The 72,089-nt window shown below is 33.5% G+C and overlaps 1 protein-coding gene and 3 long non-coding RNA genes across 4 annotated transcripts; 2 read left to right on the forward strand and 2 right to left on the reverse strand.

Annotated features, from left to right (window-relative positions):
• The first annotated feature begins 28,848 nt into the window (after positions 1–28,848).
• On the forward strand, positions 28,849–43,419 carry LOC143058139 (uncharacterized). Its single transcript, XM_076231601.1, has 7 exons — positions 28,849–29,001; positions 33,226–33,427; positions 34,820–34,874; positions 38,326–38,550; positions 39,051–39,166; positions 41,880–41,999; positions 43,396–43,419. Exons 1-7 carry the CDS (start codon positions 28,886–28,888, stop codon positions 43,417–43,419), a joined length of 858 nt encoding a protein of 285 aa, XP_076087716.1. The 5' UTR covers positions 28,849–28,885.
• A 5,680-nt stretch (positions 43,420–49,099) lies between these two features.
• LOC143058022 (uncharacterized) lies at positions 49,100–58,696 on the forward strand. Its single transcript, XR_012972920.1, has 4 exons — positions 49,100–49,223; positions 55,485–55,745; positions 57,102–57,201; positions 58,422–58,696. It is a non-coding gene; the product is annotated as an uncharacterized LOC143058022 (long non-coding RNA).
• LOC143058843 (uncharacterized) lies at positions 50,565–53,687 on the reverse strand. The gene is made up of 3 exons (XR_012973253.1): positions 53,581–53,687; positions 52,117–52,232; positions 50,565–51,110 (listed from the first exon to the last, which is right to left on the reverse strand). It is a non-coding gene; the product is annotated as an uncharacterized LOC143058843 (long non-coding RNA).
• Positions 58,697–64,243: 5,547 nt separating the features above from the next.
• On the reverse strand, positions 64,244–70,012 carry LOC143058303 (uncharacterized). The gene is made up of 4 exons (XR_012972993.1): positions 69,742–70,012; positions 66,842–66,924; positions 65,384–65,477; positions 64,244–64,551 (listed from the first exon to the last, which is right to left on the reverse strand). It is a non-coding gene; the product is annotated as an uncharacterized LOC143058303 (long non-coding RNA).
• Positions 70,013–72,089: the final 2,077 nt, after the last annotated feature.

A 72,089-nucleotide genomic window follows, 5' to 3' on the forward strand; every position in this document is an offset into this window, starting at 1 on the left:
TGTCTCTGGTGGATGCCTTGATTGAATCGTTGATTTCCCTGGTCATCCGCTTCAGATCCATCTTCAATTGGTTGCATTCTGATTGTAGGGCTTCGAGGTTTTTCAAGATTCCTTTCAGTTGATCGTCCACCCATTCCTTCGTCACGGCATCCGCGTCGTCTTTCGGCTCTCCCAACCCGGTGATGCGATAGTCCTTCATATCGAGATCTTGGAGCATGGAGCGAGCTGGGGCTCGTCTACTTGATCCAAATTTGTCCATTTATTTACAGTGAGAATACTACGTCGTCGAAGGCCCAGCCGTCCGCCAGCAGCTTCAGCACGTGCAAGCAGAAATGCCCGCAGACCACGTCCCCACGTCGCTGCAGCTCATCGGTATTATATCGAATCTCCGGCCGTAGATAATCGACCATCTCATCGGGCGGAGGTAGGCCGTAAGAGTCGAAGTAGACTTTGAGCCCTTGGCGCTTATGCCAGCAAGTCCAGTGCGTGCCGGGGCCATCGCGATCGTCGTGATTGAGGATGCCGCATTCGTTGGGATTGGGGTCGAACGGTAACGCATTTCGCATGAATACGCCCCTGAAGTGTGGGATTTCTAGGGTGGAGGCAGCTTCCTCGAGTTCTACGTTCGAAAGGGGTTTGTGGGGGAGGAGGAGGTCGTGCACGCGTATTCCGCTCATTTATCTAGATGAGGATCTCAGTCGCGAGTGATCCGATAGTGGCCGTGAGCGAGGGTGCTGATACCGTCGGGGAGGATATGACGCTTATCGTCTTTGGCGGAGAGAGCGATCTTATTGACCTGCTCCGTATAGATTTGATGGAGATGACTCCGGATGATATTCATCGGTCGGTGGATCTCTTGCTGGGTGGTGAGGCATCGCTCGTAATCTTCGAATCCGATGCTGCGCTTGATGACGTTCTTCGTGACTCCCTTTGCCTTCTTCGTGGCCTTACCGTCGTCCATCTTGAACGCGTATAGTTTTGCCCGGAGTCCCACGAAATCGGTCATGATCTTACCGCCGCATTCGTCCTTGAATACCCCGAGGACTTTCTTATTGATGCCGGTGGGGATGCTGGAGGGGTGCTCGGCTGGATAGTTGGACGTATCGAATTTTTCCTGCACGTGTGGCGTAATATCCTTGTAAAAGTCGTCGGTCTGGATCTCGTAGGCCAAGCTATCGGTATCTGTGAAAAGCAGTCGGGCGCGATCGCCATACGTCTTCCTCACGAATCTGTAGTGAAAGTCGTACATCAGAAGCTTCGAAATATCCAAGATGCAGGCCCCCAGATAGATGGGTTTATCGAACTTGAGCTTGGTCTTCTTCATATGCACGGCTACGAGATTCTCGGTGAAGACCACCCTACGATCAAAGTTGGGTTTGGCCACGAGCTTCAGCGCCTGCTTCTCGGTGGTGACTAGCCTGACGTCGACGCGTTTCCTGATATTCTCCATCGTCTTGCCAAAGACCGAATTATTCATGAGTTTGAAAAATTCCCTTTCGGAGTCGGTCTTGGCTGCAGCTCGAAGTCTGGTATTTAGGTCGATATACGTCTTCAACCATGGCGATTGCTTGAATCCAATGATGCGATGGACTTTGGTGAGCTTCATCCCCATATCCAGATACATCTTTAGATTTCGGTAGTGGAGCGTATATTTTTCACGCTTGCCAAGATGAGGTACGAGCTTACGCACCTTGTTGATCTCAACGTTCTCGGGCGCGAGTGGATAGTCGTTATGATCGTCGTGAAGATCCTGAGGATACTCGAGATCGCATTCTACTATGGCTCCATATTCGTTATCGTCGGAATAGCTGAGAATCCCATCGATCTCCTCCGGTTCCACCCACTCAAAATCTCCGGTTGGAAGAGGCTGCGACATTGCCCATCCGTAAAGATTATTCGCATCGAGGTAGGTGAGATACTTCGTCTGCTGGGTGCTATCGTAGTTAGCCATATATGGATTATTGGCTTTGCTGTGGCGGTGGGAGATCATGGCTACCCCTCCCCTGGTTCCCCTCTCGAGCATTAGGAGCATATCTGGATCGGAAAGAAGTTCCAATCTAACCCCGGTGGTTTTGAGGGCGGCATCGTAGGCCAATCCTGGAGATGTGAAGTAGTGAGCGGGATCGAGCCCATAGTGCTTCAAGCAGATATTCCTGAAATCTTCGAAGATATCCTCCAGTATGGCTACGTCAGATTCCAGGTAGAGATTATGGTAGTCCCGCATGGTTTTGCATTCGAAGGCCTTCCAGACTCTCTGAGCGTGCGCATAGTCCTCGTCGCTGATATGATCGCCGGTGAGTGTGCTGAAGAAGTCTTCCTTGGATGGAAGTTGGGTCTCCTCCAGTTTGGCAGGTCCGTCAGTGTAGTCGTATGGGTAGACTCCCTTCCTGATCATCATCTCATACCTATCGCCGAAGCATTTCTGAACCGCCTTGAATTTATCGGGGGTGAGATTCTTCGCCAGATTTTCCAGAGAGCTGAGCATGAATTTGCATGAATCGATGAATCTCATTTCCAAACCGCCATCTAACTGCTTTGAAAAGCTAATATATTTTTCGTCCGTATTAGGGATGCAGTTAATCTTCCCTCCCTTGAATTCTTTGACGAAGAGATGGGCGTCGTACCCACTCAGATTATGCAAGATGATGGGCACGTGCTTAGGAAGCTGAAAATCTAGGTTGCATTGGTTGTGTGCAGCACCTCGATACTTTCCAGTGAGATGGTCGTGATCCCGAACCTTATCTCCTTCCAATTCACCCCCGCAGATGTGGCAGTTCTTGCTCGCTTCGAAGCTCTCCTTATCCTCATCGTTCATTACCATTGGCTTCTTCTCCTTGCATATCTTGCTAATCGCCTGCACTTCTTCTTCGATGCACTGTACGAATTTCCCAGCCGCATCCTCTCCGCAGTAGATGGTCGATTCTTTGTAGTCGCCGTGGGCATACTTTACGCGATAGCAAAAACCTGATGGTCGATGCTGCTGATACTGCTTCGTGTAGGATTTGGTTGGGTTGGGTTGGCAGGTGTTGATCTTCTCAGTGAAGCATTCGAAGTCTGCATAGATTGCGAATGGGACTCTCATCTGCTTCGTCTGATTGTGGAAAGCTATGGTAGTCCCTTCTTCCGGCATCTCGATCCTCACCGCATCCTTCTGACTGCAATATTCCGTATGCTCGTCCAGGATATCCTGTCTGGAGAAGTGGGAGAGGCACCTACGGCAAAAGAAGAGCTCATGACCGTGCTCTGAGATTTGGGAACTCAGGAGTCGAGAAAGGTTCTTAATCCAGCAGTAATGCTGCTTACTCTCACCCGTCAGAAAGAGTAGATCTGCGTGAATGGAACCCGTATTTTTCGATATTCTGAGGGGATATACCTGGAGATCCTCTTCCTCATCCTCACCCCTCTTTACCCCATCAAACCCGAAGACGTTGACGTTGATGATGGGATTCTGCCTCTCAAATTTGTCAATCGCTCCGAGGGAGACCGGGAAGTCGATGCCTTCGAATTTTAACTCATCTTCCCATTTCTTGTACTGAGTTACGCGGTTGGGGTTTTTCTGGTCGACTTCCTCGTGGTGAAGAGCTGAGAGAATCGCCCACTGAAAGCATCGATCATCTTCATTTTTAATATTGACGATCGCCTTCTTTTTCGCGAGTGCTGATGGGGTGGGTATGTAGGAGCTACCCTTGAGCGGGCTGAATTGGTTCATATGGATTTTTAACCTATCGACGCTTCCGAAAGTCCATCCGCTCCCTTCGCGCATATATTTAGTCATATTTTCCTTGACCTTCTCCATCATGAAGGAGATTTCCAATTTGAGGTCTGATGATAGGGTGAGGGTGGTAGCTCCTGATCGAAAGTAGGGAGTGACGTAAGTATTTTCTCCGGTTGCTGGGTCGATCTTCACCAGTTCCACTTGAAGTATTAGCTCCACCTTCAATCCCCTCTTTTTGGTGAGTGCGTCAGAGAGAGTGGTGGTGACGGTTTTTCGGCTTACCTTCAGAAAAGTGGCCACGTCATGTGGCTTCGCAGGTTCGATAATGACCGTGCCAAATACGCCATTCAACGCTTTACGCACGTCGATGATCTTGATCTCATCCTCAATTGGGGTGTTTTCGATATCCTCTTCGATCAAATTGGCCAAATCGTCTCTCTTGAGTTGAGAGTAATTGGTGAGACCGCGATTCTTTGCCATTGCTTTGAGCTGCTTCCTGTTGAAGACTTCCTCACGGGTAAACTTACGGTCGGTTTTCTCCTCGATGAGTTTCACCAAGGCCTCCTTGTTCTTCCTGCTGACCCCCCTCACACCCTCATCCTTAGCTATTTGACGGAGGGTCTTCATGGTCTCTTTGACCACTATCTTACCCTCGACTGGAATGATCTCTTCCTCCTCCAGCTGGCGTGGTTGCTTGCTATGCCTCCAGCAGCAACCACCATTCCCGGGCTTGCTCTTGCAGAACTGCCCCTTCTTCCTCTTGAGTGGGGCGTCGCAGGTGGTCTTTTGCTCCCCATCTGGTTGATGCTTAAATCGCGGCTTCATTTTTTGCGCACCGCAATTTTGACACATCTGGGTATGCTCATCCGCCTGCGTCATGTTGGGGTTATCGCAGCACTGCTGCTGCCTTTGGGGAATTGGGGTTGGAGTGGTATCCTCCAAATCTTCTTGATTCTCTAGAAAGAAATCCTGATAGCGATTCATATTATCACTATTGGATGCCATCCCTTTATTCATTTCAATCTGTGACACACCTCTCTTTAAGGTGTCTTTATTCACATCCCCACTATCCTCTGGGACGACTTGACTTATGCTCTGTGCGAAAGACATAATTCTTGTATTTACCCTATACTCAATAGGAATGCCGTCTGTTTGCATTTGGCCGTCGGGATTGGGGGTCCTATGCAGGATTTCTGCTTGAAAATGGTAGGTGTGGTAGAATCGGCCTTTTGACACTACTATTAATGAGTCTGTTTAATAAATGTTGTTTGTTTTACGCCCTGTGGCAAATATTACATGTATGTTCATAACGAGAACACAATAGGTAGGCTTTTCATAGCAAATATAAAAGGTCGACTGAGAGAATGGACATGGAACTTGGAATGGTAATGCAAAATGAGGATATATTGAATAAAAAACAGAGCTGCCTCAATTAATTGTGCAAGAGTACCAAATGTGCAGAAGTCTTCCGTGCATGAAATCTATGCTTAAATCGACCATCGTTTTTCAAGTACAGTTTTTAATAATATCAACTGGTTAAATGCATTTTGATGGCTGAAATAAAATGGAGAGTTCTTTTAGATTGGATTATTTATAGCACTTTAGTTTTTTTGGTATGATACTATATTTCAGATTTCTCTTGGTTATGTTTTTGCACTTAGTGCGGGAAATCGTGGGTTCAAATCCCGGTCTGGTCAATCCAAATACGTCAACATTTAAAATTGCTGTTCCTCCGCTAAGCAAGTGGAATAAATAATTTAATTACACCTCTCCTCCATTACATGATATATCTGTAAAAAAAGACTGGTATGCTCGAGTGGCTAAATGATGTCCAAATGCGGAGTGTTACCTTGTGAACTAGCACGTTAAAAATCTTTCTCGACACTATCAGTCTAGAACAGGGTTCATATTCAGTATAACATTTGGAACTTGAATTTGTCTCTGGACAGGTCTGGATATAAGGCATATTCAACGTTCATTATATATCTACTAAATCGTTAATAAATAGAGAAGTATTTTCCTTGTACTGATTTTTATTTCATGTACTTGGTTTGATTTCCACGAATTGATATTATAAAAATGGTATGGTTAAACTTTTCACAAAATATGTATGTGCCTTTTGTGATATTTTTAATGGCAGGTAATATGAAATTAGCTCCTTACTTTATTTATACATGGAACGTTTTTGTTTGGCTTGATAAGGTGTATAGGGATCTCTCTATAATAAAAAAAAAAACCCAAAAGACTGTAAAAAAAACTTTCAATATCTTGATTGTCTGTGTTGTTGGGTTGTTGTCTCATCAATATTTACTCTTAATCCCTTTTTTCGAACCCAAAGGGTAGACTTGAGCACAGAAATATTGTCCACTCTTGACTTCATCAGCTCGACTTTCGACTTAACCTTGCTGAAAAAGTAAAGCCCCCCCTATTCCTACCAACGTGAAAATTAGTTAACAGACTAAGATGGCCACTACGATGCTTTATGCTGTTGTTTTTTTAATCGCTGCCTATTGCAGCTATCATTCCCGGTTTTGGACAGAATAAAAAGTAGATGTGGTTCGATTGTGAATGAGACAACTTCAAACTATTGCTTTCCACCAAGGTCCACATGAAGCTGATGAACGCAAATTTATATAAAAAAAGAAGATGTGGTATGATTGCCAAAGAGACGAATGACATAGAAATTAACAACTATACATGTAGTTCACCTTACGGCTTCCCACAATGAGCAAAGCTTTTGTATCTAATTTTATTTTATATGAGTAATGTATTGCCTTGTGTCGTTTCTTTTGTTTACTAGTATATTGAATGTCTCTGGTGGTATGAATCTTACTTCATGAAATCTAAAATTATACCCTTTTTCAATAATAGGCTACCGCAATAAAGATATAAGCTTAATAAAATAATTATTTCAGATTTTCACTCGTTCAGGAAATGTCATACGGGACAAGAATGAGATTTAATGGCGAAAAATATTTTTTTAAACAAATGTGCATGTGTAAGCTATTTTGTGATGTTCTATTCTATCAGGAGTTTCATAAAAGGGGGAATAAAAACAATTATGCCAAAAAACTGTTTAACTTGCGAAGCTTTCTTTGGTATTCAATGTTACAAAAATAGTTATTCTTTTGTAGATTTAGAACTTTGAACACAATTAAAAAAATGTCTATTGAAATTGGTAGATGGCAAAATAGTTAAAGAGAACATTTTATTTATTATATATACTTTATGTAAAATTAGGTGAAATTGAGGACGAGTTTCATTATAAAGTTGAAACAAAACGAAAAGTGTATTTAACGTTTTTTTGTAAATAGCTTCTCAAATATTGAATTGATTTTATCAAAACAAAAAGTATAAGATCAAAAATTAAATTTTCTATCAAGATTCTTTATTTCTTATAAAACCAAGTTTAATGGTACAAGTAACGATATTTTTACATATAATAACATACAGATTTTGCGCATGCCAAGTTTGCACAAAACGAGCAACAAGAATGAGAGATTGGGGATCAACCTGGAGAACATACGTCTATATTGATATTTCTAATTAATTTACACAAATTTTTCAATACACGAATATTTTTTGAAATAAATAAAGTGCCGAATGCATATCTATACCACATCTTCCTATATCTCACACTCACACCACATCTTCCTATATCTATAACTTGCCTTGGGTATACTTTTTATGTCCCTATTCGTACAGGAAGTCCTGTGTTGTTATTTAGACGTACCGGTCCACAATATCTGACACACATTTGCAAAACAGGTCATTTGTAATATAAGCTGGAAAAATTTCATAATTTTAGAATAAAGCGGAGCATCGCAATTGCGTTAAAAATTAATATTTAATTTCCTACCAAAAGATATTGGTTTTTGTTTTCAATTCTTTCTCAAATTTAGATATAGAGTTGACACTGCAATGTTTTGTATCAGGTTTATTCCACTCAGGAACTATAGAAGGAATAAACGATTCAGGGAAAGCCTGCAAAATGGAACCACAATTCAAAATTTTGGTGTTTACTTTGCCTTTGTTTTATTTTGTTTCTAAGGAAATTGCTATGTAAGCTTCTTTGTTTATTTAAAGAAGCCAATTTTGAGATACAAAGTGAGAAACAAAGCTTTTGCGATTTCATTTCCTTATTTACAACACTGGAGTTTACAGACTAGCATTATACCTTGAGAGACATATGAGAGTATGTGGCGTCCGTGGGGTTCTTCAAATTCGATTACAGAAGTAATATAGAAAAACTCCAAGGGGTAAATACTATATTGCGTTTTTAAAAGAGAATATAAATCATAACTGTCTTCTATGAACGATAACTTTAAAACTGATGTCAATGCTTTTTTTTTTAACAATTCATCTTTATTCAACAATTGAAGATGAATACCATTTTATTGTATAATGTAATAAGCAGTGATGTAAGAAATATAATTCACAATGTGCATGGGAGAACTAAATAATTTAGTTAACTTAATCATATGACTCTAAAGCCCGTTCTGTCATTATTAAGAGACGCTAAAGAACTGGACAACTGTGGAAATATAAGATTTTAAGATTTGGAAATATTGTATTTGATTTTTTTTTATAAATATATATGATGCTCTTATACACAATTATTAATGGTTGTTTTACTTCGCTTAGTTATAGCATTTAACAAATAACTCTTCGTATTCTTATTTTCGGCATCAAATAAAATTTATAATGGAATATTTTTTAAAAGACAAGGAAAATGAAAAAAAATATATACAACAAAAATAAGCAAAAGGAGATGTGGTATGGCTGTCAACAGTCAATGAAACACCTATCCACAAACGTTGAAATTGAAGTAGCTGTAAGAAATAAATAAGTCATATTTACAGTCTAAAAATGTGTTTAGCCGGGGCCTGAACATCAAATTACACATATCTATACTTGTAATGCATTTGTAAACAAGTTCGTACCCTAAATATGTTCCTCTCCTAAACATGTCGAGGAAAGTGTTTAACCCTATATGTATTTAACCTGATCACATGTTAAAGATAAACATGTTTGGTACTGCCTCTTATAAATAAGTGAAACATTCTCAGTAAATCACATCAGAACTTAGATCAGACTAAAACCTCACTTAAACTGAATATATTTGTTTTTGTAGAACAGGAGTTTAGTATCCCATAAAACATAAATCATTATATAGAGACCTAGGCAGCAAAGATAGTCATTAGAATCTTTTTGCATTTGCCTGTGTTCTATCCTTTTAAAAACCTTGCGGTGAGGCATGGTTTCTGACATCAGAAAAAAAGTGAAGTATAGGCCACTGGACGTTAAGCAACCAAGTATTAAACCTCACCTTTCCGTGAAGTGTTTACAATTATTTGTATTTATAAAAAAAAAAAAAAAGGATAAACATTTCCCAAAACTGAAAATATTTGAGAAGACGCTATTACCTTAGAAGTAAAAAATTTACCAGACAGAATAGACACGGCAGAAACAAACAAACGAACAAAAACCAAGAGAACAATTTGAAATACCATATACATGTTAAAATCGGTATATACAAGCGGATTATAAACGGGACAGGGTTGAGCGAACATGAATTTCTACTGATTACACTAAAGGTGGCAATCAACCGATTGAAGCACGTGTCGAGAAAATATTAGATAACTTTCTAATTAAAAATGACATAATTATAAAATTTGATTTTATGATTTTTTACAAAGTCTTTTTCTAGATGCCATATCCGTTGTGATAGTATCTTTCCATCAGGTCATTAGTGTACAATTTTGTTCTTAGTGCACTAAGGAGGTCCTTTGTAGTATTTCTACGAATCCCATGATTTACATGTATGCTGAGGGAAAAGTCGCACATGTTTTTATAAGTAGGACGAAAGTCACAAAAATGTAATCAAAGTGTACACGTTGGGAAAAAGTCTGTGAGAAAGGTTTAAATAATTTTATTTAACATCTTCATATTTTTTTCTGCGAAATCATAACTTTGCTAGCCGTTAAGACGGAACGATATTCCACACCGCAGATACCATTTAATGATAGACTTTGTAAATTTTGTAGTTCAAACTGTGTGGAAAACGAAATACATGTTTTAATGGTCTGTCTTTTATATACAGACTTCCGATATGAACTTTTTAAAACATCACGTGAACATATTAACTTTGACAGAATGAACACAGAGAAAAGATGTATTGCTCATATGAACTGTAAATACAAACAAAAGTTTTTAGCTCGCACAATAAATAGTTTTTTTATTAGAAGAAAAAAGTTTTTATGAAATTATGATTTACAAACAATATATCTTCAGTATTATTTTTGTCTTTCTTTGTGCATATTTGTTTCTTACATAAAGGTTACTGTGATGTGTTTCAAATAAAATCCCAAGTTTATATACCTTTATTTTCTTTTGCAAAGATAATTTCAATTGACAATTTTATTATAATATCCATCATCAGAATATTAGCATTTTAATAAAGATTTTATTCGTTTATTTTGTTACTTATATCAGGGACATATAATACATATGTATTATATGTCTCTGCTTATATCAAATGTGGATATTATTTTAATTTCATCAAAGATTTACTAAACAAATCCTGGATTTCATTGATAAAGATGTGTGTGTAACTATACAAATCCTTGTTGTAACTAATTCATAATTGTATATATTTTAATTAATTTTATTGTAAATTTAGTGTCTCGTAATTTTATGAAGGCTGGCTATCGATCTTTGTTTTAACTGTAAGACCAATGTGCGACACTATAATGAAATAATCATTATATTCATCTTTTATATTTAATCTCAATTACCAGATTAAAATTTCACACCTAATTGAACATTGCAGATGTACGCTGACCACTATGTGTATATACCAAAAACCTGCTAGGTGTGAAAATAAGATGTGTCAATTGTATGAGGACCTGTACGGGGGTCCTTAATTCTATAATTGTTCAGTCTTTTTCTGTGTTCTTTATATATATAAGCACTTCGTCATTCTCTATTCCTTATCTTTTTCTCTATGTTTCTGTAGTCATTATTTATTTTCCTTTATTCGGCACTTTTAACCCATTATTCACTATTCATCTACCCCATCCTGACCCTCTTTTTTAATGAACCGTTAGCAAATACGTCTCGAAGGTGGCAGCATACATCACAGTCCACAACATTATAAACTAGTAAGGCACATATACTGCTGGTGATCAACCTTTGATTTATAAACTAGAATAAATATACTAAAAATTTGTAAAGATAATATATATTTTTTACAATTTCGTTCGTCCGTTTTTTTATCGACAAATGGTTCAGTTTTTTTTTCTCGCAGTTTTAAGTAACGTTATAATATATATATTTTATAGAATAGCTTAAAAGCAGATACATATCTTGATTTCGTGTCAAACCATTTCTTGGAACTTGTGAAGCTTTTTATGATAAATGGAATATTTTTTTTCCCGATTGACCTATTGATATCCATAATTTGTTTTATAAACCAATTGAAATACCAAACACACGACGAAAAAACAGTCGCCGAAAAAACATATTCATAGTCAAACTGTTTGTACACACGTGCGTGATTAACGGTCCATGGTTGAATGATCATGAATTTCAATCGATTACACAGATTGCAATCAATATTGAACGTGGCATGTGTCGATAAAACATTAAATTTTGTAATTCTTAAAGATATTATTAATATAAAATATTGAATTATTTATTTTGAAATAGTTTACTTCTATAATTCATTCCCTAGTGCCAATTATATCATATCGTCTGGTCCCTTGTACTTGCATCACTTTTTATTAAAATTGTCATAAGAATCTTTCGAAAATTTCGATCACACAGATGAAGCTTTAAAAAGTTGAAAAATATTTTCACGAGTCCAACAGTTGACGTGCTTTCTTTATCATGTTTAAGCATGCGAAAATGTATTCTTAAAAAATCTAAGAGACACAGAAAACGTAAAACTACTAGTATACGAAATCATTCAATTTTGCATAAAGATGATAACTCTAACTTAAAAAAAAAAACCGTTCAGAAATATGAAAAGGAATAGATGGACTTCTTTCTTGACCAAAATACAAAACTAGTAAACAGTGAATGTATATGTACTACTTCAGACTTTGTTATGATGACCTTTAACTTAATAAATATTTATTTTTTATTATTTCAATCAACAGGTATACCTTAATTAAATTTTTTCAGGAATAGTAATTTCTTTTTCTGGAAAAGTAATACCAATTTGCGGAAACGTAAAAACGCCGCTACTTATTTCGGAAAAGTAATGCACGAAAATGCGGAAACGTGAAATTGGACTTTTGGAAAAAAAAATAACTACTAAAGGACATGTTAGCGCCGACATGAGTTGTAAGAAAAGATTTCCAAAACAACCATATCATTAAGAAGGAATGTTTACATGCTATACTCTCGTACTAGTATTACAGGGTTCTTGTGGCGTTCACCTTAGACACACATCTTTTTAACGATGTTTAACAAGAAAATCCCTATTTAGCGGACAAGCCATTTTTTCTTCTGTTATTGAATATCGAGAAAGAAAATAAATCCCGAAATTAATTTGGAACTTTGATACTCAATGATTGATTGATTGATTGTTGGTTGCTTAACGTCCAGTGGCAAATATTTCATGCATATTCAGGACGAGAACAAGTTCACAATAAATACAATAGGTAGGTTGATACAATAGAGGCCATCTGGGATGATGGTCAGGGAAATTTGGAATACTCAATAGTTTCCCATCAAAATATTCACAATTAGTGTTCGTCCAGTGGCATACATAACAATCTTATTTCTATATGCAATCAACAATGAGCAAAACCCTAACCTTGTAGTCATTTATAAAAGACCCGAAATGATAAATGTAAAAACAATTCAAACGAGAAAACTAACGGCCTGATTTATGTACAAAATGTGAAAATTCCTTGATAACCTGAATTTTCTTAATTATTTGCCTACAATATATAAGTCACTGTTTAAGACAAATAAAAAATAAAATTCTGGGACTATTATATTAACGTTAGTATAATAGTCCAAGAATTAAAGTGTTGATAAAATAAGAGCCTCATATTTGAAAGTTTTAAAACATTTCGAAGATAAAAAAAAAAAAAGTAAAAAAATATACAAAACAGACTTTTTCGTTCATTTTGTAACATGAATGAGGCAGTCAGTTTTCTCGACTGAATTGTTTTACATTGTCATTTCGGGGCCTTGTAAAACAGACTATGCGGTATGGACTTTGCTCATTGTTGAAGGCCGTACAGTGACCTATAGTTGTTTATTTTTGTGACAATTTGGTCTCTTGTGAAATGTGGTCTCATTGGCAATCATACCACATCTTTTTTATATATTTAAATCATTTTACAAGACATCAAATTGTTATTTTGTGTTACTGTTGCAGACAATTCTTTTCAAATATTAAAAATTATTTTAATTAAATGGAATTTTGCATTTGCACCCGCTTGAAAAAAATAAAAACATATAAAGAAGCAACATCGAAATTCTCTGTACTTTAAGCGGCATTTTCACATGAGTAAAATATAAGGTCAACGTTTGAAAGTTTTTCAGTCTTGTTCCGTCTTGTTCCATAACTTTCAGTCTTGTTCCGTCTTGTTCCGTATTTTTCAGTCTTGTTCCGTAACTTTCTACCCAGTCGTATAAACGAATCGTCGACAAGTGCGTACATTTTTTGGAACAACGTCAAAATCGTTGTTTTATTAGAAACGTCGTGTAACGCTAAGTGGCACCAATACCGTGCGTAACGTCAATATAAATCTGTGATTTTACTATGTCCACAACTTCGATGAACCAAAGCAAGTTAAACATCGACCTGTATCTAAATCAAATTGGTTCTCTTCTTCTTCTTCGTCTTCTTCTTTTGGTATACAATAGTCTATCGACATTCGATGATTACATACTGTTGGCATACGTGGACTAGTCTATTTACAAAACTTTTACCCCAATTTATTCAAAATATATGTTTTTTTCTTATGTTTAATGTATACATGTATATATTTTAAATTGCGCTATAGTTCCGTAACTTTCTACCCAGTCGTATAGACGAATCATCGACAAGTGCGTACATTTTTTTAAATCAATATTTCTGGTATGTTCCAATCTGTCCTTCACTATTGACATGGAGTATATATTACATTTTCCCAAAGTCAACCTTGGAAAAAATATTTAAATAGATTGTAATTTCATCAAATCTTATTTTTTGGGTATTATTTATATTTTTATTTTACACCAGAAATGTTATTTATAAACAAGCGTATGAGTTTAGTTATGACAAGTAAGACAGAGTTGTATATTATACATCTGATAGTTCAAAATGGAAAGTTATAAGTTATCGGCCGTGTACACTGAATATTACCTGCAGAAGTGAAACGATGCATGAACTTGCAAGTCCGACAGGAAATCGCTTGAATACCTGGAAGTGTCACCTCACACCCCTTACAATACCTTTGGAAGTAATACCTTAAGCCATGCTGGTGATCAGATGAGGGAAGATCAGAATTTATTTGAAAAAGTTTATTACTTTAAAGAATTATGAACAAATTATATTTTCGAAAACAATTTTCACGGAACACTTATTCATGATTTCAACTTTGACTCTTTATTTAATTCCAATATTAACAGTTTAAGGCAGCAACCATTTGATTTTCTGGGGGGGGGGGGGGGGGGGCCTATGGTTTTTTTTTCTGGACAAATTTTTTATTTCGCCGGTAGCGAAAAACAATCTATTTTTTTCGCGACAAGTCGAAAACAATTTTTTTCTTTCAATTTTAGCATTACATATAGTGGCAGCTGAGGGTGAAACAAACAATTTTTTTTTCTCAGAATCAAAAACAAATTATTTTTTTCTCCAAAAACTGGAAACAAACTTTTTTTTCCAAAAAAAACCATAGCCCCCCCCCCCCCCCCCCAGAAAATCAAATGGTTGCTGCCTAAAAACAACAGACCATGGTAATTTAAAAAAAATGCAAAAATTTTCCGTATAAAGTTAGTTAGTCGAATAAAACAACAGTACGATTGACAAGATATCGACACGCAATTACGACTGCATCCTTATGCTTTCAAAAAGAGATTCCCAGGCAACCTCAGAATATAAAGTTTCAGGTTTTGTAAATATTAGTAGACCTGTTACTATTCTTGCGGCCTCTAATTGCAATTTTTCTAATTTCCAAGGATCCGTGTTGAAGGCTGTTCTTTGACCTATTCAATTTTTAGATAAAATATGTTTAAACTAAACGCAGCCTTGGCTATAAAAAGCCTCAAATGTTGAAGGCTATTCTTTGACCTATTAAATTTTTAATAGTCTTCAAATTTCAACAAAATTCCGCGTAAGGGACCACAACTTGGAAATGGAGATAGGTTTTTACAAAAAAAAAAATCAAAGAGAACACAGAGTGTGTAAAGTTTTAAAATTTTTGATGGATACGAACATTTTTCTCCATTGCCAAATCAACTGTAATATTAGCACTCATACCACTAATTATATTTATATCTATTTTCAGCATAGAATATCTCAGTTTGTTATTGTCGACATTTCTATTACATTTTCTTGATAAAACTTTTTAATACATGTATAAACATTTTAACAAGCTCACCATATTCTAATTTAAGAGTTGGCGCCCATCAAAGGCATGCACACGAAAATATTTATAGGAAGAGAAATAAAACAAAAGCAAAATGATTTGTCCTTTTAATCTCTGAAATGATCAGCAATAATGATTTTTTTTAAAGTTTTAGTTACGAATGATATTCTGGGTGTGTCTAAACACTGCTAAGGAGTCCTTAGTGCACTAAGGACTGATAACATGCCACTTAGAACTAGATGGAGAGCTGTTACATGCAATTTCTTTTCATATTACGGTAGAAATTGATATTTAATGCATAAATTTCAAATTTTATAGAAAAATAATAATAAATTAAGGAGATATTCAACATTATTTAGACACGTGCCTGTTTTTCTTTGATATGCCGAAAATCCATGAACCGTTTGACACGTGTTAAATTACATATTAATTGATTACACGGGAATCCTTTTGGTAAAGTTGGATACTAATAAATGAATTGTTGTTGAAATTTTATTAACAAAAAAATCTGAATGAAGAAGTATTTTCTCAAGTGTATATTTCTTGTAAATAATAAATTTGTCACCAGAGAAATATATCTAATGTCGGATTTTTATTTGATGTTCATATTAATAAGTGACTGAAATACAAATTTTTATAGATATTTAATTCACATTTATATATATATTTTTTAAAGTACGTGTTGAAGTTTGGATAACCGGCAGATGCTTGTTGCGTTTTCATTAAATTCATCTTGTTATTGGGCTGTGATAAGCCCGGTAGTACCGAAAAATTAATCTAATATTTCGTAGCGTTCTTTGTCTCTTGAACCAATTTTATTTTTCAGGTGGTCGGACACATCATCTATAATGTGTTTTGTACCCGTATCTCTATTCTGTTTATTTTTTCTTGCAAGCGTGCTTTAATGTGGTGACAGGCGACGACGGACATGCGTTTGAACAATAGACTGGTTTGGAGCTGGAACACTTTAGTTTGTTTCTTATGGTGCACTGTTCAAAATTTATTTTCATATATGAAGACATTTTATGAAATGTATAACTGGACAAAACGAAACCAATAAGATAATGCATTTTTACTACATGCAACACACTAAGTTCATATATGACCCGTTTGAGTAATATATTTCGGGCCTTCAACAGTGAGTAAAGCGCATAGCACATAGTCATTATTTCATAAATTATTTCGTACGATATGTTAAGCAGACAATTTGTTAAAAACAATACAAATCGGATTTCCTTCTGACATACTTGCCACAGGCATTTGTCTCAGAAAAAAAATTCCTATATACCTTTTCTGAGACAAGTGCCTGTGATACTTGTTCTTTTTTAAGAAAAGTAGATTTAAAGAAATTATAGTTGAAAATATTTCTGTCGGCTTTTTCTTTTTTTCGCGTGATATATTTAGGTTTAAATATTCTGATTACATTGCATTACAAAAAATAATTATTTACACATCATGTGGTAAAGGCATATTTTCAAGGCATTCATACGAAGCATTCTCTTTCTCTGTCAGAATTATATCTTAAGCTCTAAATTTACACATACTGAAAAAAAATTCGTGAATACTGTACTAAAAACTGTGGAACATTTTTAAAACATTTGTCTCTTTTATATATTTGAAAATGAAACTTAATCTGACTTAAAATCGGGAAATGATTTTTTTAACTTCTTTCACTTTTAGAAGAATAATAAAATGTCGAAATATACAAACAAATAAGTACCGTATGAAGCCTTTGTAAACAAATATCAAGCTGGTTGAAAAACCGTTTGGATAAACCCCAAGAACGACACATAATTTTCTCTCTCTCAATCCCATCGTATTGTTTTAGTGAAACCATTTGTATATATACACGCATCTTTGTCGAAATTAAAATAAAAACAAAACACTTATCAATATATATATTTATTTTGTCTTCATATCTCTTACATAACAAGCTGACCACACTCTAACTTATTAGTCATTTAGTAGGCGCACATCAAAGTCGTGCACCTGTGGCAAATAACTTTGTCGGGAAAGAAGTAAAACAAAAACAAAATTATTTGTTCTGTTATCATTTTTCATAAGAACAACACATTTAATTATAAATATTAAGCATACATTTTTTTAGATACAATTGTTTATTACCTAAAATAAAAAGATTATGATTGTTTTAATGAATTGTTTTGTCATTTGGCACGTGTCAAACGGTTCATTGATTTTCGGCATATCAAAGAAAAACGGGCACGTGCCTAAATAATGTTGAATATCTTGTTTATTTATGATTATTTTTCTATAAAATTTGAAATTTATGCATGAAATATTAATCTCTAACATAATATGTAAAAATAATACACACAACAGCACTCCTTCTAGTCCTTAGTGGCATTGTATAGTCCTTAGTGCACTAAGGAGTCCTTAGCAGTGTTTAGACGTACCGTGATATTCTAGCCTAACGTGTTGATGTGTCTGTTGTCAGAGATGCACATAGACCTAGGTGAACAATACTGTCTTTAGTTACATCTAGTGTTTAGTTCCATAAAATTTCAGTTATTATCAAATTTTGTTGAAGAATTTATTGGTGAAAGTTAATGTAAATGTTCAGTTGCAAATACTACATGCATATTGAGGACACAATAGAAGAAGTATGGTTACTGGCAAATCTATCCAGGCATCTCCACAATAAAAATATCTTCACGGAAAGCAAGCTATACTAAATAAAAAAATAAAAAAACACTTATGTACGATTTTCAAAGTTGTTTAAGTAATTGTAGTGTATTGGATATATACCCGTTGGACGCATGTTTCTGTCTTGTCATTACTTTCAATGAAAAGCTGGTGGTATTCTTAGCCCCAACACCATATGTTGTTTTAAAATTGCTTCTGATTTTATTCACAGTTTTTGTTCAGATGGTGTCACAGTCATGTCTCAGTACCCAACAAGTCGGTTGAGTACAGGAACCCTGATGAGTTCAAAATGATGAGTCCTCTATGCAGAAAGAAAATTCCGCACATAGAGCCGGTCCTCTTTTGGTCACTAAACAATAATGAATAATAGTTCAGAGAAATGGTTGCTACACTAAACACTAAAATGCACTTTTGAACTTAAATTGAAAAAAAGCACATGAGATTACCAAAGGATAAAGGTTTCTGCTTTGAGACAGGCGATGGATGTATACTCATGACTTTTGATATCTCAACCGGCCCCTATTCCTTTAGCAAATGAGGAATAAACAACCACAATGCATTAAACAAGAGAAAACTCGATTTAAAAGAAGCCAGAGTCAAATGTAGAAATAGGTAACAGAAGAAACTACGCAAATGGCAATAATAAACATAAAATAACAAACGGACCAGTAGCAGTAACTCAATGCAAGCTCCATGTTAACGTTTGAAGTACACTTATCGGTAATTTGTGTCATTGGTAGAAAAATTAACAATTCTTAAACAATAATATCTGGGAATATTTGGTCTGCTCCAATAAAATAATATCCTTACCTACTACAAAAACATATAAAACTATTCTCTGTTCTTTGGTTGAGTTCACAAATAGATTTTTCTCTAAGATATTTCATTCTCCCATAGGATATTTGTTTCTCCTATAGAATATTTATTTCTCCTATAGGATATTTCTTTCTCCCATAGGATTTTTTTTCTCTCTTATGAGTTGCTTTGATCTCCCATAGGATTTTTAATCTCCCTTAGGATTTTTAATCTCCCTTAGGATTTATTTATTACCCTTAGGATTTATTTATTACCCTTAGGATTCTTTTTTATCCCACAGGATATTTTTTCTGTTATGAAATCCCTTAGGATATTTATTAATCCTATCGGATATTTTTAATCCCATGGGATTATTTTATTAGACTAATATCCTGTAGGATAAAAAATATCCTATAGGAAATGCTTTTATTTTTCCTAAGGGATTTTTTTAATCCTAAGGGCGAAACTATATCCTATAGGATATTTTTATTCTCCTAAGGGATTATAAATCCCTTAGGATTTAAATATCCTGTAGGATATAAAAAATATCCTATGGGATTATGACTTTATCCTATAGGATTTCTCAAAATCCTGTAGGATTTTTAAAAATCCTATGGGAGAAAAAAATATCCTACAGGATTTTGTCACTATTTTCACTCCAGTTGCCGAACCGGGCGAGCCACACCAAATTTTTTTTTGTATTGTGTTATTTATCCCCAGAGGTACATTATTGCCAAATTTGATGATTCTACGACAAAAAAAAGTGTGGTTCCAATTTGCACTTATGAGAAGTGCAAATTAATCCAAGAACATGTTAAAGATAAGAAAGAAAATGAAGCGCTATATAGTGATGTAGTCAAAAAGAATTTAACTAGCAGACCAACAACAGGTAAAAAATGATTGAGAAAATTTAAATAAATGGGCTTAAATAAGTTATATTTGAATATAAAATTGAGAAAGGAAATGGTGAATATGTCAAAGCGACAACCACCCGACCATAGAGCATATGCCTAGTCATATTCACTCTGCTAGTTCAAGATAAAGGACCAGTAATGACCCATCAAATTGTGCAATCAAAAAGACATCGGAATTTTCATAGGGAAAAGGGAAAGAAGGACATATGTTACATGATATAGATATATTTGAAATACATAAAGTTATGTAAAATATATAGAAAAAGACTTGATTACCTAATATATTTTAAAGATTGGACTTTTAACTAAAGCCAAAAAGTTGAAGAAAAAAAGATATATCATTTCTGACTGTCTAAGGAATCCAGTGAAGTAAAACAATGTTAGGCTTATCTGAAAAAGCATCAAAATTTGCAACAAATTTATATTTCCTTTATATATTTCGTAGCAATGCATTTACAGATGATGAATCTTTTGGATGTTCAATGTTGTTTTAATTTTGCAGTTAAATTATGGAAGATTTCAAAATCTTGATAAATGCAAGTTTGTCACTGAAAATGGTGGATTAATAGAAATAAAAATATTGTTTGTGCTTTTGAAAAAAAAGGGTATAATGCACTGGTGCAGTGAATGTAAACATGGTATCAGTATATAGCTGGGCTGTTAAACATTTTTTACTGACATAACTGATGGACAATTTTCTCATTTTTTATAAGCAGAAGAACATTCTCAGTTAAATTGGTACGGCTTAGTTATTGTGACAACTATAACTAGTAACTTTAGAATTATAGAACTCATAGAATATAATGAGAATATATTAGACTCTATTGAAAAACGTTTTTTATAGTCAAAGGTAAGATTTTTTCAAAATGTTGAGATCTGCCTACTGTGCATTTACATCAAAACAGCATATTTTTATTTTTTGGATTTTTTACCCTGAAATGACAAAGTACGATTTTTTTCTTTTTCATTTTTGCTGATTATCTTGGTAACTATAATCGGTGGATAGAAAATTCAATTTAATAGCAAGAATGATCAGCAGCACTAGATCTATAAATTATTAAAATGGCCAAGATCGTCAGTTGACTCTTGATTTGAGTTATTACTCTTTTCTGATGATTTTTACCAATTATATAAATAGATAGAAACTTCAAAATATTATTAAAAATGAGCAGTAAGACAAGTTCTACAAGTTAGTCAGCATTGCTGAAATTGTCAGGTGTTATTGCATTAAAATAACTAGGCATTCAGAACTTATAATTTTCTCTTGTATATTTAAAAAAAACAATTTTTATATAAAATTTGTACTTATAACTCTTATTACTGTGTACCTTCGTATGTAAGCACGCTGATGCAGCCTACTTTTTTAATGCTTAATCGAGATATCTTTTAACTACTGCAAGTCATTCAAAATAACTTTCTTAAAGGAACAACCACTTTACTTAAAAAAAAAAGGGGGTGGTTCTGAGTCCGATTTTTTTTTCACGTGAGATCTAAACTAATTTTTATATTAAGTTCTTTTTCGATGGTACCTATTCAATATTTAACACTATAATGTATGGGGAAACTTTGGATTCAGAATATTTGTTCATTCCAATTATATATATAATCATCTGCATGACTCCATTTAAAAAAAAACAAATTGTGGAAAAATCCATCCCCCTTTTTAACGTGATTTTTGTGACAAAAATATAGGTTATTAATTTGGGGATGTACGGCGGGCAGGCCGTTTGTCGGTCGGGCGGGCGGACGGGCGGCAATCAAATGTTGTCAGTGCATTAACTCATGAACCGTTCAACCAAAGCTTTTGAAATTTTAATATGTTGTTACTGATGACAAAATGGAGGTCAAGTTCAATAATGGCGATTTTGACTTTTTCCGTTCAGGAGTTATGGTTCTTGAAAGATTGAAAAATGAAGTTTCCAGTCATGTCCGTGCATTTACACATGAACTGTTCTACCTAAGCTTCCCCAATTTTAATATGTTGTTACTGATGACAAAATGGAGGTCAAGTTCAATAATGACGATTTTGACTTTTACTGTTCAGGAATTATGGTTCTTGAATGATTGAAAAATGGTGTTTCCAGTCGTGTCCGTGCATTTACGCATGAACTGTTCTACCAAAGCTTCCCAAATTTTAATATGTTGTTACTGATGACAAAATAGAGGTCAAGTTCAATAATGACGATTTTGACTTTTACCGTTCAGGAGTTATGGTTCTTGAAAGATTGAAAAATGGTGTTTCCAGTTGTGTCCATGCATTTTCTCATGAATCATTCAACCAAAGCTTTTGAAATTTTTATTTGTTGTTACTGATGGCAAATTAGAGGTCAAGTTCAATAATGACGATTTTGACTTTTACCGTTCAGGAGTTATGGTTCTTGAAAGATTGTGAAATGGCGTTTCCATTCACGTTGCATTTACTCATGAACCATTCAATCTAAGATTTTCAAATTTTAAGATGTTGATACTGATGACAAAATGGAGGTCAAATTTGATATTGACGATTTTCACTTTCACCATTCATCAGTAATGGTTCTTTTGATATTGCCAGGACACAAATAAATATTAATAAATCCGGTTTGCTGTCGTTGTGACACCCTTTTGTTTTCAAGTCAAATGGTCTTCTAGAAAAGTTGTTTTAAAATTTTGACATTTAAATGACATATAGTTTACAAGTGTGAACAAATTCTATGTACAGGTAGCTAAACAAGGTGTATAGATGTGAACAAATTTAATGTGAAACTAGTGTACATTACATTAAACCAAATGTAAACATGTTTACTGTACACTGCGTATGGTGTGAACATGGCCTTATATTCTAGTTTAAATTGTTTACTGGTGTCCACAGTTGAAGATGCAAGTATATATAGACGAATGACACATGCCTTTCAAAGCCTCTAGTTCATCTTTTATTGCAGCTGTTATTTAAAAGCAGGAATCTCATAAACATTTGCATTTCTGATAAAAGAAACTATTTTTGAAGACTTATTGTCTTCTAAAGACTACTATAAATTCTTGAAAAAAACCTACATTTAAATTTGCCTTAATATTCTTTCTGCATTAATATTGTTGGTTTCTCTGAAACTAAATTTTTTATTATCCCTTTCTTATCATTCCAATCAATATCATTATCATTATGGACAAATAATACACTGTTTGAATGAAATAGATGTATGGCTTACTTATGTTAAAAAATTTTGAAGAGTGAACTTGAAAAAATATTCTTTATTTTTAGCAGTAAAGCTTCCTTCTCTGGAGATTGACAAATTCAATAAGAAAAGCATTTGGAAAAGACCTTACAAGAAAACAAATGGAAAATGTGAGGGACAGAAAAGACGGCCATATTCAGTAATTCCCATAACAACCTTACAGTAAGTTTACAGATTCATTAAACTTAAAAATAACTATCCTGTTTTCAATATGTATTAAACCTGTCAACAGGATGTTGATATAAATCATTTATTTTCCATGAATCAGTTTGTTCTTTGTGGAGTTGAATCAATGGGAACTTAATTTTTTTTATAAAAACCATCTATCATTGAATAGTTTTTCTGTACAATTTTTTTTTTTTTACAAAAACATCTTATCCTGCTTTATACAGTAGACTCCACCTAAACAGCTATCAGCTAAAAGAATATATCTGCTATTGTAATTTTATTTCAAAACACCAAACCCTTCCCTATATGTTTATTTAATTGTGTAATTGAATATCGGATATAAGAATAAATCCGCAAATCCGGATAAGAATATTCAGGCAATTTCCTGATACAAACAGTAAGATAGTACATAGTTCAAAGCTCTGCAGTGAATCCTTTTTCAATTTTTATACCCCCGTCGTCTTTTAGACGGGACGTATTATGGTATACCGTTGTCCATCCGTCTGTCCGTCCGTCCGTCTGTCGTCCACACTTGGGACAATAACTCAAAAACACTTTCACCAATTTCCATGAAACTTAAGTGAATTGTTTATATCTATTGACGTAAGCTCCATTTCGTTTTTTTTTAATTTCAGATTTTAAGTTTTGGATTTATGGGGCTTTATTCATAAAAAAGGGGGGATTTTCAACACTTCGGACAATAACTCAAAAAGGCTTTCACCAATGTCCATGAAACTTTGGTCAATTGTTTATATCTATTGATGTAAGCTCCCTTTCAATTTTTATAAATTTCAGATTTTAAGTTTTGGATTTATGGGGCTTTATTCATAAAAAAAGGGGGATTTTCAACACTTCGGACAATAACTCAAAAAGGCTTTCACCAATGTTCATGAAACTTTAGTGAATTGTTTATATCTATTGATGTAAGCTCCCTTTTAATTTTTATAAATTTCAGATTTTAAGTTTTGGATTTATGGGGCTTTATTCATAAAAAAAGGGGGATTTTCAACACTTCGGACAATAACTCAAAAAGGCTTTCACCAATGTTCATGAAACTTTGGTGAATTGTTTATATCTATTGATGTAAGCTCCCTTTTAATTTTTATAAATTTCAGATTTTAAGTTTTGGATTTATGGGGCTTTATTCATAAAAAAAGGGGGATTTTCAACACTTTGGACAATAACTCAAAAAGGCTTTCACCAATGTCCATGAAACTTTGGTGAATTGTTTATATCTATTGACGTAAGCTCCCTTTCGTTTTTTTTTAATTTCAGATTTTAAGTTTGGGATTTATGGGGCTTTATTTATAAAAAAAGGGGGATTTTTAACACTTCGGACAATAACTCAAAAAGGCTTTCACCAATGTCCATGAAACTTTGGTGAATTGTTTATATCTATTGATGTAAGCTCCCTTTCAATTTTTATAAATTTCAGATTTTAAGTTTTGGATTTATGGGGCTTTATTTATAAAAAAAAGGGGGATTTTTAACACTTCGGACAATAACTCAAAAAGGCTTTCACCAATGTCCATGAAACTTTAGTGAATTGTTTATATCTATTGTTGTAAGCTCCCTTTCAATTTTTATAATTTCAGATTTTACATTTCTGTGTTATTAATTTTTATGCTTATAAAAGGGGGGATTTTCCAATATTGGGACAATAACTAACACTTTCACAAAATTTTATGCAACTTTGAAAAATTGTTTATATCTATTGACATAAGCTCCCTTTCCATTTTTATAAATTTTAGATTTTACGTTTTCTTAAGTAATGAATTTTTATACTTAAAAAAGGGGGATTTTATGAAACTTTGGTGAATATATTAATGTAACATCCCTTTTTTGATTTGTATATATATATTTCTAGTTGATCATATAAATTCATTTAAAGCATAAAAGACAAGTTAAAAGAGCAACGGGCGTATCATGCGCTAAAGCGCAGCCCTTTATTTTTTATCTGTTAGTATGAGTTGAAAAATGAATTTAAAAAAAGAAATACAATATATGTAGTATTACCTAGGGGTCCAGCAATGATTGTATCTGCCAGACATGAGCTAATCTGAAAGGGTGATTGCCATAATGTAGATCAGTATTTCTGTTAGACCATATAATTCAGCTAGGTCATTTCATTGATATCAGATTTTGTATTTCCAATTTGCAATAGACAGTTGTTGATCAGTGACTTTTATATAACCTAATTTTTTTTTAGAAAAAAGACAAGAAGTGGTCAGAAAAAACAAGTAAGTGCAATCAACAGTTAAGCAATCAGTGCATACACTTTTTTCCTTTTTCTTCAGAGAATAAAGTTTTGTTTTCAGATTTGAGGTTAAGAGTAAGTATAATTTATTACCTATTTTTTTTCACATGTGTTCTTAACTATGACAGAAGTGATTAAGCTCAAAACTAATATATTGCTTATATTATAAAGAATTTTTTTTGTTCTATAAAAATTCTGATCACTTAGTAATTAACTTTTAAGGAAAGACCATCACTAATTCTGATTTTATAATAAAGATTTTATTAATAAATTAAACAAGACTATAACAAATTACATTCAAACACATTTACGGGTAACTATAAATATAAAAATAGAAATACATTGATTTCTTGTCATTTAACAAAACAGATTAAATCCCATAAATGAATCCTCATTCCCACATTAGTTAATATTAACTTGAAACTTTCATTTTTGTCTTGCCTTGAGTAAAAAAGTGAAATATAGGTAAGCTGTTTCCTGCAACAGTGACTGCAATGACTGCTTCAACGATATATTAGTTTGTGATTACTTCTAGTTTATATCCTTAAAGAATATAAGTAACAACCATAATCATGAAAACTGAGCCTTGACAAACCCACCATGAAATTAAGGTCAAGGTCAGATGAACACTGGGAGACAGATATGTACACCTCACATTCATTTAATACACTGATTATAACTAACCTATTTCATATAGAATCTGATTATTGGACAAAACCATGAAAACTTTAAAACATTCATCCATTAACCATGACAATCAGGCATATGCAATCAGGTCCAGTTCATATGAAACCCTGCAAAACAGACATGTTAACTCTACAATCATTCAATACGCTACAGTGCCCTATTGCTTTAGTTATGAGATATTGACTTGGCACATACCAAAACCTAATGAGGTCAGGTGAATCCTGTTTGACTGACATAAAGACCTTGAAAAAAAATCCATATACCAAATGAAGTTATATACTTATTTATTCTCATAAATAATCAAATAATTCACATTGCAAAAATATTTTTTTTTATGCCCCACCTACAATAGTAGAGGGGCATTATGTTTTCTGGTCTGTGCATCCATCTGTTCGTCTGTCTGTCTGTTCTTCCATTCGTCTGTCTGTCTGTCTGTCTTGCTTCAGGTTAAAGATTTTGGTCAAGGTAGTTTTTGATGAAGCCGAGGTCCAATCAACTTGGAACTTAGTACACATGTTGTTTATGATATGGTCTTTCTAATTTGAAAGCCAAATTAGACTTTTGACCCCAATTTCACTGTCCATTGAACATAGAAATTGAAAGTATGAGTTTTAGGTTAAAAATTTTGGTCAAGGTAGTTTTTGATGAAGTTGAAGTCCAATAAACTTGAAACTTAGTACACATGTTCCCTATGGTATGATCTTTCTTATTTTAATGCCAAATTAGATTTTTTACCCAATTTAATGGTCCATTGAGCATGGAAAATGATAGTGCGAGTGGGGCATCCATGTACTTTGGACGCATTCTTATTTTCAAAGCAGTGGCTTGCAAAATGTTTCTCATTTACATATATGAAGGCATACTAATTATATTATAAATACAAAATTGTACATTATTTGTTCATTTCCTACATTCAAGTGCACTCCAGATGAAGAAGCTCGCCAAGATATTCAACTGGCTCAAGATAAGGATGGATTTGTTGTGAGACAAATTGATAATGTTAAAGGTATTTAAATAAATTTAATTTAATTTAGAAATTGTCTTTTCCACATGACATCAATATATATTTGAAAATGATAAGAGATGAAAGCTAGAAATTTCCATGCCACAGTTTGCTGGGAGAGGGAGTTTAACGAAACAAAAATTTATATACTGCATGTATTGCAAAGATCGTCGTCTTGCGTCGTCGTCGTCCGAATACTTTTAGTTTTCGCACTCTAACTTTAGTAAAAGTGAATAGAAATCTATGAAATTTTAACACAAGGTTTATGACCACAAAAGGAAGGTTGGGATTGATTTTGGGAGTTTTGGTTCCAACAGTTTAGGAGTTGGGGGCCAAAAAAGGGCCCAAATAAGCATTATTCTTGGTTTTCCCACCATAACTTTAGTATAAGTTAATAGAAATCTATGAAATTTAAACACAAGGTTTATGACCATAAAAGGAAGGTTGGGTTTGATTTTGGGAGGTTTGGTCCCAACAGTTTAGGAATAAGGGGCCCAAAGGGTCCAAAATTGAACTCTGTTTGATTTCATCAAAATTTGAATAATTGGGGTTCTTTGATATGCCGAATCTAACTGTATGTAGATTCTTAAGTTTTGGTCCTGTTTTCAAATTGGTCTACATTAAGGTCCAAAGGGTCCAAAATTAAACTAAGTTTGATTTTAACAAAAATTGAATTCTTAGGCTTTTTTGATATGCTGAATTTAAACATATACTTAGATTTTTGATTATGGGCCCAGTTTTCAAGTTGGTTCTAATCAGGATCCAAAATTATTATATTAAGTATTCAGCAATAGCAAGAAATCTTCAATTGCACAGTATTGTGCAATAGCAAGCAATTTTCAATTGCACAGTATTGCGCAGTAGCAAGAAATATCTAATTGCACAATATTGCGCAATAGCAAGAAATTTTCAATTGTAGTTATCTTTCTTTGTCCAGAATAGTAGTTGAATCAACTTAAATCATTGTTTTATACAATATACAATGTATATTCACTTTTACTACCAACTGATAAATTAAAACAATCTTTACCATTCAGTGATAACAAGCACTTTATTTTACATTTTGATATTTTATGATGTATTTAAATGAGTAGTTATTGTTGCAAACTCCATTAGGAATTTGAATTGAGATCAGTTTTGGAAAAAGGGAAAGGTGGATGTGACAAAAAAAGGGGGGTTAAATTTTTCTCATTTCAGATTTCATAAATAAAAAGAAAATTTCTTCAAACATTTTTTTGAGAGGATTAATATTCAACAGCATAGTGAATTGCTCAAAGGCAAAAAAAATATTTTAAGTTCATTAGACCACATTCATTCTGTGTCAGAAACCTATGCTGTGTCAACTATTTAATCACACTCCAAATTTAGAGCTGAATCCAGCTTAAAAGTTGTGTCCATACTTGCCCCAACTGTTCAGGGTTCAACCTCTGCGGCCGTATAAAGCTGCGCCCTGCGGAGCATCTGGTTACCCATTGAACCTCTTTATAAACATCAACAAGACAGCAGCCTATTAACATTAAAACACAATACATTTTAAATGTCTCACTTATTGGTCAGCATGCAGTCTTCAACAATAAATCATTTATTCACTAAAAAAAAAAGGGCAGATCATGCAGTTCCAACTTTCAACTTGCTTTAGTAGTTAGCGGTTTAAGTTCACTCTTTTCTCACCTGATAATATGACATGAACATGTGGTATGATTGCCAATGAGACAACTCCACAAGAGACTAAATGACACAGATATTAACAGTTATATTTTTATTCCAGGATTTTGTGTGTTTTTTTTAAACTAAATTTAGAGAGAAAAAAAACATTGTCTTATCTGATTTAGGTAAAGGAGTGTTTGCTTCAAAGTTTTTCAAGAAAGGTGACTTTCTAATGGAATATCATGGGGAATTGATAAGTGGCAATGATGGTAAAAGACGGCTCACACAATATCCAAATTCCGTTGGAAGTTACATCATGTTCTTCAGATTTGCAGAAAAAGAAATGTGGTAAGTATATCATTTTATTCTGGTATCACCTAAGTTGGACAAAGGTATACAGAAAAACACATTAGTTTACATTACATTGCATATATGTACGTTTGTTGAGGAAGCATTAAATATGAGTTTTTTTACAACAGTATGATCAGTATAGCCGACAGGTTAACATCAGAGAGAATCCAGTTTGTCATTTATTAAGTCTCCCAAACAAAGTTTGGAGACTTATTGTTTTTGCTCAGTTCTTATTATTTTTATTATTCTTCTTCTGCTTCTTTTTCTTTTTCTTTTTCTTTTTCATGTTTTTCCTTTAATTTTTTCTTTTTCTTTTTCTTCCACCACTTTAAAAAAATGAACTTGTCCGCAGCGTTTCTCCAAAACCACTTGTCAGATTTACTTAGGGTTTCATAAAATGTTAGATTAATATGTCTAGGTGAGCCATCAATCGTATGTTTGTGCATTGAGGTCTATTAAGGGGTATTTTGGGGGGCCGAAAGTAGGAAGGGGTTTACTATAGAACCCTATAATATTTTATTTTTGAAAATTTTCAAATGAATATAACTTGAAAACTTTAAGTGATAAACACACACAGTCTTCAGAAATGATCATAGGACAATGAAACAAATCACATGAAATAAAGGGGAATCAATTTGAGAATGTGCTATTATCTTGTAAACAGTACATATCACCCACCCCTAAACCATATAAATTCTTGAAGGGGACTATTAAACAAATCAAATGAAATTTAAGGGAAGTCCCTAGGGGTCACCCCCCCTCAATCAATTTGAGAATGTGCTATTATCTTGTAAATGGTCCAGATCCCCACCCCTAAACCATATATATTCTTGTAGGGGACAATAAAACAAATGAAAAGAAATAAAAGGGAAATCCATAGGGGGTTACCCCACCCCCTCTTATTGAAAACTTGTAAATTGTCCATATCCCCACCCCTTAACCATGTATATCCTTGTATGCAACAATAAAACACATCAAATGAAATATAGAGAGAATCCATGGGGGTTATCCCCAACCTGTTCAAATGAGAATGTTTTATAATCTTGTAAACGATCCAGATCCCCATCCCTAAACCATATATATTCTTGTAGGGAACAATGAAATAAATCAAATGAAATTGAAGGAGAGTCCCTTGGGGTCACCCCCACCCCATTCAATTTGAGAATGTGCTATTATCTTGTAAACGGTCCAGATCCCCACCCCTAAATCATATATATTCTTGTAGGGGACAATAAAACAAATGAAATAATTAAAGGGAAGTCCATATGGGGTCACCACACCCTCTCTTGTTTGAAAACTTGTAAACGGTCTAGTTTCCCAACCCGTAAACCATATATATTCTTGTATGGGACAATTAAACAAATCAAATGAATATTGGAGCTTTGTTTGGGAGACTTCATAACAGCATCCTGATACAATTAATTCTTGTAATTCAAATGAATTGGCACAATTTTCGAAGTTTAGATTTCTGTTTTTGGTTCATAATAGCATTGAATTTTAAAAGATTACAGTTCGTTATGTATTTCTTGTCAATAAGTAGTGTTCTATCTGTCAAGAGACTGCTACATTCCATTACATAGCTGGTATTCGTCACTTATAGCACTCTTAAGTCAATTCAAATTTTTGCAATTAAAGGCATGTTTAATTGATAAAACTTTCACAGATTTCCCAATAAACTCTTCAACCTACAAGCCAAGGGTGTTTAATTGTTTAAACATGGCTATTGTTTATTGATGGAAAAAAGCAAACACCCTCTACCACAATACCCTAAAATTAGTCATCAAACAGCTTCTTTTTATGCCCTATTTATTCTGCCCCATTTAGGGGCATTATGTTGTTTGGTCTGCATCCGTTTTTTATTTCGTCTGCCTGTCTGTCATGTTGAAGGTTAAAGTTTTTGGTGGAGGTAATTAATAGTCATTACTAAACTCATACACTTGTTTATAAATAACATCTTGGATGTAAAGAATATTATTTATAAAAAATAAAAATAATACCAAAAAAAAAAAAAAGATTTGATGAAATAAAAATCTATTTACATATTTTTTCCAACGGTAAATTTGGGAAAATGTAATATATACTCGTTGTCAATATCTGTAGTAAAAGACAGATTGGAACATACCAGAAATATATCAATTTCGGGATTTATTTCCTTTCTTGATATTCAATGACAGCAATTTAAAGAATAAACTGCTCAAGTTGTCCGCTTAAGGGGTATTCTTGACAGTTAAAACAGACTTATAATTGCAATCAAAAATAGGAAAAGATGACATAAAATTCTTTTTGTCTTTTTTTTTTAAACAACTTTGGTCAAATAGCTAAAGTATTATACGCTGTGAGACGAAGACTGCCTCATGTTACAAAGTTTCCATCAGTTACATGACCAATATCCTTGACCTCAGTTTCATGGTTCAGTGACTACTTGATTAAAAAGGTTTTGTGATGTTGAATTCCCACCTATTATAAGTAATAGAATAATTACCGGTATATTTGATTTTTGCGTACCTTGCAAGGTCATCTTTGGACTTTGATAAATTGTTGAAAAACACTGTTATACAGACTTTTTTCGTATATGCCTTCAGATATTGGGCTGATTTATAGCTCACCAGGGCTCGGAAGTGTCCCATGTGAGGTTATGCCATCACTTGGCGTCCGTCGGCGTCTGTCGTCGTAAACTATTAAAAAAGTTTCTCATCTGAAACTACGGGGACAAATTCCTTCAAGCTTTAAGGTAATGTTCCTTAAGGTATCTAGTTTTTAAATTGTATCTGAAGTTTTTATTCATCAACAAACATGGCCGCCATAGCTAAAAATAGAACATAGGGGGTCAAATGCAGTTTTTGGCCTATATCTCAAAAACTAAAGCTTTTAGAACAAATCTGACACGGGTTAAAAGTGTTCAATTGGTCAAGATCTATCAGCCCTGAAATTTTCAGAAGAATCAAACAACCCGTAATTGGGTTGCTGCCACTGAATTGGTAGTTATAAGGAAATTTTGCAGTTTTTTTGTTATTATCTTTAATATTATTATAGATAGATATAAACTATAAACAGCAATAATGTTCAGCAAAGTAAGACCTACAAACAAGTTAAAATGACCATAGTTGTCAATTGACCCCTTAAGGAGTTATTGCCCCTTAAAGACAATTTTACACGAAGTTTTGATCCATTGACAAACACTGCAACCATGGCTAAAAATAGAATATAGGGGTCAAATGTAGTTTTCGGCTTATATCTTAAAAAAATAAAGCTTTTAGTGCAAATCTGACATGGGGTTAGATTTTTGAATTGGTCAAGATCTATCAGCCCTGAAATTATCAGACGAATAAAACAACCCACGGAATTGGTAGTTTTAACAAAATTTTTGCAGTTTTTAGCTCACCAGGCCCAAAGGGCCAAGTGAGCTTTTTCTTGTCACTTGGCGTCTGGCGTCATTGTCGTCTCCATCGTCGTCTGTCATCGTTAACTTTTACAAAAATATTCTCTGAAACTACTGGGCCAAATTAAACCAAACTTGGCTACAATCATCATAAGGGCATCTAGTTTTAAAAATGTGTCCAGTGACCTGGCAAACAGATCAAGATGGCCACCATGGCTAAAAGTAGAAAATGTAGATATTGGGTTATAACTCTGAAACCAAAGCATTTAGAGCAAATCTGACATGGGAGTAAAATTGTTTATCAAGTCAAGATCTATCTGCCCTGAAAATTTCAGATGAATTGAACAGCTGGTTGTTTGGTTGCTGCCTCTGAATTGGTAATTTTTAAGGAAATTTTGCCGTTTTTGGTTATTATCTTGAATACTATTATAGATAGTGATTAACTGTAAACTGCAATAATGTTCAGCAAAGTAAGATCTACAAATAAGTCAACATGACTAAAATGGTCAGTTGACCTCTTAAGGAGTTATTGCCCTTTATAGTCAATTATTAACAATTTTCATTAGTTTTTGCAAAATATTTTGCTCTGGAACTATTAAGGGCCAAGTTCATTATAGATGGACAAAATTGTAAGTAGCAAGAATGTTCAGTAAAGCAAGATCTCCAAACACATCACCATCACCTAAACACAATTTTTTTTCATGAATCCATATGACGATCTGTTTTCTTTGTTTGATATGCATATAGACCAAGGTAAGTGACACAGGCTCTTAAGAGCCTCTAGTTTATTTTATGATATTTCACCAGTTTTGCTTGATTTTATATGCACTTATTTTTTGTAGTGTTGATGCAACATTCTCTAAAAGAATCGGAAAGTACGTAAACGATGGCATAAAAAGTTGCCAAAATGCCAGAGTTAGAAGGATCATTGTAGACACCATACCAAGGGTTGCTATATATGCTGTACAGGATATTTCCCCTGGAACTGAAATTTTGTACGATTATGGTGTAAATGACCTTCCATGGAGGCAAAGTACTTCAAAAGTAAGTACTTAGAAGGAATATGTTTTGCCATGTATTTTCAAGGCAATTACTTTTTGCCCTTCTGCTATCCTAAGACTCATTATTTGTGAGCTACATGTAATGCCAAACTGATCATTGTTTCAAAAATTTAGAATGATCTGCATACAGAGGTCTTCTTTTAGAGATTCGAACCACTGAATGGAATGAAACTAACCATTGCATAAATGTTCCTTATGAGGGGCTGATGAAGTGTTTGTACTTTGTTGGGATTAACTGTTCAAGATAGCATCCTGGTGTTTTTATTAAAATATTGGTCCTGTGTTTAACCAAATTTGACCTCTATCATTATTTGGGTATATGTATTATTTTCATCTATGTGTTTAACCAAATTTGACCTCTATCATTATTTGGGTATATGTATTTTTTCATGATTTTCAAAACCACAGTAGAGTCAGATGACACATTTAGATTCCGGACAATAACTTTAGTTTTAGTGAATGAATATCTATAAATTTTTACATGAAGGTTCAATACCACTAAAGAAAGGTTGTGATTGATTTTGGGAGTTATGGTTTCAATAGTTTAGGAATTAGAAGCCGAAATAAGCATTTTTGTAGTTTTCAAACAATAACATGTGTTTAATGTTTAAGTGTATGCATCCCTCTGAAATTATACTATAAGCTTCCATACCATGAAGGGATGGTTAGTATTGACTTGGGCAGGGGGGGGGGGTGTTATGGCTAAAAATGTTTTGGAATTAGGGGCAAAAAAGGGGGGAAACTAGGATTGTCTGGTCAATGGACAATTATGACAATTTAAAAGCAGTGTAAGGGAGCAAAAACATTTAACATACAATGTTGGGTATGTTTGGCATTTACCTCATTTACACTACTTGTAAAATATGTATAAAGTAATGTCAGGTTTTGGACTAATTGGCAAAAAAAGGGGGATGGTAGTAGTTTTCATTTTTTCCCCCAAATTTCTCAAATTCCACATTTTTGAAGAAGAAATCTTTAATTGCACAATACTGTGCAATAGATTTGTAAGATCTTGACATTTGTTTTGTGTCAGAAACTCATATTGTGTCAAAGATTTGATCACAATCCAAATTCAGAGATGTATCAAGCTTGAATGTTGTGTCCATACTTGCCCCAACTGTTCAATGTTTGACCTGTGCGGTCGTAAAAATCTGCGACCTGCGGAGCTCCTGGTTTAAATGATTTATGTCCTTTAGAAATTTTAAATAAGTGTTATGTGGAGGAAATTAGAACTCTGTTATTTTATCCCCTTTATATCTTTATATGCAAGCAAAACATTTGTTTTAAATGCCAAGCTTATTTTCACCAAATGTAGGTATTCAAGAAACTATTCATGCATACATAATTGAAAAAGTTTTCAATAATTTGTTTTCAGACAACCCAAAGGTGCTCTGTAGTATTGGAGAAGATGTGTTTAGCTGATCTTAAAGGTTTATTTTACCTTAGTAGTATTTAATTTAAATGTTTTTTTCACATCCAAAAAGGTTAAAACTTTATATGTCACTTCTGAAATTAAGAAAAAAAAATAACTAAAAGACTTCATGAAATGCAAGTGTAGACAAATATAGAAAAAAAAATTGAAATTGTCCTGCAGTGGTAATACCAAATATTCATTTATTTGAGCTGTTCACTTAGGCTGCTAAATATAGCATTGCAATATTAACTCTTTTTTTTTCCCTTTTATTTTAGATTTTTAAACTTTGAGTGTAATTTTGTAAATTACATATGATTTTGACCTTCTGGGTTTTGAGTTTCTTGTTTATCCCTAATCAAATCACAAAATCAAAAGCTCAATTATATCAGACAAATTGATGCAATTGTCATATTCCTGCCTTGGTATAGATCATAGGCATGACATCAATAAAAAAAATATCTGAAAATTTCTGACACACAAATAAAAAGAAATGAGGAGTGTCAATTTTGAAGATTTTTAAAAGTTAAGTTTATTTATTGCTGTTTGAAAATTTGAAAATAATGCAATGTTATTTAATAATATTTTTTTTTCTCAAAAAACAGAGAATGATGTTCTGTCAACAGAACTTGCTGCTAACCAGTCTGTCACAGAAGATGATATTATGTCAACACAACTTGCTGCTGACCAGTCTGTCACAGAGGATGATATTTTGTCAACACAACTTGCTGCTGACCAGTCTGACACAGAGGATGATATTTTGTCAACACAACTTGCTGCTGACCAGTCTGTCACAGAGGATGATGTTTTGTCAACACAACTTGCTGCTGACCAGTCTGTCACAGAGGATGATGTTTTGTCAACACAACTTGCTGCTGACCAGTCTGTCAAAGAGGATGATGTTTTGTCAACACAACTTGCTGCTGACCAGTCTGACACAGAGGATGATGTTTTGCCAATACAACTTGCTGCTGACCAGTCTGTCACAGAGGATGATGTTTTGCCAATACAACTTGCTGCTGACCAGTCTGACACAGAGGATGATGTTTTGTCAACACAACTTACTGCTGACCAGTCTATCACAGAGGATGATGTTTTGTCAACACAACTTGCTGCTGACCAGTCTGTTACAGAGGATGATGTTTTGTCAACACAACTTGCTACTGTCCAGTCTGTCCTAGAGGATGATGTTTTGCCAATACAACTTGCTGCTGACCAGTCTGTCACAGAGGATGATGTTTTGCCAACACAACTTGCTGCTGACCAGTCTGTCACAGAGGATGATGTTTTGTCAACACAACTTGCTGCTGACCAGTCTGACACAGAGGATGATGTTTTGCCAATACAACTTGCTGCTGACCAGTCTGTCACAGAGGATGATGTTTTGCAAATACAACTTGCTGCTGACCAGTCTGACACAGAGGATGATATTTTGTCAACACAACTTGCTGCTGACCAGTCTGTCACAGAGGATGATGTTTTGTCAACACAACTTGCTGCTGACCAGTCTGTCACAGAGGATGATGTTTTGTCAACACAACTTGCTGCTGACCAGTCTGTCCCAGAGGATGATGTTTTGCCAATACAACTTGCTGCTGACCAGTCTGTCATAAAGGATGATGTTTTGTCAAAACAACTTGCTGCTGACCAGTCTGACACAGAGGATGATGTTTTGTCAACGCAACTTGCTGCTGACCAGTCTGACACTGAGGATGATGTTTTGTCAACACAACTTGCTGCTGACCAGTCTGTCACAGAGGATGATGTTTTGTCAACACAACTTGCTGCTGACCAGTCTGACACAGAGGATGATGTTTTGTCAACACAACTTGCTGCTGACCAGTCTGTCACAGAGGATGGTGATTTGTCAACACAACTTGCTGCTGACCAGTCTGTCACAGAGGATGATATTTTGCAAACACAACTTGCTGCTGACCAGTCTGACACAGAGGATGATGTTTTGTCAACACAACTTGCTGCTAACCAGTCTGTCCCAGAGGATGATGTTTTGCCAAAACAACTTGCTGCTGACCAGTCTGTCACAAAGGATGATGTTTTGTCAAAACAACTTGCTGCTGACCAGTCTGACACAGAGGATGATGTTTTGTCAACACAACTTGCTGCTGACCAGTCTGTCACAGAGGATGATGTTTTGTCAACACAACTTGCTGCTGACCAGTCTGACACAGAGGATGATGTTTTGTCAACACAACTTGCTGCTGACCAGTCTGTCACAGAGGATGATGTTTTGTCAACACAACTTGCTGCTCACCAGTCTGACACAGAGGATGATGTTTTGTCAACACAACTTGCTGCTGACCAGTCTGTCACAGAGGATGGTGATTTGTCAACACAACTTGCTGCTGACCAGTCTGTCACAGAGGATGGTGATTTGTCAACACAACTTGCTGCTGACCAGTCTGTCACAGAGGATGATATTTTGCCAACACAACTTGCTGCTGACCAGTCTGACACAGAGGATGATGTTTTGTCAACACAACTTGCTGCTAACCATTCAAACACAAAGGATGATGTTTTGTCAAAACAACTTGCTGCTCACCAGTCTGACACAGAGGATGATGTTTTGTCAACACAACTTGCTGCTGACCAGTCTGTCACAGAGGATGATGTTTTGTCAACACAACTTGCTGCTGACCAGTCTGTCACAGAGGATGATGTTTTGTCAACACAACTTGCTGCTAACCAGTCAAACACAGAGGATGATGTTTTGCAAACACAACTTGCTGCTGACCAGTCTGACACAGAGGATGATATTTTGTCAACACAACTTGCTGCTGACCAGTCTGTCACAGAGGATGATATTTTGTCAACACAACTTGCTGACCAGTCTATCACAGATGATGATGTTTTGTCAACACAACTTGCTGCTGACCAGTCTGTCACAGAGGATGATGTTTTGTCAACACAACTTGCTGCTGACCAGTCTGTCACAGAGGATGATATTTTGTCAACACAACTTGCTGACCAGTCTATCACAGATGATGATGTTTTGTCAACACAACTTGCTGCTGACCAGTCTGACACAGAGGATGATGTTTTGTCAACACAACTTGCTGCTGACCAGTCTGACACAGAGGATGATGTTATGTCAACACAACTTGCTACTGACCAGTCTGTCATAGAGGATGATATTTTGTCAACACAACTTGCTGCTGACCAGTCTGTCACAAAGGATGATGTTTTGTCAACACAACTTGCTTCTGTCACAGAGGATGATGTTTTGTCAACACAACTTGCTGCTGACCAGTCTGTCCCAGAGGATGATGTTTTGTCAACACAACTTGCTGCTGACCAGTCTGTCCCAGAGGATGATGTTTTGTCAACACAACTTGCTGCTGACCAGTCTGACACAGAGGATGATGTTTTGTCAACACAACTTGCTGCTGACCAGTCTGTCACAGAGGATGGTGATTTGTCAACACAACTTGCTGCTGACCAGTCTGTCACAGAGGATGAGTTTTTGCCAACACAACTTGCTGCTGACCAGTCTGTCACAGAGGATGATGTTTTGTCAACACAACTTGCTGCTGACCAGTCTGACACAGAGGATGATGTTTTGTCAACACAACATACCAGGGTATCACCCTTGAAAGATTCTTCTGCAACAACTTTAAAGATGTCATCAATGGAGGATGTCAAAAAACGAAGTCTGTCACAGGTTGATTGTGAAGAAGGTTGGTGAATTAAAATCAAAATTGTAGATGGATATTTTTTGTGCTTGTTATAGCTTTGCTCTACCTTTTGTCTATCTTCAACTTGCTTGCTACATCAATATTTTAAAATCTCAATGTCTTGGATCATTAATTATTTGTTACTCAACTTAATTGTGAAATTGTGAAAAAAAGAAGTTTCAATAATCATAGCAGCCATTACATAATAACAAAGGCATGGGGGTAAAACAAATAAGAGATACATTTAAATGTGGATTTCTTTAAAAATAATATTGAAATATTTAAAAAAGTATTATTTCATGTTGTGTAACAAATTATGCACTATTAATTGTTTTATTATCCAAATAACAAGCTTTTGATCTGATGAAGGTTTTTAATACATTTCTAGAAAAAGTTTTAGTTGCATTAAATATGTATACTAATTTCAATTTTTGACATTATTGTGAAGGATTAATTTTATCTTTTTAACTATATGCTATATGGTATATCTTTTAATTATTCAGTTCTGTCAGAGATTTGGAGATCTAAATCAAGAGATGCAAACACTATATCTAAAGTAGGACCATATTCTATCTCAATAGATGCTCTGAATACCATCCAACATTGGCTTTCAGATGAGGTAAGCAAATCTGAGGCAAAATAGTTTTAAAAATTAGATAATACTCTGTACTTGCATTTTTTTTAAAAGAAATATGCTTTTTGAAGAAGTACAGTGTTATTTTTCTCATGAACTACAAGTCACATATGGAGCCCCGCTAGGGACATGCAAAGAAAAAAAATATATTGTGCGCACTGCGCACAAAATAATATAGTGTGAACACAAAATAATATATTGTGCGCACAATTTAAATATATTGTGCGCACAACTTAAACATATTGTGCGCACAACATAATATAGTGTGCGTTAAATTCTTTGACTTTACACAATGTGTCCTTTTTAAAGTGACAGAATGGAAAAATGCATAAGGTTTTCTTTTGAAATGGGGCTAGCTAGATACATGAAAATACTCTTGCAAAAAATCATCAGTGCATTCGTATCGACTCCTGACATGAATACTGAATAAATTACGTTTATTTCAGATTAATATTACACCATACAAGCATTCCGTACACCAAATATATCCAGCTAAATGCTTATAGTATCCGAGAAATACACCAAAAACAAAAAATTACTTTGCTGGACCACTTTACCCTGAAAATGAGGTCAAGGTCAAATGATACCTGTCAAGTTGACATTTAGACATTAAAATCGTTTCATACAACCAAATATAGAAGAACTATTGCATTTGGTATCTGAGATTATGTCTAAACCACGAACATTTAACTTTGTTGAATGATCAGTAAAATGAGTCAAGTGAAAACTGTTTTCCTAATTTTGGACGCACACCACATCATATTGTGCGCACAATATGTTTAAGTTGTGCGCACAATATATATTTAAATTGTGCGCACAATATATTTAAATTGTGCGCACAATATATTTAAATTGTGCGCACAATATATTTAAATTGTGCGCACAATATATTATTTTGTCCCTAGCGGGGCTCCGTACATTTCTTGATAAATGTAAATCTCAACTTAAACTTTATAAAAGAAAAGTTAAGAACTTAAGAAAATGTTCTAAGTTTTGTTATTAGAGTTATAATTATAATCAAAACAGAGTGATATAACATGTTAAATAATGCATTTTAAAAAAAATACAGTTCAACACAGATAACATTCTTAATTTATGCAGTCAATAAACCAAGTTAAAATTCAGTTTTTAGGTAAGAAAATTATTAGCTCACCTGGCCCATAGGGCCAAGTGAGCTTTTCTCATCACTTGGCATCCATGGTTGGGCGTCCTGCATCCATCATCTGCTAACTTTTACAAAAAATCTTCAATTCTAAAACTACTGGGCTAAATTTGAGAAAACAAAGCCACAATCATTATTAGGGTATCTATTTGAAAAATGTGTCTGGAGATCCGGCCAACCAACCAAGATGGCAGCCATAGATAAAATAGAAAATGAAGATTTTGGCTTATAACTCTAAAACCAAAGCATTTACAGCAAATCTGACACGGGGTAAAATTGTTTATCAGGTCAAGACTTGTCTGCCCTGAAATTTTCAGATGAATTGGAGAACCTGTTGTTGGGTTGCAGCCCATAAATTGGTAATTTTAAGGAAATTTTGCCTATTTTAGCTCACCTGGCTCATAGGGCCAAGCAAATTTTCTCATTATTTGGCGTCTGTCATCCGTCTTCTTCCATCGTCCTCAACTTTTACAAAAATCTTCTCCTCTAAAACTACTGGCATCATAGCTAAAAATAGAACAATGCCCAGGGTAAAATGTAGATTTTGGCTTATATCTGAAACCAAACCAGAGCAAATCTGACATGAGATAAATGTGTTTATCAGATGAAGATCCATCTTCCCTGAAATTTACAGATGAATCAGACAACCTGTTGTTAGGTTGCTGCCCCTGAATTGGAAATTTTAGGGATATTTTGCGGTTTTTGGTTATTATCTTGAATATTATTATAGATAGAGATAAACTGTAAACAGCAATAATGCTCAGCAAAGTAAGATCTACAAATAAGTCAACACGACCAAATCTCCCTTAAGGAGATATTGCCCTTTATAGTCAATTTTTAACAATTTTTCATTAATATTTGTAATCTTTTACAAAAATATTCTCCCCTGAAACTACTGAGACAAATTTAACCAAACTTGTCCACAATTATCTAAAAGGGTATCTTGTTTTAAAATTGTGTCCGATAACCCCGCCTGTGAAACCAAGATGGCCAACATGGCTAAAATAAGGACATGGTAAAATGCAGTTTTTGGCTTATATCTTGCAGTAAGAGCAAATCTTACAAGATAAGATTGTTTTTATGTCCAAATCTATCTACCATGAAATATTCAGCTCATTCAGGCAACCTGTTGTTGCGTTCCTGCCCCTGAATTGGTCATTGTAAGAAAATTTTGCAGCTGTTAGTTATTATCTTGAGTATTATTATAGATAAAGATAAACTGTTAATAGCACTAATGTACAGCAAAGTAATTCCTAATAATAAGTCGGCATTACCAATACGGTTAATTGGCCCTTTAAGCCCTGGTCACAACGAACCCAAAATACATTTATGCAGGGCCACAACATAAAATTTTGTCTAATCGCAGGTCATCTGCAATCATGGTACAACAGTTGCTCGATATTTTGAGCATCGTGCCACTGTTGTGTGTTGTGAGACGAAAATTGAACATCACCTTTTTTGCATAATTCCTGCAAGTAATTAGATTTCTACACCATGCTTGTTTATCTATTTATAACTTTTTATTTTTTGTTTTAGGTGATGAATGCCTACTTGTATATGTTGTCTGAAAATTTCCCCCAGGTCTGCCATATCAACAGTGTGCTTATGACAGCTGTATTTAATGATCAGCCACAAATTCATTCATTATTACATCAGGTATTTTTTTTTAAGGCATGATCATATGGTTTATTTAATTACTATATATACTTTTGAAAATTTCCAAAAGTAGTATGTTTTCAAAGGCCTGATACACCCCTAGTTGCTGAAAAATCTAAAATCTTGTATCAGATGACATAATTTTTGTAAAATTGTTGCATAAAAGGTTAATAATGATAATTATGATAAATTTATCATTGTAAATATACTAAACCGCAAAAGAAACTTTGTATTTGTCGAAAGCCTAAATTTTCAAATGAATATTTAAAAATAAAAAAAAAAAAAAACAATTTCATATGTATTAAAAAAAAATATCTATCTATTTTTTTGTTTAGGTAAATTCTCTTCAATTGATCATGTTGATGCTAAGATTATGTTGAAATTTCCTTTATGGCTGGCTGTGTTCATTAATTTGGTTGTTCTAATAGTTGTCTCTTTAGGTCCTTGTACACGTTTCACAGTCACATTTCATGATTATGAGATGCAAGTTGTCCATGCCTCTATAAGGGTATTTTAGAGGTGCTAAGTTTTCGTGTCATCATTATCTGTTTGATGCAGTACTGATGCCATGACTTAACCCACCATAAAGAGAACAGCTAATAGGACATTTGAATGCTGGACAGCGACCTCAAGTCGTTGCATATGCATTTAACTGCAATGTAGGCACCATCCAACGTCTACATGAACACCACAATTCAACAAACAGTACAAATGACCGTCCACGTATTCAACACTAATGGCAGACCTGAATTAAATAAATCTTGGATATGATAGTGGAAAACTATTAATGAACTAAAATAATGCGGATTTGTTAAATAACAAGGGTATTTATACGCCCATTCAATTAAAAATGCATTAATTTTTCCATTATGTTTGCCTCAAATTACTGTGACATTTCTTTTGCAGTTTAGTATATAATGGAATTTGAAGAGACTTTTGTACAAGTGATATAGGTTTAGCACTATAAAACCAGGTTCAATCCCCCATTTTCTACATTTTAAAATGCCTGTTTCAAGTCAGGAATATGTCTCAGAATATTTTTTTTATATATACCTTAATATAACACAAGGTACTTTACTAAATTTTTTGAAAAATGACACCCAGTCCCGAATTCCCGTTATTTTTCGATTTCTCGGTTGTCAAACCTACTTAAACTTAATATGCCGTAAATCTAAATTGATTTATCTACACAATGGTATATGACACGAGTATCATTGTTGTCGGGATCATTAGTAGCAGGTCTCAGAAGTCGGTCAACGGGATTTTTTTTGCATTCGTCTCAAACTTTGGCAACACCCAGCCCACAGTGATTGAATTATTATAAAAATTATTAAAATAAAAACTGTCAGCTTCCCTCTGACTATAAATTATTATCTTTATTGTAAATTCTTTACAGAGTATGTCAAACAAACCCAAATAAGTGTTTTTTGAGGTCTGTCGAATGTGTCAGGAGTTTCTAATTTTAGAACTCAGATTTTTCCCATTTTATTGACATCATTCAGACTCTCTCTGCTCTGTGACTCAGGCCGTTTATATGTATTTTAAATCATGTTTTGTCTACATGCAGTCGATAGTGGATGTAGGCCTTGTGTAGGTTAAGTGTACACAAAACTAGGCATTCAGAACATTAATTGTACCATGTATAATTAAAAAAGAAACGATTTTTATATAAAATTGATACTTATAACACTTATTAATAAAGTTCTTTACAGAAATATTTGTCTAAACTTGATATATTTATTTGTGATAAAAACACTTTACGTAGCCTTAATAACCCCTTATCAAGACTCATTCATCATCATTGCCGAACACATAATTCATTTGAAATGATCTTCCCGAATCGACTGAACGTACACACTGACAGCAATATTTGCCACTGGTCTTTACTCAACCAACGATTCACTCGTAAATGCATTACTGAAAAAGGGTGAGGTTAATGGTTTGTTTGTGCAGTATCTCAAACCCGTTAAAATAAAATTAGAAATAAAAAAACATTACCCCCTCCCTTTGACAAATACTCCTTGAAGAAAAAATCCCATTTGAAACAAACAGACAAGATAGAAATGTAGAGATCCTTAACATCGCAATTCTTGTTCTATGTCTGTAAGCACGCCGATGCAGCCTATGTTTTAATACGTAATCGAGACATCTTTAAACTACTGCAAATCATCCAAAATGACTTTCTTAAAAATGACCACTTAACTTCAAAGAAAAAAGGGGGGGCTTCTGAGTCAGAATTGTTTTCTCGCGCGAAAGAATATATTTGGTTTATTTCGATGGTACCAATTCAATAATTAACACTTTAATGTATGGGGAAACTTTTGATTCAGAATATTTGTTCATTCTAATGATCTGTACGCGCATACAGATTTGATATTTTTTTTATCAAATTGTGGAAAATTCCATCCCCCCCCTTTATTTTAAGTCAAGTGGTCGTTCCCTAACTGCTAGACAAGTTGTTCGAAATTTGGTTCTACGTAATGGACATTTAAATGACATATAGTTGACAAGTGTGAACAAATCTTATGTACATGTAGCTAAACAAGGTGTATAGATGTGAACAAATTTAATGTGAAACTAGACAATACGCGTACATTACATTAAACCAAATGAAAACATGTTTACGGTACACGGTGTTTGGTGTGAACACGGCCTCAGTAGAGATTTCCAATAAAATGACATTACTTGACATAACCGATCTATCTGACCGTATCTCGGCCTAATGCATTGAAGGTTGACGAAGGGGGCCATAAACTGTATGAAGTTTTGACTCGTTGAATACACACTTTGTTGGAATTAATATTATTTAAAAACTAGCACAATTTATTTTTTTTTTTACATTTTTGTTATCAAATTTGCCGTGATTTCACCGAAAATAAAGGGGATACTAGTAATTAGTTCAGTAACCGCTTATCAAACACACCGATCATTACTTCGTCAATTCAATTGACCTATATATTTATCTCTTAAACTGTGAATTCTTAAAGCTCAGAAATCAAAATTAAGTTTGAACAAATAAAAATAATAAAATATGAAGCGTGATCATATTCACATTTTTAAGTTATCAGATTAAGGAAAGAGGTTCAAACACGCCGGAATGTAAAAGGTGTACACAACTTGCCTTTTCTTCTATTTAGCATAATCCTATAACTATTTCAAGCTACTTTGGCAAAAGAAAAATCAGATCACTGGTGCATCTGTGTCACCTTTCCGTAGAACTTTAACAAATGAATTTATGAGGACGCATCTATAGAACAATTATGATTACACTTTACTGAATCATATAATTATAATAATATATCCTGTCTTTAATTATTATGATGCATGGGTTCTAGGAAGAGCCCGTACAAAGGTAGGTGTAATATAACTTAAATGTTCTTAAGTTATGCTTTTCTAAAATAGTTGGCGTTTAATAACTGTCTCTCTTGGTCGCAACTTCTCGACACTAACCTCTCAAAGATATCAATGGAATAGAAATATGGTCCCCATTGGTCTTGTTCCGTTTAGCAGTTTAACCATTGCCAATGTTGGAAGTCTGTTAGATGTGCGGGTTGAACATGTACGCAGTCCCGTCCGGTCAAAATACGGAAGTTGAATCCGATGCCTCTTTTAGATATTATGTCACGCTCTCTATAAGTTAATGGTGTATACAATATTTGCCACTGGACGTTAAGCAACCAACTGTCAATCAGTCAACAGTAGCGTAAATTGAATTTTATTTCTGATGAGGCAAAAGATTTGAATCCTGGAGGTTTAAGCCTCACCTTTGTTAAGGCAATGGCAAAAACATAGTGCCTATGAAAATTCAGAATTGTTGGAAAATTAACATATATTTCTAGCGCGCATTTAATCAAACGATTCCAATTACACTTCTTTTTAAAGGCCTAGTTCTCAGTATTCGATTCGGTATTAGAATTAAGATAGGTTCCTGATCGACAAAATTATATGTATGATCTCCTCTAAAATGTTTTTTTTTTTACACATTAGGGGATACTAAATTTAAGATCTACTATGTCTTCTAACTTTATTAATTCAACTTTTGTCAGCATGTATAGATGATACATGTAATAACATGGAGAACTTTATTAAGTCTTGTTTATATTAAATAGGGTTGAAGAGTACTCCATAAAATGTAGGAATGCTGCGTGTCTGTTCAAAACCTTGCTCACCAAAAGTAAGTTCGTTTAAAAAACGCAGCTATGACCCCTTGTTCGGATCAGTTGTTTTCAATTTACACTTTGTATGTTACTTAAACAAATATTCGTATCTAGCTTCCTATTTTATGATGTATCTTGGATTTGCATCCAATAACAAAATCTTATTATGCTATGTTGTTCAATGTTACTTACCTTACACATTTCCGTTAATATAATGATTATTTCCCCTTTAAAATGAATTCAGTCACCCATTTTAGTTTTTTAACAATAAATGGATAAAATTCTCCTAGTTAGTTCACGTCAAGAGATATTAAATATATTCCCTGATATTGTCTTTTGTATTTGGACTCCAATAGCATATCCGTTAAAGAATACATTACAATCCATCGAACGCACCTTAATTCTCAAAAAAAAAACTTTTACATATAGCGGGATTTCTTTATCAATGCATTGTGTAATAAATGAAAAAAACAACTTTTGTTTGTAATGTAAATGGAAGCGATAATTATATGAATTTTCAACCTTTCTAAGGATAGATTCTGAAAAAATCTGCTTTCGATATTTTCGAAATTGTCAGAAACATATCCTTTTAAATATTTTCCCCGAAACAAATGTAATAAAAAGATCGGTTCACTATAAAGACAGAAAAGCGTATAAGTGGGCGTTCATCTGCAAAGTATATTGAATAATCAAAGATAATTTGATACTTATACTAGGTATACGAAACGTTTGTTACGTGATTTTATGTCAGTAAAGTAAAAGCAAGAATCCACAAAACCACGTGATCAATAAAAATGCATTATTTCTATCATGTTTCGTCATAATAAAAAAACAACAACATATGAACGATCATTCAAGTGTGGGATTTTAAAAGTCTTGGAACACTTTGTTTAAACTAGAAAGACGTATTCAATCAAATTTGATGGTTGGCAGTAACCCGTCCCATTACGTTCGTACGTCGAGTTACGTGCGTGTGTCATTTTATTGGAAATCTCTATTACGACTTTAGAGAAATACTATTTAATGATTATTATTAAAAGAAAGGTTCTGCTCAAAACGATTCGCCAGTGTTAAATCATTAGACAATGGAAAGCAGGAAGACAAAATCAAAAGCCAAACAGATTCTACACGTATGTTATCTTCTCTGTATATAATAAAATGTAGATGAATTCACTAAAGAATGAACTTAGGTGAAATTAAAAATATCACGAAATTAAAATTGATACTTTATGTTGGATGAGCAATAGTTAAAAAAGAAAATAAGCTTAAATTACTCATAAGTCATTGAGCTCCTTTTCGATTAGATAACAATATTCAAAAAATCAAACGTATTTATCTCCAAATAGATACGATATCCCCGGGCTTGTAATCATATCATGATTTCCTTAATAGAGGGTTGATGTTCACAAGGAAGCTATTAAACCAAGTGTTCCAAATCGTGAAGTTGAAATTATCCCTATGTTAATTCTACAGACGGAGATGGTCGAGTGTTATGGCATAACCGTTTCACAGATGATATTTTCTTTATGTCGTAACTGCAATCCGCGAATATGAACTACCGAGTTAAACTATTCCAACTTTATAGAAATACGTAAACACTTTATCAGCTTTCAATCAGTTTTGTTTATTTTGTTTAGTTTCATATCTTATCTTATCTTATTCTGACAACGGACTCAGACTTCTCTTAAACCGAGTTTTACTATGCGTATTGTTGTGCGTTTGTTTTTTATACATTGGCTAGAGGTATAGGGGAGGGTTGGTATCTGAAAAAACATGTTCAACCCTGCAGAAATTGCGGTTGTCCCAAGTCAGAAGCATCTGGCTTTTGTTAGTCGTGTAGTCATTTTTATTTAAGTTTCTTGTGTGTAATTTGGAGTTAAGTATGACGTCCATTATCACTGAACAAGTATACATATGTGTTTAGTGGCCAGCTGAAAGACGCCTCCGGGTGCGGAAGTTTCTTGCTACAGTGAAGTCCAATGGTGGCCTTCAGATGTTGTCTGCTCTATGGTTGGGTTGTTGTCGCGTTGACATATTCCCCCTTTCCATTCTAAATTTTATTTCTGACACAGTTTGTTTCTAGTGCCGTGTGGAAACAGAAGAGTGCCTCCCCGTGCTTCAGGTTTATGCTCTTGTATTATACTAGATTATGGAGTGTGTGTCCGAGCGAGAACTTCTCTAAGTTCATTACTTTAGGAATATTTATCAAAAAGTAGTATTTTAATATTCAGTCCCATTTCCATTCGTATTATTATTAACCGGATTTGTTATAACAGGAGCCACACGTTGAGTACCACATGTGGAACAGAATCTGCTAACCCTCCGGTGCACCTGAGATCACCCCCAGGTTTTGGTGGGGTTCGTGTTGCTTAGACTTTAGTTTTCTATCTTGTGTACTATTATTTGTCTGTTTGTCTTTTTATTTTTTTGACATGGCGTTGTCGGTTTATTTTCGATCTGTTAGTTTAACGATTGTCCCTCGGGTATCTTTCGCCCCTTTTCGAGATATTTTTTTTATAGTTTTGGCTAACTCGAACTTTCAACTACCTTTGCATTGGTATTTTTTAGGTCTCCCAATCAAAAGAAAACAAATAAGTATTCTGATTAAATTTTGGCAAACTACCTAATATGAGCTATCAAATCTATGGACAAAAAACAAAATTGGGGTAACAAACTAAAACTGAGGGAAACGCATTAATTACAAGAGGAGAACGACGACAAAAAATCAAAATGTAACACCCACAGAAACGGACTAATCATTAGACAAAACCTGATAGGAATAAAAAATATAACAAAAGTACCGTGACACGTCTTATACCGCCTTAAACGATAGAAATTTCGGATAAAAAATCTTTTGTTTTGCATTTTTTAAAAGTAAGAATTGCTTTATATAGATGTTCTTCTTTCATGAAAATGTCTAAGTAATTTCACCATTTACATTACAGATGGATATATTACAGTATAATTGACACCTCACACAACGTTATACGGCGAGCAAGAATAAATGGGACTGAAAAACAGACTTTTACAGATGTGCATACACAAACAGTATCTGGTTTGAGTATAGGTATGATCATAATTTAAATACTACTGCGACTTTCACTATTATTACTTTTAACACCTAATTTTTCTACTAATACTAATACTACTACCACTTTGATACGTTAAGTGTTTAAATTAGTCAAATGGTAATGTTTCTCTGTTAATCAAGGTTAAAATCAACAGCTTACCCAGTAAACAATCCAACGTCGACATTACGTTGTGACAACGTAATACTATCGTTGTGACAACGTAGTAAAATTACGTTGGTACAACGTAATTTTGTGAACTCCAAGGCACGTGCTGACAACCATCCACACAACGTTGGCACAACGTAATTTGTGACGTAATTTATTACCATCATAAAACTTTGTAACAACGTCACAGCACAACTATAAATGTCCCTTGTCCTCATTTAATTGATAAAATCAATGCAATTCCATTGAAGAAGTATGTAAACAGGGTCTTTATTTTTTCTTTTGACCCGTTTTAAGTTGTAAATTTTTCTATGTGGGAAAGATGGACAATTGTTTATATGTACTCTATTTCCAAACTGCCAGCTGTATATGAAATTGTCAAAAAGTTGGTTTTTATTAATCTTTGGCAGGTTTCAGTGTGAAATGTATAAATGTCTAGTTTTCCCAAAAATAGTTGTTTAAGGTTTATAAAGTCTTAAGTTTTTAACTTTTGCAATACTGAAGTACAAGAATTACACATTTCCATTTAACAAATTTGCAACTTTTCTTTCTTTTAACACATACTACTTTTCAACAAAAAAAATTTTGTATGATGGCCAATAAGACAACCCTCTATCCTAAAATCAAATATTGATGATGTTAGCAATTATAGGTACATGTACAGCCTTCAACATGACATCTTGGTAAGTGCTTCAAATTGTGAATGTTTAGTGTTTCAGTGGCCTAGAACTCAGATTTCACTATGATGGCAGAAATTCTAGAATGAAGGTTTCACTTTGACGACGGAAAACCATTTTTAATGAATTATTCAGAAATACAACAAACTACCATATTTACCTTAATATTTACTGAAAATGCATTCAGCTGGATTCGCTACACGATTACAAGCTAGGAAAATCGGCCCAAAATCTGACTGTCTAATTTATAAATATATATATTCTACACAATTCATACACACTTCTAAAAATATCCCAAATGAAGAAAATACCTGAAATTCAATTCAACTAACTATTGCTTTTTTCCTTTGACCAACTAGAGAGAGTATAAAAAAGAAGATGTGGTATGATTGCCAATGAGACAACTGTCCACAAGAGACCAAAACCTATCCAACAGTTTAGACTTCTTTTTTCTTACAATGTACATGTAGCTACATGAACCAATAAAAAAAAATAGTTTGTTTCTGAATTTTTAATTTTTATTCCAAATTTTAGTCTTGTGTTGGTTGTATACATTGTACATGTCATTCCAAATGTTGGTTTTCTGCCCTCTAATCAGCTGGGCAATTTGCACAATTGTTTCTGCATACACGTAGTTGGTATTGGTAATGTTTTCTACTCTAGCTCAGTCAATATAGTACACTGGATATGTAGGATGGCTTGTTTCGAAGCTAAGACATTTTCACATATATGTGGTTAAATTTTCGGAATACGAAGTGCGATTTTTTTTCACACAACAATTTCTTTGAAAATTTTAAACTTTGAATACATTAAAAAACTCCATAGTTTTTACATATTTATACTATGATCCTCTACTTTCCAGATCAACACAAATGGTAAAGCTCAGTCACTTGTTAAAAATGAAACATGTTCAATATCACTACAGAGACAATTTTTGTTTACACACAACTTTTGTGTTCCTCATTTGATGGCGCATTAGTTCCTCATTTGGAGGTGCATTAGGAATATTGACCCAGCTGGTCTTGTGTTGGTTTCAGATCTCTGAAAAAAAAAATCATAAATTATAAAATACAAAAAAATAAATTGATCCCAACTTATGAATTACAGCAGTTCTTAAAAATTATCCTGTGTTTACACATAATCAATATTTTTTCTATTGCTGGTCCTATAATAAACTGCAGATTCATAATTATTTTATGTTGTTACTGAGATGTTTGTATCTTTGCCAATTATACACATTTTGATGATGTATGTTAGAAATTTAACACAATTTCAACAGTATATAATTATTCATAACTTATGATTAACCTTCGTTCTTATTTAAAAAATAAATTTGTTGTTAAATTGAACATGTGTTAATGAAATTATGTCTGTTCCAGAAAATACTATGTCCGCCCCTAAGGGACAGCCCTAAGCCCTTTTTTAAAAAAAAATTCCAGCACCGACAGAATTAAAAATTAATAAGAACAACACTTCCTTTGCATTTTGGTATTTCATACACAACCACCCCCAAATAAAATTTAAGAAAAGAGCTTTCCCTGGGGGAGAGGGGACATAATATTTTCTGGAGCAACCAGTGGTTATTCTACAAATAATTAATAAAGGAAGTTTGGTTTCACAATATTGTCATTTTTCAATTAATTTAAGATATGCAAAGGATTCTACCTTAATAAATTTAGCATGTACATCGATACAACAAGACCTCATAGCATATGCCAATGAACGCAATCTATAAAATCAACAAATTATAATTTGATAAATGAAATTAATACAAGAAGAATGTGTCCATGAGCCACAAATGATCTTATCAAACTTAATTTAAAGGACATATCTAGAGAACAGTAAAGCAGATGCTCTCCAAATTCAAACTCTGCGTTTTATGATAATAAGCGTTGTGTATTGGTTGCATAACATGTGGTTTAGGCAAACGTTAGATAACAAAATCCAATTTTGAGTTCAATGTACATGTATGTACGTACAGTACAAGAGTTAAACTATATCACTCAGTTAAGGAGGACAGAAAAAGAGCTGATCAACTGATGTTTACCTTTTTAAAATCTTGGTCCAAATTCTTGAGCTGGTGCATGCTTAACTGTTACATGGTTACTGCAATGATTTCCTCAACCTCAGACACATTGGATCTGTGGATTTATATACAAGACTCTGGAAAAATAAATAAAAATACGTTCAATTATCTTTTATATTCTTCTGTCTGTTTCATATAAAAAAGAAGATGTGGTATGATTGCCAATGAGATAACTCTTTACAAGAGACCAAAATGACACAGAAATTAACATTTATAGGTAACCGTACTGCCTTCAACAATGAGCAAAGCCCATACGGCATAGCCAGCTATGAAAGGCCCGAAATGACAATGTGAAACAATTCAAACGAGAAAATTCACCGCCTTATTTATATAAAAAAAAATGTTAGTCCAACAAATCTTTAGGAGAACAAAGTGACAAATTTAAATGCATTCCAAAATTCATATGTTTTATGATTGATTACAACATGGTTTCTGATCGCATATTTAGTGATTGTACATGTAGCTCGTCATTGATAAACATGTAGATTTCATATTATAAATTGTACAGCAAAAAAGATGTCCCTATGTACTGTTTTAACACCTGTAAACTGGGTTTTACCCTGAAAACAAGAACATTTTACCCAACTTTCAAGGCTAGATCCTAGTCTAAATCATTATGACACTTTCAAGACTTGGAAGGCTGTTTTTTTATTTTTTTCTGGGACGCCTTCCTACAACTACCTAATCCTATTGCGACAACCGTGATGGCTATCTTAATTTTTTTCTGTGACGCCTATATTTTACAACATCTTTATTGGCACAATTGTCTATTTCCATGTCAGACCCAGTGATACAATGATTGATCGTTTGTTGCTCAACATCCAGTGGCAAATATTTCATGCATGTTAGCGACGACCCCCAGTGATATATGCAGCATTATCATTAATAGGCCGGGTTGGTACAAATGTAATATGCCAAGTTTGAAATGTGCGGAGTTTGTAATGGACCCAAATATCTAAAGTGCTGAGATGTTTAGCTTCACATTTTCTGATATTGATAACATGGATAAGACTTTTATGCTTCAATGATTATCAAAAAATAACAGAGCAGACACTTGTAGCCTTAATATATAGGGATAGTAGCTCTTGTCACAGATAGAAAACAAGTACTTGTGGCTGTGCACCCCTCCCCCTTTTTTTACTTCCTACAGTTTTTACCTATTTTTAATTGCATATATCTTCAGAAACAACACAAGTTAATCACGAAATTTGATAAATGGATTCAAATAACACACATCATGGCTAAAATATCTTGTATCAGTGCAATATATTGACAGTATAAGAAAAAGTATCATATTTCAACACGATCACGTATAACCGACTTGAAAGAGGCGCCCAACACGGTAACAGCTGTTTTATTTTCATCAATCAAACTTGTTTTTATCATGGAGAACCTATTTGGTGTAATGTGCAATCATTATTTTACCTTTTTCTTTGTTCTGGAATCTGGATCAAGCTAAATTTCCACTGCCAATTCCTCACTGTTTTCAAAAATCAAGCGGCAACAGTGCGCATGCTCAGACTTTTCATAGGATGCAGCGGTAAAACCCGAGTACTGCTGAACGTTACACTAATCAAATCGTGAAAAACGATTATGAAATCCAAGTGATAAATGATGACAAAATTTTAATGATATAATAAACAATAAATATTCATATAAAATACATATATTAGAACATTAAAATTGGATTTGTAATATTTTCTTTGACATCTTGATGCAAATTATGTCTGCGGGAAAAAAGGGGGATTTTTTTTTTTAAATCGAAAAAATCGTAAATATATTCTAGTGAAGGTGAATGATTGATATATCCAGGAATACTCATTATGACATACCCCAAAAATTCGTCCCATAAAACCAGATTTTTACAATGTATTCACTACGTTCTTATAATGTCGATACGACGTAACAAAATGTTACGTCGGATTATGACAGTTATAAGCACGTTGTCACAACGTAATAAAATGTTACGTCCTGACAAGGTACTAAATTTACGTGAATCCGACGTAATTTCATAACGTCGTCTGTACGTCTGCATCCAACGTTGGATTTTTACGTTCCCACAACGTTGGTACGACGTAAACTCACGACATGACGTTCAGACGACCATTAACCGACGTCGGGAGTACGTCGTGTGTTTACTGGGTACATGGTTAAAACATATACACTTGGCAGACGCGATAAACAGTTATCTTGATGATACCGGTGCCAAGCCGTTTGCAGACGCTTTACAAAAAATATCACCACCGGAAAGAACTAGTTTTGTTTAATATAAAGTTCGAAACGTGATTGTTTTTAATGAGTAAACATGCTTACAATTTGAAAGTTATTTTCTCATATTACTTTTACAAATAGACAATAAACACAAAGGTTACACATATGTGACATGCAATAGGTGCAATTACATGTTGATGTATGTTAAAAATATAAAAAGACTGGTATACAAAGCTATATAACACATAATTATGATGACAAACAACGTCAGTGTCTAGAATCTATACTTCAAGACCATCACGTATTATCTTTTATGTTGATACTGAATATTAATAAACAAGTCTTGGTATCTTCAAGTTAATTTCGATAAAGGACGAGGTGTATTTTAACATAACCATGAGTTATTATCCTTATGCTCAGATACTAGTTATTGCTCACAAAATCTGAAGAGCAACTGCAACCTCGTGTGAATGTCGAATTAGTTGGGAAATGTATATCTCATATTTAGGTTAAAATGATATATTGCTGATAAGGTATGAGACATTTATAATTTCAAAATTAAAATCGTCCTTTTTATCATTAGGGGCCGAATTTGCCCGAGTTGTCTAAGGAGTTACTACTGTGATCACTAGCCGATCAACATTGCTGTTGGGAGTTCGAACCCCGCTGGTGCGGGTGCACTCGACCTAATTCCTAATTGACTAGGATTGTCAATTTGCCTATCGAAGATCGGTTGTTTTTACGGGCACTCCGGCTTCTTCCACCAATAAAAAAACTGGTCGCAACGAAATAGTCAAAAAGTGGTGTTTGGCGTGTCGTTGTTTAAACGCCAAAATAAAAAAAAAACAATATTTGTGATAATAGAGTCATGTACTGAGATGATCGCTTAATTCAAGGTAGAAGTCTTTATGAGAGCATGTAACACACACACACACACACACACCAATAGATGTAATAAAGTCGTTGTCTTGTGGACGATCAACATATATTCTTTCAACTAAAAAATGTAGATAACAATTAGTAATCTTTAATTAATAAACATAGACAATGATACAAGTTCATTTTTTTTTTTTGGCGAATGCTTGAAATTAATTTTGATAAAATAATTTTCATATCAGATTTTAATGAAGGACACATTTATTGGATGGAATATATAACTGGTGATTTGATGTCTTCAGATGTTAAAGGAACTGCCGTATCACAAGTTTTCATGACGAATACTGCCAATACAAATAGAGGCATACATGCATATCATAACATAATATACTGTTCAAATGGAAATCAAATACTAAAGGTCACAGTATCATCAACAGTTACAGCGAATATCACATACACAGACAAAGAACAAATTTATGGTGTATTTATTTACAGTGAAACAAGTTAGTATGTTCATTAGCATTTTCTTTTCTTTTAACTCTTGAATTTGTTTTGAACGCAATGGATTGCTATTTAATTATATAATTGGTACGTACCATTTGCTCCGAAATACTTGTAACTTTAAACATATATTTTACAGTTGATTTCATATGTAATATCATCTGCAATAGAACGATTTTTATATAAAAACATGATTAGATACATTGTAGATTAAGATATAAGTTTTTAATTTTAAGGATTTTTATAATGCAAACAAGCAGTTGTCTTTACATACTTCATTATTTGATTTGCCTAACGTGTTAATAGTGTTGTGTTAACACACTTCTATTAATGTGTATCTATTTTTTTATTTATGTTTGAGCTTCTTGATGTTACCGCTTCCTAGCATATAATTATAATCAAAATCAAGATAATGCTTTGAAATATATAATTTAATTCGTGGCTTCAATTACAACTAATCCTGAACAATATTATTGTAAATTCAAGTTTGTCTTCGCATGATAACTCTGTTAAAAATTGGAATTAGCAATTCTTTATAATATCTAATTGATAGATACAGATATCCCACCTGGATAGTCGATACATTGATACCATGTTTGATACTGTGTTAATCCCTCTTCAGTATTTCAGTTCATACATGTCGCAACGTTTGTTTAGCAACGTTTGTTTATAAAAATAAATAAAATTATACAAGAAGCTATTAAGTAATTGATATTTGTGTAAAGATTAATATACATTTAGGAAATACCCATTTTCCATACTGTAAATACAGAGGTTATTGTTGTGTTTGTCTTACTGCATATAATTCGTTAGAGTTATTATTGCAATAATTTAAAGTCGAAATTTTTGTCTAAAGAGACAAAATCGCAATAATAATTGAACGCTATAATTTCTGAATTTACAGTATATGTAAATGTATTACATTAATGTTCGCATTGCTTCTAGTTTTGAAAATATATCTGTGTTTAAAGATATGGTTTTAGTTTAGGTATGTATGGAAAATACAATTTTTAGACCAGTCACAGAAAATTGTGAGCAAGATTTCTGTCTATTTATTAAAAAAGATAATATTTTGTTTTCCATTTTTTTTTTTATGTTTAAAATCTTTATCAAATCTATTATTTCATTCTGGAATTTAGTTCTTCATGTAACTACAGCACTTAGAAGTAATAATTACATAATTCATGACCATGTAAGATATGATCTTGCAATGCATATTAAATAACCAATCTTAATTGATGCAGTAAACATTCGTTTTTCGAATATAAATTGCATATAGGTTAACAATGAAACGAAGAAAAAAGATTAAAAGTAAACATCTTTTATTTTATCAATCTTATGTTTTAAATATATTGTAGCTTTCAATGAACAGAAAATGCAGATTACGAATACAGAATGCGTAGGTGAAATCGACGAAACAGAAACACGATAATTATAACTGTATTTTTATCTAACACTGTAAGTAGTATGCTTTACATGTGTGCATACATCAAAACATACACTTTAAGAATTGTTATATTAATTTCTAAGTTCCCAGAATCTGCAAACGCCGTATTTTGTACTGACATTAATTGACAAGACAGAACATAATTTAAGTAGTACCTACCATACGGTATGGGTTTCATATTGTTGAAGTCCGTACATTAACTTACAATTGCTGTCATCCACATTATTTAAACTTTGGTGGAAAGTTGTCTTATTTGCAATTATACCACATCTCCTTATTTTCGTATCAACTATAGCTGACCGTGGTTTGTAATTTATTTAATAAGTCTGATTGTGTAGTAGGTTATATTGGTATAGTCTGTATATTTCTCCACAAATGCTCGGCCTGTATCGAATACTGCCTCAATGACATGATCAGACGTGACCTTCAAATATAGTCTTTCCTGGTCTACACTGGTTTTGTTCTAACTAAGCGCATTTATATATTGAGTTTTCAAAATTTTGCCAAGTTCTTTCAATTGGTAGTTTGGTTTATTTCTGTAAGGTTCAGTCATTCAGAATACAAAAGAAGTTCATTCAGACAAATTAATTTAGATAATACCTTTTGAACATGTCTGTGACTTTTTAAAATCAGCTTGGATTTTAATAGCAACTGACAGCTTTCTCAATTTTATGTATTGCACCAAATTACCAACTATTCTTGCATTTTGAAAGATTATTATCTAATGTCATCAGAGTAGATACGAGTGACCAATGATTCTTCTTTTTGTGATTTTTTTGTCATTGTGAGCACAAACAAGTAATTTAATCCTATTTTATAAACTCTATACTTTTTACAGCGGTGTTTTTATTTTCAAGTTAATTTCCACAAAAGTAGATACTCGCAAATTCATATACAAGTTACACAGAAATAAGAAGAAGTGGTGTGAGAGCCAAGTCACAATGTGTAAAAAGTAAACCATTGTCGTTCAAAGTATGGCTCAAACACAATAAAAAAAATACTTTTCATGTGCCCCTATGTATATACATTTAGTACTCATACTATTAGGATTTAGGGTAAATACGTCTCTGCAAGTGACAAATCTACGACAGATCCATTCAATGACGCACAAGTGAAAGGTGATGCATGGCTGAAAACACATATTACAATATATTCATACTTACTCTAAATATCACAACAACATTGTTAAATGTACAAATTCGTTAAAGTAAACAAAAGTTTCTTTTTCCAGGATATCGAGACAATATTGCTTGTACTGTGTCCAGAGCTCTCGACAAATCTGCCACCTAGACTGAACCAAAAATTAAATCTCGAGTGGCTTTATCCAGTCAATTAAATCTTAGGATCGTTTTTCAGATATTGAATATGAGCGTTACCAATCCTGAATCAGTGCAACTAAGATGATCAGACTACTAATATACCAATGTATTTTCATGTCAATATTATTCTTAGACTTTTGAAAAAATGCACTTTAGAAGATAGAACATTCAATTATTATTTGTTGTTATTTCAGTGACTTTCAAATGTGAACTGTTTGAAATATTCTTAAATATAAATATAATTGAATTTCAAGTTTTTTAGTCGTAAAAGAGGGACGAAAGATACCAAAGGGACAGTCAAACTCATAAATCCAAAACAAACTGACAACGCCATGGCTAAAAATGAAACAGACAAACAGAAAAACAATAGTACACACGACACAACATAGAAAACTAAAGAATAAACAACACGAACCCCACCAAAAACTAGGGGTGATCTCAGGTGCTCCAGAAGGGTAAGCAGATCCTGCTCCACATGTGGCACCCGTCGTGTTGCTTATGTGATTACAAATCCGGTAAATAGTCTAATTCGGTAGGTCATATTCATGAAAGGGAAGGGGATTGTAGTTACGACGTAAGGAACATATCCGATATCATTTGTGAACGGTTATTCCATAACGGTCAAACAACTCGTGATGGCGTCCGTAAAATTTACGAAGGGATGATTTCAACTTCACCATTTGGAACTCTTGGTTTAATAGCTTCCTTGTGAGCAGCAAACCTCTATCAAGAAAATCATGATAGGAAATGCAAGCACGGGAATATCGTATTAATTGGGAGATATATACCCCGTATGCAGGTGCTCCTGGAATGTTGCTACTTAGAAATGGAAAGTTCACAATTGGAAAGCTGAAATCATCTCTTTTGTCGTAAAGTTTTGTTTTCAACCGACCCTCATTGTCAATTTCTAGATCTAAGTCAAGATATGAAGCCGACTTAACTGTATCTGTAGTATCCTTTATCTCTAGTTCGATTGGATAGATGAGTTCCACATAGTCACCAAATTTTGAATTGTTTAGTGAAAGAACATCATCCATATAGTGGAAAGTAGAGTTAAAGGATATTGCTAACTTCTTATCTTTCTTCCTAAGAAGTTCCTGCATGAAGTCAGCCTCATAATAATAAAGAAACAAGTCGGCGAGAAAAGGGGCACAGTTTGTTCCCATTGGAATGCCGACAGTCTGTTGAAAAACACGTCCTCCGAACGTAACAAATATGTTGTCAATCAAGAAATCAAGCATCTTGATAATATCAGTTTCAGAGAATTTTTTGTTTGAATCAGAGTGATTCTTTACAAAGTAGGATTTATCCCTCCCTAAGACAAGATACTTGTATCTACGTTGGCCATTCTTTTTTCTGAAGCAAAGTAATACCAACTCTTTCAATTGGTCTTTTAGTTTGGAATGTGGAATGCTTGTGTACAGAGTAGAAAAGTCAAATGTTTTAATACTGGTACAAAATGAAAGAGAGTTAGATTGTATGTACTCTAAAAGATCTTTTGAATTTTTAAGTATCCACATCTGATTCACGCCACCTCTAGAATAGGCAGTTTCACAATAACTTTGAAGCCCGTCTTTGATTGCTGATAAAATAGATGTTAATAATTTAGAAAGAGGTTTCGTGGAGCACTTGGAAGACCCAGCAATATACCGTTGTTTGTAAGGACACTTATGTAGTTAAGGTATCCAATACAGTGATGGAAGATCCAGTTTTTCATCTTTGGTTGAAATTCCAAAGGAACATAGAACAGACCTATGATTATCCAGGATTTCCTCTTTGGTAAGTGTCGTGAGAGTATATGTTGAGTTTCCAAGTGAATTGTCAATACCTAATTCGTTTATCAAGCGATAAACATTTTCGAAATCAACTTCCTTTCAAATTGAAATAAGATTTGGATTCAAATATATTATAATGATAATTACGTTTTGATGTATGCTTAAAATCCAGCTGCAAATATTACATACATATTTAGGATGATAACAGGTACATTAAACATGCATATGAAATAGGTGATAATCAGTTATAACCTACAAGACAATATATTGTTTAACTCACTTTTACCCTACTTTTAAGATAAAGAACCAGAGAAGCATCTTCAACTAGAGATGACCAAGAACAACAAAGACAATATTTCATTTTTCCAAATGGCTGCTTCACATAAATGTCCTTTGTATTATCACGTTTATATTACGTGTTCTATATTTAACTTGAATGTCACGACATATACATTTATCAGGTTGTATTATCACGTTAATTTCATGTGGCAATATACACAACGTGAATATCACCTGTGACCAACGTTTTGTTCACGTTGTGCTCATAACGTGAATATAACGTTTCTGCTCGTTTCACGTTCTACTCACGTTGTGTGGACAACGTGAATATCACGTGCTTCTCATGTTAAAATCACGCTGGAAAACATTGCCTGAGTATTAAACTCTGAAATATATAAAAAAAAAAAGAAACTATAATTAAATAGCATACAAAAAAAACAAAGGCAAGAGGGTCCTGACTTGGGACAGGCACTAAATGCGGCGAGGTTGAACATGTTTTTTTTAGATCAAAGTCCCCTTTTATACCTCTAGCTTATGTAAAAAAAAAACACTCCAAAATACGCACAGTAAAACTCAGTTCAATACAAGTCCGTTTCTGATGTTAGAATGGGAAACAAAAGAATATAAATGAAATGACAATTATAATCAATTCATAAAGGACTACTAGCAGTTACTGACATGCCAGCTCAGTTAAACTGATTGAAATATTATGACCTCATCATATGAATATCAAGCAAAAATCCTCTTGTTAGTGATTTAATATTATACCATCATACAATATACGAAAAGAACATAACCCGTAGCTTGCCAATAACTGGTTTTGGAATAGATATGTTTATTTCCGATGAAAAGACCCTATAAGCCAAACTATGAAATCTAGAATGATCTGACAACCGGATCGTAGCTATAACCTTTCTGAATTCGACTGTTTAAAGGTTTTGTTAGCTTCAGAGGTGAATGCCGACATGTTTGTCCTTTGTTAAGAAAATTACCGTAAAAATATTGGATGTGAAATACTTGAACGTATAAGATTTCTGCAAGCTAATATGTTGACTAGTTTGTGTTATCGAAAACCCTCGTGTAATAAATTTTCAGTACTACATAAATGTCTCTTGCTAAAATCTGATACGTTGTTAAATACACGATCAAATCGAAAATTTAAATAAAATAATAAACACACCATAAGATCATGACAAGAGAACGTTTACATGTAAAAATTAATAATTAACCGTAAGAAATGAAAAATCATATCTTTTATCATAAATTTCGGTATTATGTTTCCCGTTAGTGATAAAGATATCAAGATCTAAGAAAGGAACGGACAAGGCAGGGTGTATTGATAGTATTCACTTTACCTAAAATTAGTTCAACAGGATATTTTTTTTTAGTAATCATACTGTTGACGTAATTATTGAGAGCCAATATATCTTCCAAATATCTAAATGTATTGTTAATTTATGTATGTGACGTTCTTTCGATGGGTCTTTCCTAATTTTAGTCATAAATTGTAACTAACAATAACAGAAAGACGTCCGCAATAAGTGGTGAACAGTTAGTCCCAATTTGAATTCCGAAAGCTTGACGATATACGGAATCTCTAAAGCGAACAAAAGTGTTATCTAATAAATATCTAAGGGCAGTTATAGTAACAAAGCATGTCCAATTACATAATTCGTTTGTGTGTTTTACTTAAAAAAGATAGTTTGAACATATGTGAAATTGAGAATGGAATTGGGGAATGTGTCAAAAAGACCCGACCATAGAACAGACAATAGCAGAAGGCTCACCAATAGGTCGTCAATGCAGTGAGAGGTTCCCGTACCCGGAGGCGTCCTTCATATGGCCCCTAAACAATTATATATACTAAATCAGTGATGATGAACGCCATACTAAACTCCAAATTGTATACAAAAAACTAAAATTAAAAAAAAAATACAAGACTAACAAAGGCCAGAGAGTTATGACTTCGGACAGGCGCAAAAATGCAGCGGGGTTAAACATGTTTATGATTTTTATATCTCTAGGCAATGTAGAAAAGGAAACGCATAACAATACACATATTTAAATTCAGTTAAAAAAGTCCGTGTCTGATGTCAGAAGATGTAACAAAAGAAAATAAACAAAATTCTGACTTTGTTAATGTCCATACACTTAGATGTATGATGTTTTTCTTTTTAGAATATGATGCAAAGTGGTATACATGGTATATGGGGTAGAAAATTAAAAACTTTGAGCAGATTCAAAATCATCAATATGAGCATGCAATTTATCAAGTTCTTCTAAAGAATTTTTTACACTCCAAAAATAATTAATTCCACTTTTCCAACGGCCTTAATTCAAAAATGTAGTATTAGGTTTATGATTTTACTTAGCGTATTAGTAAGTAGAATAGACAATTTAGTAATGAAGCAATGGATTGAAGACGAAACAAATCTATATTCGTGAGTTATTTTGTGTAGCTTCAGAAGCCATAGCATAGCTTCATTATATTTGCTTCTGCAGTTAAAGAAATAAAGAAATAACTAACGGTTTATGATTATTACTGATGTTGTTTTCCGAAAATTGAGTCAGTTGGAATATTGATGAATTCGTGATTTACTTTTGTAGAACATTGATTTATTAGACAAACGGTAGAAGTGAGCATATGGAGTTACCGACAAAAAGGATTTTCAGCCTCATTATGCTGTATTGGTTGATCTTTGTTTTCACTGTAGTGCACGATAATATATATTATTTTGTATTTGCTCAAGTATAAAAAGAAATTATATTACATACATTAACTAAGAGATATATCGTATCGTTACTATCATGTGGCTTGTTTACTTACAATATGCAGAAAAAAACAAATATAACATTGAAGTATTATTTCAAACAATGAAACTCATATTAATCCAAGAAAATACGAGTTCAAACAAGTTCAATTCTTACTTTTATAAATGATGGAGATATATTTGAAGAACAATATCTTAAATTGTAAGCTTAAAACACTTAATACCTATCGTTGTTCAATATGGAAGTAAAATGCCATCATGTATAAACCACTTGCATACTAAATCAGACTTCCACAATACATAAATGTATGATAGTTATCAAAGGTACCAGGATTATAATTAAGTACGCCAGACACGCGTTTCGTCTACATAAGACTCATCAGTGACGCTCAAATCAAAATATTTATAAATCCAAACAAGTACAAAGTTGAAGAGCATTAAGGATCCAAAATTCCAAAAAGTTGTGCCAAATATGGCTAAGGTAATCTATACCGGGGATAAGAAAATCCTTAGTTTTTCGAAAATTCAAAGTTTTGTAAACAGGAAATTTATAAAAATGACCAAATTATTGATATTCATGTCAACAGAAGTGTTGACTACTGGGCTAGTGATACCCTCGGGGACGAAACATCCACAAGCAGTGGCATCGACCCAGTGGTGTAAATAGTTATCAAAGGTACCAGGATTATAATTTAGTACCGACTTTTGCACATATCTTAGATGTTCCTACAATTAATGTATGTATGTTTGTAACTAGTAAAGAATTTCCCCTTTAGCATTTCGAATAACTGAAAACATAGACACTCAATAAAACAATCAACATAGTATCGCAATCAAGGCCTTTTGATATTTTTTTATATCATGTACGTTGAACAGATTCTCATTTTCTGGAGAGAAAAAAAAACCAAATGAAAATATAATTTCATTTTTTTGCTATTCATTTATATTTAAAAAAAAATAAAATAACACATGTCAAATTTCACAAATATAACCTCCAAGGTAATCTCCTTGGTCACATCCGTGATCATAGAACTTGTATCTATCTCTAGCGTAGAAGAACATGCAGTCGTTTTCACGATCAGTTCTACCATCGGGTCCCCGATTAAAGGCAAAGGCAAAATAAGTCATCTTTGTGGCTTTACCATGTTTAATCCATCTCCAATCGCCATTTGGTAGGTATCTATTGATATTACGTCCACCAACGTAGTAATGTATACCTATAAGGAAATCATCTTCATAATAAATATTCAATGACGCATGCATTTTGATACAATGTAATCATTGGTGCTTTGTTAATCAATCGGAGCGTTTGGAAGAGATCCAAAGTAGCAACAAAAACATTTAAAGACATTTTATAAAATAAAACTACTAAAACATGTAAAACCTCATTGTTGATTTGATTGACAACGGACACGTATACCTTTAATTTTTAGCAAGAATGTTTCATTTTACACTACAGTACTGAGAAAGGAAATTTTTTGAAAATATTGTCACACTAAACATTACAAACCAATATTGTGGGCTTATACACGCAGATATGTTTGAATGTGGATGAGCCAGAACATACGTTTGTGAAGTTTATCAGACTGTAACCGTCTGATAGAGTTTTGTATTAAAAATACAGATACTGAATTATTTTGTCGTAAGATTTTAAACATCCACGATTGTATTATTATTAACATAGTTCTGATTTTTTTAAGCATTCTTATTATAAGTATTTAAGTATTTTTTAGTTTGGTAAGCTCCTCAGTGTTTGTACCTATTGTTAATATTTTGTCCTCGAGCATTACTGGGGAGACATTAAATTGTCAAAAATGTTCATCGCAATTTGAAAATGGATAAAAAGGTGTCTAACATAGAATTTTAAGTCATTTCCTTATTTTATATTATATCTGGTACAGTAAAATTAGCACAGGTTTTGTTCTTATGAATGTTAAACAAAATTAATAAGATTGTCTTCATAATCAAAACGACAGTATAGTTTCCCATCGATAATTCTTAAATTGTAAGCAAACAATAATTTCTGCAAATATTTTGAGAGATAATTACCTGAATTCCGCTTCTGAAGGAACAATTTCATGATCATGGCTTCTTCAATAGTTTCGAAGTTAGCAAGGTAAGCACCAGGGTCTGTACAGCTCGCCTGTGATATAAGTAAAAGTAAAATGACAAAAATACATCCATAGAAAATTAAAAACGCAAAGTCATTTTATAAAACGGCAAAATCAAAGTGCAAACATGTCAAACGAATAGAAAACAGCTGTTATATTCCTGATTCAGAACATGCATTTCCTTATGTGAAAATGTTAGAATAAACATGGTTTCATAGCTTGCAAAACCCCTGAATTATATGACAGTCTAAAACAATTCCAATATATTGACTACAATGTATGAGTATATCAAAATCAGGTATAAAGGGAAAACAAATATAATTGATAAAGTAACAGTAGTTTACCGTGGTTCGAAATTTATAAATCGATTGGGAAAAAAAGCAAATACGGGTTACAAACTAAAACTGAGGAAAACACATGAAATATGAGAGGAGAACTACAACACAACAAACACACAGAAACGAACTATAATACAACAATGGCCATTTTCCTGGCTTTATACAGGACAGTTTAAGAAAAAATGGAGGGTTAAACCTGGTTTTTTTGGCCATGCCAAACCTCCTAGTTTTATGACAATGTTAACTATGACATAACAATGGCAAGACTACATGACAACACTACATGACAAGACTACATTACAATTAAATGGGAGAACATGTAGCACAACAAAACACACGAATGCTTACAAAAGGGTACCAAGTTTAACATTTAATACTCCAGACGCCCGTTTAGTCCATACAAGACTATACAGTGTCGTTCAGATGAAAAAAAAATCGAAAGCCAAAACAAAACAAATAGTAAACCATTTCATAGTAAAGCATTGAAAAATCAAAGATTTTAAAGTTGACATATTTTTTATGGGAAAATCACCATGAACATTTTTCAAAACACTTAATTACATGATACTTATATGTGGCTACCCGCTAAATTCACGCTTATAAAGCTAGCTTATGTAATATTGTTTAGTTTTTGCGTGATTTCCCTCTTATTTTCAGTATTTTTTACTAAAATATCTCATCATGAATACCAGGATTAAAATATATTATATTCAGCACGCGTTTCGTTTACAAAAGGTTCATCAATGACGCTCGAATCTACCAAAGTGAAAAAGTTCGAAGTTTAAGAGCATTGAGGACCAACAAATTTTTAAAGTTTTGTCATATACAGCTAAGAACATCTATTCATTTGTCATTTAGGGGCCTTTTATAGCTGAATATGCGGTATGGACTTTGCTCAATGTTGAAGGCCGTACGGTGATTTACAGCTGTTAATTTCTGTGTCATCTGATCTCTTGTGGATAGTTGTCTCATTGACAAATATACCAATCTTTTTGCATATATAGCCTTGTGTTCCCGTACTTTTTTTCTAAAAAGTTTTCTATCTAAGTAATACATACAAATGCTGCATCACCAGATACGTTGTCATCCTTGATAGAATAACAACCTTTCCCTATCTTCTCGTATGGTTCTTCGCAGCTCACTGTTTAACATAAAAAAAAGATACGAAAGATTTATAACTTCATAACTTCATATCATGTAAATTCATAATTCATATCTTTTATTACAATATATACAATGTGCATTTACATGTAAATAACCTCTTCATAGACACAAGGATTGAAATTTGATATTTACGCCGGACGCCCGTTTTGACTATAGAAGACTCATAAGTGACGCCCGAATAAAAAAATGTTAAAAAGGCCTAATTAATATGTTGAACAGCATCAAAGATAAAAAATCCTAAACGTTTTGCCAAATACAGCTAAGTCAAGGCAACAGTACATGTAGTATGCCACTGTTCAAAATTCATAAATCGATAAAGAAAAAAAAATCCGGGTTACAAACTTAAACTGAGGGAACCTATCAAATATAAGAGGAGAACAAAGGAACAACAACACAAACAGGGAACACACATAGAAACAAATGTTAATGTAACAACGGTCATTTTCCTGACTTGGTACAGGGTATTTTATGACAAAAATGGTGGATGAACCTGGTTTTGTGGCATGCCAAACCTCCTTCTTGAATGGCAGTGTTAATTATAACATTTAAATGACAACAATACACGACAGGGTTACACAGGTAACAGATAAATGGGACAACATATAGGAAAGAGAAACAAATGAATAAAAGCCTTCAAAAGGTAACAGGTTAAAAAATATTTGTTAACGCCAGACGCGCGCTACGTTCACACAAAAATATGTTCAGATGTAAAAAAGTTTGAAAGCCGTAACAACTACAAAGTTGAAGATCGCCGAGGACCAAAAGTTTCAAAAAGTTGTGAGGCCAGGGTTATCCGTCTGGGACAAAAACATCATTATTATCAAGAATAATACAGAGTTTTGCTAACAGTTAATTATATAAAATGACTATACAATAGATATACATGATTAATTTGAAGTGGTGACTAGCTAAGGTAACACCAACAAATAGGTAGAAAAAAAAACATTTACTTACTAGGCTAAACAATTGAAATTATCAATCTGGCAATTGATGGTAACAGCTTTTAGACGAATTATGTATGCATAAGTAAAAGAAATAAATTTGGCAAAAATATCTCATCATTATAATCAAAATAAAACCACATCTTTTTATTCTTCACATTGATCTAATAGTGTTTCTGTACTAATGCTTTAGCAATTATGGCAGAAAATGATGATTTCAAACATTGTTTTTATAGGTAGATTTAATAGTTAGAGACATAGAACATGACACAAAAACAAATGTTGCAAACCTGTTGTTATTTGCATGCTTTACAAAAAACCTGGACAATATCTGATCTTTATAATAGCTATATTTCTAAAAAGTAATGTATAACTAACCATGTATCTTTGAGGCTATTACGTTTTTCAAAATTTAATTTGCTTCAAAGCATCTTGCGTATTCAAAGTTTTATATTTTAAATCAAAATGTGCTGCTTATTGTGTTTATAGTCAATAGTCATATTCCTGTGTATTTATGTATGGCTGAGGTCCTATTCATTTTCAAAATTTACCGCTATTTAATCTAGCAGTTGTTTGCTTTCAATAACGGTTATCGATCTATTTATCAGCCCGGATCCATAACGTGTTTATACTTAATAAGGTATTATCTGCATATACTCACATTGACGTACTTTCTTGTATCGACCTACCTCTTACACCCAGATATAAACTATGATATACTCAACAAGTAACATTCGATTTATTCACTTGCATCGATGGACGTACATGCTTACACTTGCATCTACAAAGTTTGTCAAACTATACACCTTGTTAAAACTAACCTCTGATCGAATTATTAAGCTATGTGGATATCATTTTAAACTAAATGCACCTAACTTTTGTCAACATTATTGTTTGGTCTAACATTTTAACTCAATTGTAGGCTTTTTAACCTGGTTCCCTCTACCATTTCTAATAGAGAAAAGTAAAAAAAGAACATGCGCACACACTAAAAGGAAATTCATTTTTGTTTTCAACTGTTACAACATTTTGCTTTTTTTGAAATATTAAGGCTTTTCTACCTCATGCATAGATTACCTTAGTTGTATTTGGCAAAACTTTTAGGAATTTTGGTCCTCAATGCTCTTCAACTTTATACTTTAGTTGGCCTTTTTATTTTTTTTGGATTCGAGTGTCACTGATGAGTCTTTTGTAGACGAAACGCGCGTCTGGCGTATATACAAAATTTAGTCCTAGTTTCTATGATGAGTTTATCTATATACTGTGAATTCATTCATTTTCGTGGATACCAATTTTCGTGGTTTAAAGAAAATTTGCCTATTCGTGAATATTCATCATTATCATTATTATTGTCATTATTATTATACAGTATTCATAACAGCGCATTATATAATATTAAAATTGCCCTAAGCGCGTTACAACATATATCTATTCACATATATAAGTATTACCAAAAAAATATATACGCCCATGTTAAAAACTTCTAAATCAAACAGATTTTAGAAATATAGCATTGATAAACAATAAAATGTATAAATAATGGGCATGATAAAATTAATAAAAGAATCAATGCAGCGAGAAACTCCCACATCCGGAGGCGTCCTTCGGCTAGTTATTAAGGAGATATTGAATCTGTAAAAAATGTTAAACTTCAAAAATATTTGCTAATAAAAATTCGAAATTAACTAATAAAAGTAAGTTTAAAATTCAAAGTCTGCATGCTTTCCTTCAGAAGAGGATTATTCGTTGAACATCACAATTATTGGTTCTCCTGTACCCACGAAATCCACGAAATTTGATATCCAACGAATATAAATGAATCCACAGTACTAGACGTTTTCTCAAACACTTACCATTAACTGTATTCTGTATGACTTCCTTGTGAAAAATCTCTCTCAGTTTTTGATTCAAATTCGACATATTAAATTCAGCATACAGAGGAGCTGTAGCTTTATTATTCAGTAAAGGAATCTGTACGTTTGTTTTTCCGTCAGCGGCACAAATTGCGAAAGACATCGAGCAGTAGAAAAGCCAAACAACACTGTGCATAGAAGACATATTGGAAATCTGTGTACAACTGAACAGTGGAAAACTGTACGACTATGGACACAAGCCTATACCTTTATAGTGATCATTTGAAGTGCGAACATCCGAATATTGTAATTATGTTGTAATTTAACAGTACATGGTGGGCGTTGGTTCAACAAATGCATCATTGATTGTCTTATTGACTAGGCGTTATAGAGTTGCACCCTATTCATCACTTGTGTTATAGATATAATTAAAAATTGTACTTCATTGCTAATAAGTTAACTCCCAAGACAGTCGAGTGTCATCAAATATCAACCAATTGTAAGTGTTTCTGTGATTGGTTCGAACTTTAATTATAAGTGTTTGTTCAATTGCCATCAAGATTGAAGTACATTTGTAGTGACATGACAACATTTAATGATAAACAGAAACGATTTACGTAATTTTATGTCAAAACATCAGACCTAAAAATAAATAACCATGAAATTAAAATACATAATATAAACAAATTATATCTGTTTTTCAGTGTATATATATATATATATAGTCTCAAAACATGTTAAAGAAGCAACAGCAAAATCTAATATATATGAAAAGTTAAATAAAATTATGTGTTTAATTACATGTATGCATGCTTATGTTTGTTTGTGTTATGTTTTATTTATGTTCATTTATCCTGCAATTGGGTGTCCTACTATACAGATACAGCCCTACAGATATCGCTATGCTGTATCTGTATACTATACAGATATCGCTTTGAAGCTCCGCCCACTGCCGGACTGAGTATTGTTTGAACCTGTGTGACCTCAGAATGTGTATTCCAGTTGCATTCCAATGACGATGACAATTGTCGATTTCAAAACTTGAATGTGTATGATTGTGTTACAAAATCAACCATGTCAATTTCAGCATGCATGTTTAGTGAATGTCAAGTCTGAAGCGTAGGACAACTCGTACACTTCTGTTTCTGTGTGACCTCAGAATGTGTATTCCAGTTGCATTCCAATGACGATGACAATTGTCGATTTCAAAACTTGAATGTGTATGATTGTGTTACAAAATCAACCATGTCAATTTCAGCATGCATGTTTAGTGAATGTCAAGTCTGAAGCGTAGGACAACTCGTACACTTCTGTTTCAAATTTGAAATTGTTTTGTTATTTGTTTTTACTGTTGAAACTAGTTGTTATGTTGAAATAGACAATTATTCACCTTGAGCCATGTATTATTGTTGACCATTGGAGATTCTTTTTTTGTGAACCCGTCTTCAGCGTAATGTTTGATTTTGATATTACTACGCGGGCCTCAAGGGATTGCAAATCGAAAATAAATGCTAATATGTTAGTTTTTGTGTCTTTCAAAACACAAACAATATACAGAATTAATTGCAGGATAAAGACAATAACTGTTTAGTGTCTTTAAATATCAGCTGTATTTGTACTCGGCTCGAAACAGGTGTAGTAGCTCGCTAAAAGCTCGCATACACCTTGTTTCCTAGCCTCGTACAAATACAGCTGATATTTAAAGACACTAAACAGTTATTGTCTATGTACATGTACCACTGTCAAGTTTGTGTATATATTTTGTTTATTACATGCACTTATCTCACACATGATATTGTATCATAGTTTTTATAGTAATCATAAAATCATACAACTAATGAAATATGTTGTAAATATGAGGTGAAACAAATATATCTTCTTTTTGCATCTACGTAAAAAAAACATTCAAACTCAAAATTTAACAATGGGTGAAAATCTACATATAATACATTGTATAACTAAACTGTCAAGTTTATGCAAAAAAGGGAAAATAGAAATATTACAATTATTGACAAAAAATCAAAAATGTAACATTCTTTTCATGCAAGAGTCACATTTTATAGAAAAAAAAATGAAAAATCAATAAATAATGAGTTTGATGGTAAAATGTTTCATAGTTATGGTAACACACAATCAAAAGGGGTATCGATCTATGTGGAAAAATAATTTAAAATGTAAGACAATAAATGAGATAAAAGATACAGAAGGCAGAATCATTTTGATGAACATAGAAATAAATAACAACATTTTTACTTTAATAAATGTATATGCTCCAAATCAACACAAAAACAGAAACAAATTTTCAAAAAGGTTCAAAATATAATTGAAAACAATCGCTTAGGTATTCT

The sequence above is a fragment of the Mytilus galloprovincialis genome, chromosome 14 (genome assembly GCF_965363235.1).
Source record: "Mytilus galloprovincialis chromosome 14, xbMytGall1.hap1.1, whole genome shotgun sequence".
NCBI classification, from domain to species: domain Eukaryota; kingdom Metazoa; phylum Mollusca; class Bivalvia; order Mytilida; family Mytilidae; genus Mytilus; species Mytilus galloprovincialis.

What these genes read in the sequence shown, in the direction of transcription:
- LOC143058139 (XM_076231601.1), top strand. Translation starts at nt 28,886, where the DNA reads ATGGAATATCATGGGGAATTGATAAGTGGCAATGATGGTAAAAGACGG. An exon ending in TTTGCAGAAAAAGAAATGTG is followed by an intron (nt 29,002 to 33,225) that starts GTAAGTATATCA and finishes TATTTTTTGTAG; the next exon opens with TGTTGATGCAACATTCTCTA. An exon ending in AACATTGGCTTTCAGATGAG is followed by an intron (nt 39,167 to 41,879) that starts GTAAGCAAATCT and finishes TTTTTGTTTTAG; the next exon opens with GTGATGAATGCCTACTTGTA.